Consider the following 71,073-nt stretch of genomic DNA (forward strand, 5'->3'; position numbering starts at 1 on the left):
CGCCCCGGCAGCCGGGCAGGGCGCGCGGTGCCTGCAGGCGAACGGCGCGGACACCTAAAGCTCCCGCCCCCGCCTCCGGGCCCAGCCGCGCGGGGGCCTCGGCGCTGAGCCAATGGGCTGGCGGCTGGGCCCGCCCCGCCCCGCGCGGCCGCTGGGGGGCGCAGGGGCGCGGCCGGGGCGAAGGGTGAGGGCGGGAAGCGGCGCGGCGGCCCCGGCCCGGGCCCTGCGCTCTGGGGAAGGGCCCGGGCCAGGCGCCGGTGTCCGCCTGGGGCCCCCCAGCCTCGGGCCGCCTCCCCTCCGCCCGCCCCTGCGGGGGAGCCGGGGTGCTGGCTCCGGAGAGCCAGAGGTGCGCGGGTTTTTGCAGCGGTGGAGCGGGTGGTGGAAGGGGCCCGCGGGCAAGGCGGGCTCTCCAAGGGCAGGTGTCTCCTCAGGGCTGAGGGCAGGTGTCTCCTCAGGGCAGGTGTCTCCTGAGGGCATCCAGGTTGCGAGGAGGGGTAACGCTCCTTGCGTTAGGGCCGGGAAATCACTCGGTTGGCCTTACCGGTCGCTGCACAGCCCTTGTGAAACCCAGCGGCGCAGCCACCTCAGAAACGTTTGACAGGCAGCCATTATAAAGCCATATAATATTAGTGCCACACCCAGAGAGGTGGTGGAGTCACCATCCCTGGAAGTGTTCAAAAAATGGGTAGATGTGGCACTTCGGGACACGGTTTAGTGGGCTTGGAGGGGTTGGGTTGATGGCTGGACTGAGGATCTTAGAGATCCTTTCCATCCTTAATGATTCCTAGTTTTTACTTTCATTAAAAAACAATCCAGCCATCAAGCCAGGAAACATGAAATTGCTGCTCTACCCTTAACTGGTTTAGTGGTGGACTTGGTAGTGTAGGTTAATGGTTGGACTGGATGATCTTAAAGGTCTTTTCCAACCTAAACAATTCTATGATTCTATGATAAACCACCAGCAGTGGATGGGAGTATGGCTGTAACTTGTCCACTCTGCTCTGACCCAGGGCCAGGCCGGCCTAGCCTTTTGCCTTTATTTGTCCTGGTGTGGCACTTTGTGTTTTTTTTCCTGCTAAGACCAAGGCCTACTATGCCATCCCAGCTGTTTTAAGCAGGTTTTGAGCTCCTGTTTTCTTATGTTTTGCAGAACCTGTTACCAAAAAGGAGTATAAGCAGCAGCTTTATGGCAAGTGAAGTTAGACAGAGTTGAATTACAGGAAAAGAACAGAAACAATGTATATTTTCTTGTAACACCCTGATCTTTCCATGCCTCTGAGGGACTCTTATTTCAGCTCGTATCACCATTGTAAAAAGGTAGGCTTTATTATCAATAAAAATGATGCTAGAGTTGAAAGATAGCTTATACCTCTTCAGACGATCTTGCCTCAACTCCTGTATTGATATAAGAAGCTTCTGTACGCTTGTCTTTTTTGGGATTTCTGAAGAGCTATTTATTTTCTTCACCTTGAACATAATACAGACATAATATGGTTTAGATGCAAAGCACATATGTGAATCCACAAGGCGAATTAATTTTTTTACTGTGTTCAAAATAAGACACAAAATAAGATGCAGCAGCTCAAAAGAGCTCTGACTGAAAGAAAAATGCCCAAGTAATATCTAAACTGTATAATTTTTATGGCGTATCTCTTTCTGACTGGATGTGAAAAGTCAGGATTTATACTATGGCGGTGCCAGCACAGTGCTTCCATGTAGGCACAGTTCTACAAGAAACGTGTCCCTGCACTAGTGAGGTGCTGCTGATGTAAGCCAGTATGTTATAAGAAACAGGCAAAGGATGCGAGCTCTTGAGCTTGTTTTCCGTTTCCAAGTATCTGCATCTATATCAGGAGCTCATTGCAAGTGAAACATGTCCTCATGGTGAGCAATTTTCTAGTGCCAGCAACAGCTTTGTATGGTGATACATAAAAATCAAGCATTTGGATGGTTCTGTTGTCAGAAAAAAAATAGGAAAAAAAGACTCCATAGTCGCATGATTTCATCATCTCTCAACCATTTTTAATGGTTGCTTTTGAATTGTTTCCACTGGATTTATGCACCATTGAAACACAGATAACAGCTCTGTGTCTGTTGGAGACTGTTTATAGAGAGAAGGGTTTGCAAGTGAGTGGTCGTTGCCTTTCTGTATTAAATTTTTAACAGGCAGAGATGAAAACAGTTTTAAGTATCAAGGTAGAGATACATCCAGGTCATAGACAGGGGAAAGGTCTAGTAGTAAGAGTCTTGAGCTGGATTTATCTCACCTTCAAAATCATCAGAAACGCATCCTAACTGGCCGAGATCATTGGGGTCTCTGATCTTAAAGTACATCAAGCAGCGATGGCAATGGTGCTAAATCCTGGACATTTAACACTAATGCAATGGTAAAGCTAGAGTCGGTAGACCCAAGTTTTTAAAAGAGCAATTGAGGCACATTTAGCTTGTTGTAGCTGGCCACATCCTTGTTGCCTCAGGTTAGGGATGATTTTGAGTTTGTTGTGGTATCACAGGAGGTTCCTGGTTTCTCCTGGATGTATATAATAAGTGGCATAGCTATATTTAAGGGTATTATGTAAATTTGGGCAGTGGCAGATGCTGCTTCTCTGGTGCTGAACTGGGCTTTGGGTTTGGTTGTGCCAGAGAGTGGCACAAAGGACCTGGTTTTCTGGCAGGAAAAGAGAGACCGTGTGCTATTACCATCGGGGAGCACGTGCTGCTCAGTGTTGCACTAGGGTTAGGAGCAAGGTTTTTTTCAGGATTTTGAAGGAAATGAAGGTTAAAACTGATGCTGTCACAGCCACCTTGTTACACGTAGCTCTGTGTTTGGCAAAAGCAGCCTCTCTGGCGTTAAGAATAATTTGGGGTTTGTTCCGTTGCTGGGTGGAGAGCCTGGATTTTTACTTGGTATGTAACAAGCTGCTGAGCTAAGTTTAGGGCCACTGCGGTTAGCGGCTACCTTCTTACTAATAATTTTGGTCTGGCAGGGTTGCTTCTCTGGAGCTGGGTTTCAGGGCAGAGTTAGGATTAAGGGTTTTGTAAGCGTTAGTCTGTGCGATCAGGTTTGCACTGGATGCAAAAGGAGTTGTCTGGCTAATTTAAAGGCTGTCATCCCGTGCCGCCTCGTTCTGTGTCGAATAGAAACTCCTTGGGTAGGGTTTGGTTTGCTCTTAGGTCATTGCAGGTTTTAAGGTGTCACTGGGTGGAGGCTGACCCAGACTGTGCATTGTGTTTTATTACTTGTTTTCTGTCTGCTGTCTGTAATTTAGATGAGCAGATACATAGGGCTATCAAGCTGTTGAGCTTTGTTTAGGGCTTTGGCTACTACTCAGTTTTTTGCTTCATTCTGTGTGAAATAGAGATTTTTCTTTTTCATTTTACTGCTGCGTCTTTAGGGGCAGCCTTACGGTTAGGCTTCCTCCTGCAATATCCCATTGACCTGCAAGTCGGCTGTTAATGTTGATGCAGGCAGAGGGCTGTGGAGAGGCTTTTCTTAGGTATTCATCATTTGGCGTTGCTTGTGGGAAGGTTATCTGAGATGGCTTAACATCAATCAGACTCGCTGTTGAAGTTCAACTTCGTGTCAGGGTGAAGGCTGAGGTTTCAGACAGCAGACCCAAAGGACCAAATTTGGGTTTAGGTCATGTTTAGAACCAGCACTCACAGAAGCCTTCCAGACTTGTTTTAGAGCTGAGTTTAGACTCGGAGTTGTCTGCACATTACATTGTTTTTCTTACCCTCTTATCATCATTTCTGGCTGTCCTGACCTTCTCCAGCATTTCCAAGGACCAGTGAGACGATAACAAATCATATAGAAAACACCCACACGTGATCCTGGGGTTGTAATAATTTTTTTTAAGCGTAGTTTCTTGAAAAAATGAGATTTATGTTCTTAGTACTCTGTCCTTCAAATAGGACTTGGACCTATACCCAATTTTGACTAAATGTGGTAGAAGCTCTGCATTTTCTGGCTTTGTGTAAACAGGCAGCTGCACAGAGAAGACAGAGATTTTTATTTACAGGCACACTGAGGTGTGCTGGTTTCAGCTGGGATAGAGTGCCAAAACCACCATCACATAGGAGAGAGCTCAGTCCTTCTGGGATGTTCATCGGTGGCACAACGTTTCTGTGGCTTTCAAAGTTTTATTTTACTCAGGCAGAGGCAATGAACCGCTATCAACACGAAACTTTTTTGATAGTCACTGTTGTATGAGGTGCTTGTGATTCTGGGCAGATCGTGTCACCCCTCTGTCTCTCAATTTTTCTCCCCCAACTATTTCTAGTCTGGTGCAGTTAGATGATGATAAACTTTTTTACTAGCTGTTTGTGCAGCATCTTGTCAAATGGAGTCCTAATATCAAGTGGACCTTGCTACTTCTACTGCAATATGAACAAGATGAACAACCTTTACAGCATAAATATCGTCAGTAGACACCTAATCCTGTGCTTAAGACAAAATGGGGCTTCTGGGAATATTTGCATCTCTGTCCTTTTTACAAGATGAAAAATGCCTGGGATGTGTATCTTTACTACCTACTGCACTTATGTCAGGTTGGATATGAATATTAGTCTCACATAGGGTCTTTTTTTCTTTTTTCCTGGAGGTAACTTGCCGAGTATTCTCAAGGCAGTAGCGATGACAGCATAACGAATGATTGCCAAAGACAGGGTGACATCATTTCACCTAATGGCCTTAGATAAGTTATTAAGTACCATTCCTTAATCTTGCTCTGATAAGAGCGAGTAGCTTCTAAACATTTAGTAAATGCAATACTCATGCCTTCCCAGCACAAAATATTTTCCACAGCAAGTAGACACTCATTTTGTCAAAGAAGAAATTCTCTACCTAGTGCTGAGTGTGTGATTTTTTTTTTTTTTTTTCTTTTTTCTCTTCTATCTGGAGTTTCATCCCAGAAGTTCTCGCTCTTGGCGTCTGAGCTCTGTGCCCTGGTTGGAGCCCTGCAGGAGCTGCCAGCCCTGTGCCCGCCTGCGTGGCAGGGATAGCTGCACCGCTGCTTCCACCTTCTGGAGGAGACCGTGAATGAGGGATCTGGATCCTGATTTTTATGGATTTTTCTTGGGATTCTTTTACTTGATTTCTTTTGATTTTCTTTGGTTCTCTCCTGCTCTGGGCATGTCCAATGGACTATGTGTTGTGAAGACTTTTTGTCCCTTTTCTCACACTCCCTCCATTTCTTGTCAGTACTTTCTGAGTTTTTTTCTCCCTTGTGTTCCTTTAAAAAAAAAAAAAATCTGAGAGTCATGGTAAGCAGTTGAAAACGCTGCTCACCCATTAAAGGAGGTTGCAAAAATGAGGATATATACTGTGGCAGGATGTTGGGAAATACACAAAGTGCCGTACAAGTATTATCTTCTTGCATATACTAGTAGGTAATGTCATCCAGCACTGAAGTGTGAGGATTAGGTAGCAGCACAAAATACAATGCTGCGCTGTGGTTTGGAAGAGAAGAAAAATACCCTATTTACGGTGATTTTGTTCTGCTAAGACAATAGGGTAAACATTGCTAATCCTGTGAAGAATTTGCTATAAGGGATTCCTACAGATTCAGACCTTTTTTGTGAAGACTACTTCAAAGGTAGCTACATTGTCAAAGTACTCTTAAAAACGTGTTGTGGCGCGGGGAATGTCAGCTTGAAGTTATGGGTTGGTCAACTCTAGCAGTGAAAATGGAGCCGATTTATTTCAAGGCAGCCCCTGACTCTTCAGAGGTGCGATAGCTGGGGCATGCGAAAACCTGCATTTTGCATACGGGCGGAGCAATTACATGTATCTGATCTGCTCGTGTGCCCAGTAACCAGATGCTGCAGAGACACTGTGTCTGGCTGGGCAGAGGTACCAAGGGATGGCTCTGTGCCTGGCCCGACCGTCTGCCCAGGGCTCTACAAGTTGCCACTGTGCCCTGGACCTACAAAATCCATAAGCATCGGTTGAGTCATCGGTGTCTTTTGAAGTAGATAAGAGTTGCTTGGAAGATCCCCATCCAGTTATTGTAATATTCCACAGTAATATTATATGCAAAATGAAATTCAAGATATCAGATTACATAAACATGCTTAACTGTTACTGATCTTTATCTGTGCAGAATCAAAAAAACAACCAATTCTTGCTTTTTTTTTTTCTGTAAGTGCAATGAATGTGATCTGATCTCTGTTTCCAAAATCTTCAATATTTAAAAAATCTCATTGCACTTGTAGGCTGATTTACCAGTTTTGGTTTTCTCAGACAGTAATCCCCTCCTTGCTCTGAAGAAAATGCCATTTTCATTTACATTTTTCCTTCCCAGTGTCAAGTTGGCAGAGAACTTCCTGGTCATAAGGCTACAAAAATTATCAGAGACAGGGACAGATAATGGGACTGGGACTGTTGCCACTGTTAATTCTTAGCACTTCTGCTTTCCCTCCCTTCAAATGTGACTAGGTAAGGATACACAGATGCACGCAGGCAGGCACGTGGGTAGTGTAAGTTAGTGAGCTTGGTCTGTAGGATGCAGGCTGAAGTTCTTTGGTGAAAGAATGTTTCTGTGTGGGTTCGTACCTGGGGAGATGATTCCACCCTCTCCCTCTAGGTGACAGCAGAACACCAGCCTTGCTGTAAGGGATTGCTTCCTGAATGTATTTCAAAAGAATATTGTTATTTGTTGTCCTCCTGGCGTGATAACTTTTTAAAGAGGTTGGAATTACTGTTTTAATATATTGCCTTGCTTCAGAACAAACTCTGCATACTTTGGACAGCTGATAAAAAGAAAAAAGCACCAGGAGTTTAAACATGTTCTTTTATGAATACCTGTTTCTGCAAACACGAAACATGTTTGCGCCTGTGATAAGTATCTCTGTATTTCACAGGTACAGTGCGAATCTGATGCTTCTTGACAAGCAAGATCCTGAACCCCCAGAGACATCCTCGTTTCTAACACCACATGAATGTGTTTTTCTGGAGACCGCTGCGGAGGAGTACGTCTGTGCCAGTGCACTGCTTGCTGAGTGAGCACGGTGGGTTGATTTTGCATCCTTCCACGAAGAGGCTGATAAAGCCAGTGGTATGATATGAGCTCCCCACCTTGGGCTGCATCGTCTCCCAGCTGGCCCATTAAATGCCTGTCACGCCACTGGGCAGGTACAACTCTCGAAAGCAGGTTCCCTCCTGTCACTGAGGCGGATCAGGCTGAAGCGCCTCGTCCTGCTGCTCTGGGCTTTCCCACCCACCCGCTTCTGCCGCCCAGGACATGGCTCTTGGTGCCTGCTTCTCTAAATGGCATTTGTTGCACTGAAGACAAGGTGGTCCCTCTCTGTTCCCTCACAGCCAGCAAGGCCTTTGCCCTTAGAGAGCTGCTTTTTTTCCGTCTGGAGGCCTTTTCAGGCATTGGCTCCTTTTCCCAGAGTGTTTCTGCTGGGAGACTCCATGAGACTCTGTGACTGATTTTCAAATGCTGGGGTAGAGACGGAGCAGCGTGCACTTCTGCTGTGACACCCAGGGGATGCGCCCGCGTGTACCGTTGGCTATTTTGGACTTCCTTTGCTTGAACTTGGTTCTGTAGAATGAAAAAAAACATTGACAGGTGAATGGAGAAGGTCCTTAGGAAAGCAGACACAATTTCTTCTTAGGCAGAAAAGCCAGGAAAAACATTACACAAGCTCTTCAAAAAACATATTTAAATGCTCCCTGTGCTTCCCCCGAGTGATCTTCCTCTCACCGAGAAACAGGACAAGTTGAACTGTGAAACAGTAAGTGGATTATTAATTGTTTGGTGATTGTTGGTTTTTTTTTTTTTTTTAATGGGTTGGCTTTTGTTAGCTTTTAAAATTGTTTCAGAGATATTTGGGTATCCCAGTCACGCTGCCAAAGGTTCATGTCTTTGGCTTGGAGGTACAAACAGGATTTGCTGTTGGGTGCAAACAGGAAGATGGGGAGGAACAACCAGGCAGAGCAGAGCTGGGCAACTTTTTAACATGGCTTTACATGTGGGTGGGCAAGTTTCTGTTTGGCTCCCTGGTTGCTCTGCTCACTGCCCCAGTCCCAGACAGCTCTGAGAGCGCCAGCTCTGCTGCTTCTGTCGATCCACAGTAAGGAAAATACAGGAAATGCCCAAACTGGTTATTAGTTGCGTTTACAAGAATGACAGCTCTGGGTTTTGAGGTTGGGGAATGGGGATGACATAAATTTTTTTTCTGCAGTTATACTTGGATTATGTAGGGGCCAGAAAATGGGCTTCAAGATAACTTTACCCTATTGATTAAAATATTGCTTGCTTTTTAGGGTTTACTTTCTAAATCTACAATAAAAAAAATCTAGAGTGGATAATGCAGTGATTCAGTTTTTCTAGAAGTACACATCGGTTTTAAGAACTAGCAATAGGCAGTGCTTTCAAAGAAAAGTTTTATCCGTGACTACTTACTTTGGAAATATTGTGACTTACTCAAATGAAAGTTGGCCTTTTGAATAATTGTCTTTTTACCTCTTCTTGGGCTGCAGCAGCTATTTACAAGACACATGCGTTCTGGGTGGGAATACAGGGGAGGACTTTTTTATCCAAGCTGGAATTTTTGAAGTACGGCAGAGTAAAGCCATTAACTTTCGTAACTTGAAAATTGTTTCAGAGTGTATATATATATATATAAAATATATCCAAGGAAGAATGGTTGTGGCTTAGCACAAATATCAGGAAAAAGTGATGTAAGAGAAGCACTGATTCAAATAGAGAAAAAAAGACAGCAGAGTAAAGTTGGTCATTACTAAAATACAGTCTGGTGAAACTATAAAGTCGTAGTGGGGGGAAAAAAAATGAACTTCTGCACCTGAAGCACTGATACTTACCGTAAGTGTTGATAAATAAAGATCCCATGTTTTGAATCCTGCTGCTAAATCTCTTCCATCCCACTTGTGAAAGGGTAGAGTGTGATGGGGCAAGAGAGAGGCACTACTGCTGTCTGGGGGATCTGTGCCTCGGGACGGTTCATCAGCCCAGATGAAACTGGGCTGTTGAGGGTTACTTTAAGTTGAAGCAAGTGGGGGACGTGGGAGTGGGACATATATTTGTCTGGCTCCCAGGAAGGGCACTGTTAAAGCATGGGAGGCTCTGACATGGTGCCTTGGCTTGAAGGCAGTGAAGGCCTGATAAAAGTCAGGAGAGGCTGGAGTGAGAACTGGTTGGAGAAATCAGTTGTGATAAACCTGCATCTCACAGTGGGGAAAGATTCAAGTGACTGAGGTCGATACGAGGGTGTGCTTCTGGGTAGTGTCAGGTTGGAGTGTCCCCTGGTCACTGACCCTCAGGGGAGCCAAATCCTGCTACTGGCAGGTCTTCTGCTGACCTTTGTGGCTTTCTAGTTAGGCATTGCAGTGATTATGAGTTGCAGTGTTGTAAAGGGTAGTTAGACGTATCCTCTCAAAATCTCATTTTAAACGACGTCCTGTTGCTTTGGACTAACTTGTAGTTAAGCTGGAACAATCTTTATTTTCAGCTGGAGTATCTTTTTCATCCTCCTCTAGAGCTAATCTTCAAGACTATATAAATTGCTATTCACAAATCTCTTATTTTGCTCCACTTTGTTTCTGTTTCTGGTAACACCAAAGACCCCAGTCAAGGTCTCTTAGAGCTATGTTGTACAAACACAAGGGAATATATGATCTCTGCTCCCGTTTGGAATAATGAATCAAAGACTGAAGGTTCCTGCTCACTTCAAATGAAGTTAAAGCATCATCTGCGCCTGTTCACTAGACCTGCCAGAAAATGCAGGAAAAACCAGGCTGGAAATACGTATGAAAAACTTAAGTCCAAGCAAAAAAAGGTCTGAACTACCAGAATGTGAAAATAAAAGAGATTTTCAAAGTGAAAGGTGATGCCAGCCTGGCTTCTCCCTTTGCATTTTACTTCTATTGTGAGTTTGAGTCCCGGGGCTCAGCCTAGCTCAGCAGCTCAGGACGGGCATGGCAGGAATTTCCCACGAGCACCTGTCCAGTGACAGTGTCATTCCCAGCACTGGTGTAGGGGAAAGGACAAACTTGCATGAAAGGGCCGCAAGCCCATAATGGTGAGGATGCCACAGGCCACCTTATGCATGTACAAAATGAAAGCTCTTATGACATCAGATAACACAAATTTACCATAATAAAAAGATTACTATATGCTGAAAGTTTGTTCCAAAACAACAAAACGTTTGAGTTGATTTCTCAGGCTAAACTTTGTAGGTGGTAAAGAAAACACAGAGATCTAGGTCTTTAACAAAGAACCAGAACTCAACTCTGTAGCTTTTATTTCCATTAATACTGGAAGCATTAAAAAAAAAAAAAAAAAGCACAGAACAGACTCTTTTACACTATATAGTACCTTTCACTCTCTGATACCTGGGGGGATTTTACATATTGTATCTATACAGCAGCAGAAGTGTGCAGTTACTGGAACATAAATCTATGGGTCTCTGAATAGGAAGTATTTGATCGGGACGAACACCTCCCCTTACACAAACATCTCTTTGAATTTTAATGGCAAGCTCAAAGCTGCCGAAGAACTGGGATTCTCAGCATCTCTTACTATTTTTGTAGCAGAATTTAGCACCCAAAAGTACCTTTGAAAAAAGTCTGCATAACTGTCTGCTGCTAGTGGATGGGATTTCAGTTTTTCAAGTCTCAGCAACATACGCATTAAATTGTTTCATTACTTGGCTCTTTGCCTCTGTATGAGGTAAATCATCAGCCTGCTAAATCTGTAGATGGGACTGAGCAATCATCTCTGCTTAAAATCAGTTGCGAAGCAAATGCGAACTGCTCCCTCCTTCTGTGGGTTACTGCTGTACTGCAAGCTCCTCGCTGCCTGTAAATTGGTATTGTGGTAGCACTCGGGAGCCTCAGTTGTGGAAAACATCGTACAAAAGTCAGAACAAAACAATTATCCCTGCCCTAAGGATCCTGCCTGTCCTTTTTTACCATTAATCTTCATGTTTCTTTTTCCTGAACTGAAGTTGTGCTGAGCAGTTGCAGTCGCCGGAGTGATTTACTGGAGTTAGATCTGCACGGCACCTTGCCACTGAGCCCAAGGAGACCTTTCTCTCACTCCTTCCAGTGATACTCTCTTTTTGGATAATACCTTTATATGGACATTAGAAGAAATTGAAAACCCAACTTTGCTTATGTGAATAAAAGCAGAGTCTGCCTTGCTTAGCTAGATGCATCTTGGATCGTGGCTGTTACCGGACTGTATCCATGAGAAATGCTGGCGGCAGACAGCTGGCAAGGCAGCCTCTCACTGTGTGAAAGGTATGCTAGTGTATTTGTAGGTGATTATAAAAACAACCTTTCAAGGTTGGCGTCCAGGTTTGCTGGTGCTTAGAACAGCAAACAAGAGTCCAAAGAGATTTTTTGTTTGACTACCTTCACTATTAGTTTTTCTTTTTCTGTGGTTTTCTCTCCCTTAGAAACATAAGGGCTGTGAAGTCTGATGTTTCATAGTTTTGCTGAAGGATGTTTTGAGAGTCTCACGAAAACATACCAATGTGATAGAGACGGTGAGCTTTGCTAGTGTAGAACAATCCCCTAGAGCTAATTAGTGGTTTGTAATTTTAACGGATAATCAAATGCTGGGTTCTTATAAGAGACTAAGTGCGTACCATATTGCTCACTCTGAGGCTTTTTACACGCCTTACACAGACATACAGACAAAATAATTGTGGAAATGAGGAAGAGTCCGCCTGCTGCAGACAGAGCAGCAAAGACAGCCTTGTAGCTGGGTTTTGTTTTAAATTTGGTGCACGAATCACCTGGAGTTCCCTGACTTGCTGCCTGGCTTGACCCGGCTTTGTTCAAAGCAGCCACACAGATGTTGTAAGTGGTGTATGGTAATAGATCATACAGGGTGTACTGCCTTGATGTGGAATAAATATTGTCCAGGACAAACTGTCTGTCCTCGTTGTCTTGGGCATGAAACATCAGCTTATAGGTGCGAACAACTGAATTTGGGGCGCACCAGCGTATCTGTGCAGAGCTGTCTGTAACTTCAGACACCTCTCTGAGCATCGGCGGATCTGGAACCTCATCTTCCCTCGACATGCCAGGACATAAACATCGGGATACGCTCTGAAGTTCACTGCACGGCTTCTGAAGGTGCCTGCATGGATTGTAGTCACAGGAGGTGTATGCCACTTGCACTGGGGTTTCTGTCGACTGTTCATCGTAATCGTAGTCGTCTACATAGTGTATCAGTGATCTGGTGGATGCGGGCTCTGACCGAGCGTTGGTCCTTGTGGAATTCAGCCGTGGTAGGCTCGTTTGTGGTGTACCTTCCGCAGCGTGAGTGGCAAGGGAATGGCTGTAATGGTCAGTGGCATCGGGGTTTTTTGTTGCTCTAGTAGAATAATCACTAGTGGGCTGGTTGAATGGACCTTCCTGGGGAAACGTCGCATCGGTCGTTGTGCGCTCTCTCTTTAGCTGATCTGTTTCAGTTTGACTTGTGGAGCCATAATCCGAGGAGTGACTATGGAGCTCTTTGAGAAAATCCTGGGAGGAGGTTATGGACATGAAGGAAGGGGGATGGCTCATGGATTCGGAAACTGGCGACTCCTCGTGGGAGGAACTGTTGGCCTTTGTGAGCATCGGCTCAGTTGGGTTGGCTGCCGTCATGCTCATTACACTCCTCTGAACTAGGGAGCTGGTATGAGTGTCTCTGGTTAGCGGAGCAGAGTCTGTTGCTGTTAGCACAGTAGTTGCATCGTAACTGGTAAGGCTGAAAGCATCATGTTCGGGAATGGGTGTGTTCGAATCGGGCAGTGTAACGTTTCTCTTGGGCTGGCATTTATCATAGAGCTCTAGCAGTGAAAACGATGTTGAAGGTCTGCCCCAATCTTCCTGAGTTGTGTTGCAGAAAGTCTCCCGAGCCCTGCAGAGGGGACAAATTAGAATAGATTAGAATTTCTATTCTATTAGAATAGAATATTATATCTATTAGATATAAAATATATATTAAAAAATATATTTTATATATATATATATATATATATATAAAATATCTATTAGAATAGAAATCCACCAGAACATTACAGGTGCCTGTAAGGCTGCTTGGATTGGAACTGGCAACCTGCTGTCCAAAACCAGTCTTTTTATTAAAGATGATGTGAAACCTAGGCCAAAGCTAGGTTGTCTTAACAACAGTCCTGTGCTTGGCAGATGGCTTTCCGCAGCACTGGGAACTTAGCTGACTGGCTTTTTGGTTTTGTAAGGTGCAGAAATATCTTTTGCCGGAGAGGAAGCATCCTTTGGTGCAAGGACTGTGAACCATAGCAAGAGTGTGGGGGTTCAAGGCAACTTGTCGTAAAGGGTCAGACTTTAATGCCACACTAGGAGGGGAACACAGGGACCCTTAAGCCAGCTGGTTTAGGCAGCTGGAGCTGTGCTGACACAGGATGTGCTTTCAAATGACTAAGCTTGAGTTCTTTCTTGACTCAGGCTTGCATGTTTTGGTAAACAATGCAACTGCTAAGCCCATCCTGATGGAAACAATCTAATCTTAACAATCTACTTCCCCGCTCTCTCCCCTACTGATGACGAATCTTCTTGGTGGCCTTTCAAAAAGAGAGATCATACATATGCAAAGTACTTCGTTTAACTACAGTTTATTGTAATTAGTCTGTAAAACTGTAGGAGAACATGAAAACAATAGGTGACAAATGGTGCTATTTGCAAGGGGCTTTGGGAATGCGAGGGCAAGGAGGAAATAATCTGCTAAAGTTCTTGCAAAGTCTTCCAGTTCCTGCTCCCAGTGCTGGCCCATCAAGGCCACCAAGCCAGCTCATTTTTTTATCTCCAGCTAACAGATAAAATGAAATAGTGAGAAAATAAACTATTGTCACCTTAAAGTGGAATCCACAGCTAATAACACTCTATACTGTTCTACATGTGCCCGCCGCGTTTGTCCACATTCAAGTATAATTCAGCCATGCTTTGTCCCTGAAAGGGACTTTATTTTGCATTTCTACCTCTTGTGGAAGGGAAGAACACACAAGGAATTTGAATAACTCGGATGGCAGTGAATGTTTGGTCCCCAAATAACTTACACATGCAAGTTGTGTCTGAAAAGCATTACTTTATCTCCTTGAACTCACTTACTTTTGCAGCACAACTTTCTTGGGCTCGGAGAGCAGCCAGGAGAGCTGGCAGTCGCATAACAGAGGATTTCCGTGCAAGTTGATGATGATGCTATCCGATGAATTGGTATTCCAAGGACTGAAGGAACTCAGGTTACAGCTACAAGATGACAAACGCAATAATTGGCAAACGCTGAGCTGCCTTCCAAGGACTGGACTGTGCTTAGTATCCCAGAGCATCTAAGACACAAAGCAATATTCCCAGTTCCCTTGGAAGCAGCCAGTTATCAACAGCACCATTCTGCACTTTAAAGTCCAGGCTAATACCTGCCCGTCTCTCTAATTTGCACAGTGTAGCTGCTGTGTGATAAAGCATAAAAGCATTGTAAGGGGATGGTAACTGGAAGGGAAAGGACCTAGCATTTGGCAAGACGATGATCTCCTCTCTGCCATCGTGCATTCAGCTACAATTTTCTTTACACTATGCCATTTCTCTGGTTTCTTTCTCCGTTTGCTTGTAGTGCCTTGACTTTCTCTATGCCAATCACCCTCTTCATGTTAATTGCCTCTCTCATAATATAGACTCTCACCTACTAAACTCAAATGACTAATACAGGAAGATCTTGCTTGCCTTTACTGTTAAGCTGTCCTAGCTGCAGAAAGAGTGTGATAATGTGCTCCCTGCAGTCTGAGCGCTCGGAAGATGCTCTCTTTTGTCTGTGACTTTAACTGCTACTCCTTTGTTTTTTAAGTTTGGGTCGTGATTTTTAGCGCTTTGAACTGGTATTCCTGACAGTATTGTGAAATGTGGTGTAAATTCAGTGTGGCAATCTAGTGGGGGATGGAATCTATTGGGATTTTTTTTGCTTAAATGGGTTTATTTTCCTGAAACTGGTTCCCAGAGCACAGCCAGTGCTCTAGTGTTTGTTTTCTGATATGCTTATAGTCCGGGCCTGTATTACAGAAATCTTTTAAGGTGCTCTCCAAATCTTTTCCTTTATGCTGACTGTTCTATATACAGTTTGCCTGCTCTTATTTTGATAAATCACTTTCAGACTTTTGTTTCCCTTAGTATTTCAACAGGTGTGTGACATACCAAGTAAATCACACTGAGGTGTTACCTCTAGATTAAGGCCTAAACCATTGCTTTTACTAATGCTGAACAAGGAATGATATTAATCTCTCACACTAAAAGTGGGAAGGACAGGATTTTTGACTGCTTCCAAGGTGCAGATTTTAGGAAACGGTCAGCATTCATCCTTTCTAGGGCAAGGAGGCCTCAGTGACCCGCTTCTCCTCTGGTGAGGCATTGCCATTGTAGATGTTGGAAACACGGTCTGTGTCTCAAGTGGGCTTCAGTGGGTCTGTGTTAATCTTAACAGTGCTAGAGGAATTCATCCATTGGACTGGGAGATAAGGCAGAAGTGTGGGAGCAGGTTGGATGCCATCTCAAGCAACCAGTAACTGTGCTATGAGTCTTATGCCACCTTTTTGGGCTGCATCAGCTCTTCTGCTCTATCAGGTCTACATCGCAGGCTTTACATGGCATATCTGAGTATAAGCGTTCCTCCATGGTACCCAAGCCCATCCCTCCTTCCCAAATATTTGATAACAAGCAAACTCTGCATAGAAATCAGCTCCCAGGCACCACGGTGCTGTGAGGCAAAGGCAATGTTGCGTGAGGGAGAACAAAAAAGAAAACAACTCACTTCTCAAACGAGAGACGGCTCAGATGAGGAGCACTGTCAAACATCTCTGTCCTCACGAAACCCAGTGAGCGGGAGTCTTGACAGTTCAGCTCTCGGAGACCAGGCATGGACTTGAAGAGGTCAGTATCGAGGCTTCTTAATCGTGACATCTTTGTCAGGTGAAGGGATCTGAGGTTGGGCAAGTCTCTGGTCCACTCTGGCTGAACTGAAGCGGAAAAAAAGATTTATACCCGTTGCCTAAATAGAGCATTCCTGTGGATTTCTGCCTAGAAAAAAGGTTTGGTTTCATAGAGATTTAAAATATCTCTGTGGTCTTCTGCCACTGTTCTCTTTGGGAAAGGAATAGAACAAAAATCAATACACCAGTGTATAAACACCCATGCACTCATGTTTTTGTAATATTGCCTGCAGGTCATGCTGTCGTAGGGCAGAGGGAGAGAAGGGAAGATAGAAGGGCAATAAAGCTGATAAGAGATACGGAATAGCTTTCCTATTAGGTGAGATTAAATGAACAAGGATTTCTCTGCTCAGAGAAGCGGTGGGTGGGGGGAGATTAGACAGGTCCACAAAGTCCTGACTGGTGTGAGAAAGGCAAATAACTTTGCATTTCACCTCACACAGGAAAAAGAGCTGAGGGGCGTGAAACTGGAAGAATAGGTCTTATGCAGAAGTGCCCTGCCATCCCACGACTGACTTGTGTAACTCACTAGCACAAGAGAGATTAGGCAAATGCGTGGAGGAAGCGTGGTGGTGTGTCTGTTAGATGTGCATTGAGGTGAAACCTCTACCTTGAGGAGTCCCTGAGGTCCCGGCTGAGAGCAGCTGGGCATGGCATCTGACATCTGCCCGCCTCAGCACCTCAGTTACAAACTGAGGCTGGCAGGGGAGGCAGACAAATGAAAAAAAAAAAAAATCATGCTGTAAATCGCTCAGGGCAGGGATTGTCTCCCTGTGCGGAAGTATTTGGCTGGTTGCGGTTGACACAAAAGGCCTCTCTCTGTGCTACTTCAATACAGTGGTATAAAGCAGAGTGTAACTGTGGCGATAGACAAAGAAAGATTTCAGCAGCGTGTCTGGAAAGGGATTTCCTCCTGTGTGTCCCAAAGCTAATCTCAGGGCTGACAGTGGAATTGGGATGGAGGTGGGGGACTGCAGTGGGACAAGCAGTCCCGTTCGGTGATGTCCGTTCCCTGCCCTTCCTTCGGCAGGCTGGTCTGCGTGAGGGTTTCCCCCCGCAGCTGCACCACAGCTGGCGAGTGCATTGCACGCTTGGACCAGCTGTTCGTGGCTTTCAGCGTGGGGTGTTCCCCCTCCACCCCAGGCTCAGCCAGGGTGGGAGCCATCGTCCCAGCAAGGCTTCTGCTCGCCCCAGCCTGACCAAGTCCCGTGTTTACAGTAGGAAATTCAGAAACTTACTTTTCTCAAGGAAGGTCCCGCTCAGATCAAGCACGTTGATGGTGTTTGCAGGCCTGTTCGTGGCCTCACTGGGAGATGGGCTGATGGCAAAAGCAGACTCCCTAATTCCTCTGCTGTCATCCTGCCCGAGCAGCGTTGCAGAGAGGTTCAGGAACTGTAGCTGAGGGTAACAGGAAAAAGCCAGTGGCTGGATTTCAATCAGTGGATTTCCAGCCAGGGACAACCACCTCAAATTAGGCAGGGCAGAGCTGTGGCATGATGGCACAGACGACAGCTTATTAAAGCTTAAGTCCAGGGAGAGGAGACTGCTGAGGACTGCAGATCCCCATCTAACTGCCTGGAGATGGTTCTGCCTCAGCGCGAGCTTGTGCAGCCGTGGGAGGTTCGCTATCTCCGTGCCGTTCACCTCCTCTAAGAGGTTGTTGCTGAGATCCAAGGTTTCCAGGGCCTCCGGAAGGCAGACGGGGAACGCTGTCAGGCTGCTGTTGGTCAGCTGCAGGGTGACCCAGGTCCTGTTCTTCCGATCCTCACAGGACATGCTGGTGAGATTAACGTTCTCCCAAGAGTCTTCCTGAGCCAGCTGGAAAAAGGTGGTGATGTCCCTGGATGCTGCAGGCTCTGCTCTGCTCACCGGGCCCGACGCTGTGTTCGCCACCAGCAGAGAGAGGATGAGCAAGCGTGAAAACATCCTTCTCCTAAGTGGCTTGCAATTAACTTGCAAAATCTGTTTTTTTGTTTTGGGGAGGGGAAAACAGAATGTCAGCATTAAGAACTAAATGAACTCCTTCCAGGCAGCTACAAGCTTTTGAAAAGTGAAACATTTGGCAGTCCTTTCCTATTGCATCCAGACAGCAGAAGTGAGGATTAATGTCTCTTCTGTAATTAAGCCTAAGTAAACATGAACCCTTGGGGACAGAAGTATCACACAATCTTAGTCTAAGCATACCTACAGTTTTTCATGCAGAAAGCAACCAAGTTGTATCGTGTGTCTGGTTCCCACGCCAGTTCCCTCAATACCAGTCCGGCACCCAGAGCAGCAGCAGCAGCGTAGGAGGTGGGCTCCCCAGTCTCCCTGCTCGGCTGCCTCTGTGCTGTACGGGGGTATGAGGGAGTGCCCGTGCTACTCCAGTACAAAAATACCAGTTGGTACTATGCTGGACGAGCTGCAGGAGAAGGATATTGCCATGTTATGGGACTTGAATTTATACCCGATTGTGTGTTGCTCTCCACAGGGCTGTCCTGCTGCACGGTGTCCAGTTTGGCCAGCCCGCTGGGAAGAGTTATCTAATGGGATGATACCCAAGCAACAGGGCTAGGGTCAGGTGTGAGCATGGCAAGGGTTTTTGTTTGTTTGTTTGTTTGTTTTTTCTGTGAGGTTGTCTGTCCAAAGCAAATGTATGGATCCGAAGGCAGGGGAGGGTTGTCAAACATTAAAAGGACGTAGGAGCCCAAACTGGGCTGAGCTGAGCTGCGATGGGGTGGGCAGGTAAAAGTGCCTTTCCTATGCTAGGAAGGGCTTTCCTTCCCTTAGCAGAAGTTGAAACAGCAAAAGCCCCGGGCTCGCGTGGGCTCTGCCAGGGCAGTTCTGCCCCGATCTGAGTGACAGCCACGGTGGGGACCCCAAAGGCACTTTGGGACTCGCCCTCCTCCTCTGCTCCTGACCCGCTGGCAGTGCCCCGGAGCCCGGCGGTGGCAGGGCTGGGGCCCTGCTGCAGGTGAGTGCCTGGGGCACGGGATGCACTCCAGCTGCTGGGGAAAGCAGATCCTGAACATGCAGCTCCTGAACCACATTTCCGTCAAAGTGGTCAGGAACGGAGAGCGTGCTCCTGTGTCAGGGCCCCAAAGGGCTGGGTACCAAGGAGCATGCTATTCAGTGTTACAGTTCCCTGTCTGCTCCCTCCTCATCCCGCCCCAGCTTTGTCTTTGTCATTTAAAAAAAAAAAAAAGAAAGGAAAAAAGTCCTAAATGACTTGTCCAAGGCTGTGCAGGTAATCTGTGTCAGAGGAGGGAATTAACTACAGCCCAGAACTAGTGCTTTTCTTACTGAGCCGTCTTTTGTGCTGCCAGGCATCGTAATGATCATTCCTCATCCAAAAATATATCACAGTGTAGGAGGGTGACTGAAGCCCCATGTGGTATGAAATTTCTCAGATTTATTCCAAACCTTTATAGCTACTTGCTGTTCCCCGAGTGGTGCCAGGTCTTGCCCAGACCGTCATCTGTTGCTGCCATCCCAGGTTTGAAGTAGGGACCGGCCAAATAGTATAATTTGGTTGCCTGTGTCCTTTTTGTCATCTGGAACCAGGCAAGAGCTGAGCAGCCTCGGCTTCCTGGTCACGGGAGCTGCTGGATTCCCAGCACACGGCAGGGAGAGGATGGGAGGAATGGGACTGCTGGATCCCGATTTTAGATTTAATCTTAGTCTCTGGCTCTAAACCGCATCCGCTCGCACGTACCTGTCCAGAAGTCCTGATGCCTTGTGCCTCCGCTCTGTGTGGTTCCAGTTGCCTGGCCTTGATTTTATACACTTGGTGACTCAGCCGAGAGCGTGAAATGCCTCCTTTCTGTTCCCAGCTTTCCCTGCTCACGGCTCTGCCCACAAGCACAGGCGAGGTTTGTTCCAGGCTCACTCCCCCGCATCCAGCTTTCTCCTGCCTGGAGAGGGGGTGGCTCCAGGCAGCTCTCCCGCTCCCTGGGCCCGAGCAGGAGGTGGGTGGGAGGGCTCTGATTTCCCAACACTCAGGCAGGACTGCTCCGTCTGTCTAAGCAGAGGGGGGTAAAGGGAAGAGATCAGTGCCTGTAGTCCCAACTCTCACGTCTTCCACTGGTGGGGGGAAGGGAGGGGAAATCATTGTGTTTCTTTGCTGACAGGTCATGATGATGTAAAGCTAGGGCTCTGTCTGCTGACATGGGCTTGGGTCGCTCTCTAGGTGCCAGTAAAAGGCTTCAAGTGTTTTTATTTCTCCCTAGGACTCCTGCACTTGGGAGTAAATCCTGGAAATGTTCACACAGGACAAATGACTTTGCTAAGGAGGCCCTTGGGAAATGTCAAAAGCAAAGCTCTCACCTGCTGTGCCTGCAGAGAGGAATTCTCTTGGCCGATGGAGAGGGCCTGCGGCATCTCGTGCTGCGCGACTGACTTGGGAGGCCTCTCCCGGTCCCGCTGTGTGTGGGTTGTGTTCTCTGTTCTGCGTCTGCCGTACCGCGTGGCTTGGGAGAATTCCCATTCAGCTCCTTCTCTCATCTTTTGCTGGATAAGTAAGACTGGCAGGGTAAAACATCTCCCACCAAGGGACCTGCCCTGAGCTGGGTTTCTCAGCATTCCCAGAATTCAAATAATGAGGCTGATCAAGGGCTGAGAATAAAGCCAGGAACTGGAAAGTGATGAATTGGTAGAGATTGTTCCAAAGTAAAAGCAAGAGGGTGGTTGTTCAGCTGCTACTATAAGACAATTAAGGATTAAAATTTCCAGGGAGAACAGTAGTCAATGCTTTTCATTTGTCAGGACACCAAAACAGATCCATGACACGAAGGCAACACAGACCTGTATGCTTTGGTGCTAAAGTGCAGATAAAGGTCTTGCTTTCCCAAAACCCTTGAGTCTGCATGTACGCAGACCTTATCTATTGACCGTGTCATTCATTATCTGTGTGGGGAGAGAGCCTTGAAAAACACCAGAACATCCACAGAACAAGATACCGTCTTTTAGTAGGACTCTCTGGAGCCATTGCGGTTCCCTTGGAGGCTGGGCGAGATGTACATGTTGTTCCTGTGTGGAATGGCTCTAAAGCAAGGCAAATAGTTTCCTAAATGAGGGGCTAATCCTACAGATTAACCCCGGTGGAGCAGCTCGCAGGCCTGCGCTTAGGGCAGCGTGCAGGCCGGGCACGTGTGCGCTAACAGGTACCATCAGAGATCTGCACTCTCCTAGGTTCAAAGGGCAAATTGGAGCAGGCTAAAAAAATCTGAAGAATTTGGTGTAATAGGAGGAAAGGCCAGGCCCTGCCAGGCCGGTGGAAACCCTGCCTTCCCTTTGGCTTTGCAGACCTGCGGGCTGCGAAGCTCCTCTTTGAGACAAGCTGGGGAGCGGGGATGTGGCATCGCTTTGCGGTGGGCTATGAAGTACCCGCGTTGTGTTTGCTGCCGTTAGCTCAGGATTTACAGAGGGTGAATTTTCATTGGTTATTGTATTGTTTTTAATCTCTTAAAAAGACTACTCCCTGAAACCTGGGGAGGCAAATGCTGCCTTACTTTTAATGTGTTCAACGTTTCTGACTTCGTTTCGGAGACTGAGACGAGCAGCCGCGTAGGACTGGCCAAGCAGCCCAACCGTTAAGTTTGGAAGTGGGCCGCTCATTTCAGTGAAGGTGGGAGGGAGGTGAGCCTTTGCCCAGAGGCCCTTGATTTCCGAGTGATACGGAGAACCTCTCGCAAGAAGCAGAACACCCTTGGAAAACGAGCTTTTGTTATTTTTATTTTCCGCCTTTGCTTCTGCTCTTCGGATGCCGGGTTTGTGAGGCAGGTGTTGTATTTTCCCAGCTCTTTGCCTAGCTGCAAACTCTAATCATCTGGAATATTACTGCTATTGTTATCCCAAACTGATGCTGCTATAGAATGTCCATTGTAAAGCCCTACCCTATCTATGCTTTTGTTTGCTTAATGGATTGTTAATGACAAATTGTCCAGGAATGGGACACAACGTGATGTATTATTGTCTTCACTAGTAAACTTTGAAGAGATACTAAGGATCTGCCAAGAAGGAAAGTAGGGGAAAGGTAATTTCAGCAGGAGGAGATTGCGGCCACCGACTCAACTAAAAAGTAGAAAGACTACCTCCCCACTCTCCTTGAGCATGCGTAGTAAGTTAAAATCATACTGTACTTTCAAGTGAAGAAGGTATGAACCAGTATGAGACAAGCATGCTTAGCTAATGTAATGATTATGTAGTAGGTAGGTGTGGTGTGTTAACTGTAATGTGTAAAAGTTAGAGAAAACTTTGGTAGGTGTGCTAGCTTTGTGGAATTACCACCTAGCACCCATCTCTGCACAGAAATGAAAAAAACCCCAATATCTCATCTCAGTGGGTGAAGATTGGCTTATTGCACAGCGGGTGAACGAGCCCTGTTTGGGACCCCACTATGGTACTCCATCTCATACAGCTGCCCAGGTATTGGTGAAGGTTCCCCAGAGCAGACAGCAGCCCTTGCTCACCAGTTTCTTTGAAATTGTGTGGTAGCAGCAGGCAGAGATTTCCTCTCTGTGAGTCACTTTGGCCTGTTCTCATGTTGCTGTGTTTCGTCACGGTCGTCGTCTTTTTTTCTACTTTTCCAAGAATTTCAGTGGCAACCTGGGGGACTGTTTAGTAAAGGCAGGCATTTTTGTCAGCCTTTTCACATGGATGATGCACAAAGAACTGAGCCAGACCAGACACGGCCCCCTCCCCGGACCTGATTCAGTGCTGCACAAAACCCCTCTGCCTGCAGGGTGCTAGGGGTGAGCCCTGCATTCCTTAGTGACACTGAGATAAGCAGGAGAAGGCGAGGATGGTACCAGGTTGCAAAGTTTAAGAGATGAATGTTTCTGACTGGCCGTCGTCCAAGTGATGGTTAAGAATGAAACTATGCTGAAAAAATCTGGAGAATGGCTTTTAAGGCCAACAAAAGAAGAATTTTGCAGGTCAGTTCATAGAGCAAGCACAAGCAAGACATTTTCCTGCAGAGAACAGGGAGAGAGCACAGGAACAGGATTATTTAGTCTGAGGTTTCAGAAAACTGCGGGGTGTGTATGTTGTCCGCTGCAATAATGCATGCTGAAGGCAGAGGTGAAATCCCCAACGGAATTTGCTGTGACTAAGAACAGATATCAGCCATCTGACACTGGTAATGTTTTACCCTGACCTGACTTTGGGTTAGTTAAGCATGATGTACAGAATAGGGTTGCAGCTGAGCTGAGGTATTAGTTTCCTAAAGGTTTTTGTTTTCATCTAAACAACGATCCTGTCCAGGATTTTGTCTCTGCATTGCGAAATTTCAGGGCAGACACCCTTGTCCTGCTTTCATTCTCTCTGTAAAACATTGAATCATAGAATCATAGAATCGTTTAGGTTGGAAAAGACCTTTAAGATCATCCAGTCCAACCATTTACAGTTCCAGTCCAACATCTTACACATCTGGCACCGTGCAATTAATAACCCCGTTACTATAGACCGCTGAGCCTGTGGTCTTTAACCCTATGTATAAATCAGGTGGTACGAACAAGCAAAAGCCAAATCTAATCAGGTTATTGCATGAGTAAGGGAGGGCGTGGTACCCCGTGCGCATTAAGAGGAACGTCGGGAGTCTGGCTGGGACACGCTCGGCGACATGGGGAGGGATGAAAGCTGACTCGATGCTGGGGCTGGCCCCGAGCTGGGCTGGTGCAGGCTCCTCTCAGGAGCTGCCGACCGTATCCAGCCTGGAATTACGGACTGCAGGAGTGCCCTGGCTCGAGCCTTCCCACTCCAACCTCTTCAGGGGCTGCTTGTAGGAAGCCGAGCTACAGTCACTGCCCCCATGCAGCACTGAAGGCAGCTGGATAACAAGAGATTCCTTTGCCTAAGTGTTCCTTAGCTGTCATGGAAAAGCCTTGCGAGGTGGGTGGAGCAAGCAGAAAGATAGCTGACGATCTAAATAAACGTGGAGACGGGGCAGCAGCAAGGCATCATTCCCTTGAAGCTAAAAAAGGGTGGGGCTTACAGCCAGCCTGGATGAGCTGGCAGAGCTCCCCCTTGCAGGAATTTTTCACTGGGAAGGCAGTGACACATGGAGTGGGATTGAGGGAAGGGCGGGAAAGAAAACGGAAATGTTTGATAGTTTCTCTGAAATCCCAGCACAGACAACTTGGACTGCAAGTAGGCATGTTTGCTTAGCTGCAAAATGAGTCGTAGAGTCTGCCAATGAGAACTACATCCAAAGTTCCTGTATCTCTGCGTTCACGTGGTGCTCAGATCATTTAGGCAGCAGGTGGCAGCCACAGGGCTTCCCTCCCACAGTCCCGTGACCAGCTCTACTCCGAGAGTGGCAAGCATGGGGCTGTGCTGCCCGATGAACAATTCAAGGGAGTCTGTCATTGCCAAATGAGGGGCTTCGATGCAGGCATGGTCACGATCCTGACTCCAACTCCGTAGCCAAAGCGGAGGCTGAGTCTGGAAGAGGACTGCCTGTGGAAGAAGTGCTGGCACTGAGATGTGCGTTCAGCTCTCCCACAGCACCCTTGGGCAGGTTTTAAATATTGCAAGTGTTTGGACTTGGGCTACCTGTTATAGGTGGTTCTCACACTCTGAGGAAAATACTTTGCCTGTGTCAAGCAAGGGAGAGGCGCGTCAGTCAGTCCTCTACAGGAGGAAAACTGGATGGTCCCTCAGCCCCTGTGTAGAAAGTGCTGAGAAGGGGGAAGTACAGAGGGCTGGGAAGCAGGCTCTATCAGCTCTTTCTTTTGAAAAATGTAAAGCTATAGTTTGTTTAAACTGGCACAAATTGGGCGTGATTCCACTGACAGGCACTGGAGAAGAGCAGAGGGCAGGACAGAAAAATCAGGGCTATCCGGTCCCAGGTAGGAGTTCTGCGGTGATTTCTGCAACATCTCTTGGTGATACGACAACACCTGGCCATTGTATTTAGATATGTGAAACCGGTTTTGGTTTGTCCAGCAGTTTCATGACTCCTCCTAGCCTCGTTCTCTCCTTGCTTTACTGATCACTATGGATCGCAGGGCAGAACCAAATTTTTTTCAAGTCGGTGGATGTGCGTGGCTCCCTCCAGCAGGCAGAGCTGGCTGCTACAGATCTGGTTCCTCAGGCACGGTGTCACCAAGTAATCTCTGTGAGTAAGATCATTTCTACAGGCATTTCAGCTCCTTACTCAATTTACGAACTGGTTTAGTTTACAGTTAGATGTCACAGTGAAACAGAGTAATAGGGACAGAAAATAGAAAGGCCGACACTCAGAGGCCTTTTTAGGAAGCAAGTAATTTAAAATAGTACCTAAAGCATTTTTTTCAACCTGGAAATTAACAAAGTTCCTCAAAAGATCGATGTTTTGAACCCAGTTTTGCCAAGATTAATGCTTTGGTTTAGGTGCCTGGTAGCTCCACAGGCTTTACGGGAACTACTTAAGTGGTGAATGTAAAGACACAGGTGCTACATTTTTGAACAATTGTGTAATCACTACTTGGGTTGTGATAGCTCAGTCTGCAGGACTTTGGAACACTGATGGAATGTTTTCTCTTCCCAGCGCAAGTGTTAGGCAAGTCATGTAGCTTTAAACTATGTATTTATTCAGCTTTAGTTCTGTTAAGTGCTGGCCTTTTTGACAATGGCCACTTCAACAGTGGGAGTTGCATGGCTGTAACAGAGAAGAAAATTTGCTATACAATATCCTCAAGTTACTTGTTCTGGATGCTTAAACAGATTGTTGCAATTAAAAATACTAGATTCAAAAATGCCCAGTGGCTAGACACTGTTTATTTAAAAACTTATAGCTGTACAAAAGGAAAATAAAGACGATTTAATTTTCCTAGTGTTGATGATGGAGTTGCCATACTGCATCCAGTGACCTTGGCTTCAATATTTAACAAAAACTGTAAATAATCCAGTCATATTACATGGATTGACATGTACAAGATTTATTAATCTGCAATTAACAGAGAGATTTTTGTTTAATCTCCAGTCGTCTTAGCTGAGGGGAGAAGCAGGCAGCGGGAAGAGAGTTTACTTCACCTCATTCCTGACCTCCCGTTAATTTATGGAACAGATCTTCATCCAGTGTTTCATTCTGGTCTTTGGAGCGGGTTGACAAGAAGATGTAGCCCCCAATATACTCATGGATGATTTTGCAGTCTGCGCTCAGACACGTGAAAGCGATAGACACATTCTGATCAAACTCGATCGCAACCTAAAGAAAATACATATGGCAAAATCAGGAGCAGATATAAACTGCATCTGGGAAAAAAAAAAAGTGTGAGAGCACAGCTGGACTGCAAATGCTGTGATAAAGCAGTACCTGTCTCTGCTAACCCAGAGCTGTAAAGATTTCTGGGTCTGCAGGGTGTCGAGGGTGTTAGGCTGCTTGTTTCCTAATTTTCTGCTACGGCAGGGCCCTCTTGTGGTCAAAATCTTGTTGCTTGTTCAGGCAGGCAACAAACCCATGCTTTTAACTAGCCTTTCTAATGGTGTACAAAGTGAACGCTGAGAAGAACAGGAATGGTACTCCTGACTCTCTATGCACTTAGCCAATAATGTTTAATACTGTCCATTGTTATGTGCTGACCTTAAAACTGCTCTTGGGGTCTAGGTTTTGACTCCCAACTACTCTCAGTTCTAAAATCCAGCAAACTGAGGTTAGTTGCTAACTGTGGATTCTGCCTTTTTTGAGAGAGATTTTAAAGCTAACCCAACAGTTTTAGCCAGCGTTACAGGCTCTGGCACAGGGAGCACTGCAGGAGAGCACTAGGGAACGTATCTGATCTCTTCGGGCTCCTACAGATAGATGTGGAAAACTGTATAAGCAGGAACAGTTTCCAGGCTGCTTGAATTTACATCAGGTCACACTAGTTCTACCCCAGAAATCTACAATTTACAAAGCTGGCTTCAAGCTTTCAAACCCAAACTCGCCAGAGGGCTGCTGGGCAACAGCCGGCCCCACTGAGCAGCCTTCACCAGGGTGAGGAGCACCGTGGTATAAATCACACAACGGAGCTTCTTTCTCAGGACTGCATGCTGACACAGAGGAGCTCGCACCCTGGCCTTGCAGTCGCAGTTTGGGATTTGAAAGGCAAACTGGGTTCCTGTATCCTTCAGCCTGTACTAGAGACTGAGTCAACCACAATTTAGAGGATGATGCATGAGCTAGACTATACAGAGAGTGAAAATGAGATTTTTACTGAGCAGTAAACATAATGGGTTGGAATTTACCTTTGAGTCTCTGTATTTCATCCCATCAAAATCAAGGGCAGCTTACAAAGAATAAGCTTGGTAGGAACCTTTTACACTGGAGATCTTTCACTTTCTGAATTTTGACTACAGACTTCATTGAGAAAAATTTTAGATTATCTAATAACATGTCACAACACATTCAAAATCTTTTCACTCTGAGGTTTAAAAAGATTTTCTGAAAGCATCCTTTAGCGTCTGAAATGCAATGACTGAATGTGGAGCGCTGTTCCAGTTTTACCTGGCGTATTTCCCAGTTCACATTCCACTGCTTCATGTTGGAGAACCTCCACGTTGTGATAGGATCTCCTGTGGCTATATCTATTCGTATCAGCCTGTTATAGGACACCCCAAGCACATCATCCTTTTTGCTTCCTCTAAACCTGAAAAAAAAAAAACCCAGCAAAGCCTTTGAGAAGATCTGGTTTGCAGTGATTTCTGTCTAGAGAAACATTTCACCTGCCCTCCTCTGAAAGTGAAAAAAATTTGCAAAAATTACAACAGCCTGGGATTGAGGAGAGCTTGGACCCTTCTTTAGAACGGTATTTGTTATCAAGCAAAAATGTAGACTGGTGAACCATGGTATGAGATGGAAAATAATCAGCCAGGTAGATCTAGCTGAAATTTTTCCAATTCATTGTTTTCTGCCAAAAAACACTGCTCTGCCAAAATGTGTGAATTTGGTTATACTATTACTGGAAAAGTGTCAATAATTTTCCTTGCTTCATTTCACTAATGTTCTTCTAGTTATATTCACCTAAACTATATAAGCATATAATAGGAACAGCTAGGAAAAGGTTACTCTGGTAAAGAAACTGCCTTCCTCTACCTTCGTGCTGAAAGCTGGAAGAAATCTCATCTGTCTGCTGTTAATATTTTCAATATTTTTGATCCTGTTTCTGAACCTTCTCTCCTTAGATGAAGCTGGCTCTAAGGGAAAGAATGTGACCTGGACCACAATTTGTGCCTTCCTTAATGCCCCCACCGAGATCCTGCCCATCAGTTTGTAGAAATTCATCACACGGTGTTTTGCTCATGCTACAAAATGCAGTTTCGGTGTTGGGTTGGTTTGTTTGTTTAACAGAATTAGTGCTGACAGATGGGGCAAAACATCTGTATCTATGTTAGTAAATTAAATAGCAACAGGGAACATTCCTGGGCACTGAACTCATGTCCTGTTCAATTGCTAGAAGAGTCCCAGGTAGAATTCTGGCTGCAACCAAGCAGCGCTCTCTCAAATGACTCCCAGGTACGGCTCAGGAGCTGGAATATCCAGGGACCAACATAATCTGGTAGTTCACATGTGGCTACTGGGTTTTGGAAAGTCAGAAAGTTTAATAGTACAGATGTGGGCCGTTCTGTGCCAGCTGGCCTCCGTGCCAGGGAGTGGTTCAATTTATACCGCAGATGATTCCTAAGTAGCCCTGGAAGAGGCATTAAGCACAAATTAAGGAAGGTGCCTCCAAGTACGGTTTTTGGTGGTCAAGAGAAAAGAATGCAGGTCAGAACCCCACCATATTCAAGGCAAGCGTCCAGGGAAACTGCTGTGAACACAACAGGACCTTCTTGTGCTGACTGCTCTAACCTAAAAAAGGGATCATTTGCCAATTTCTTAATGAAATGCCAAAGAAATTAGCATTTTATCATATTCCAATGAGCAAGAGTTGGAGCGAACAAATATATTGCAAACCCAAGAACACCAACAAGACATGCACTTTTTTTTACATTTTAGTGAGTTTATGTCAATAAGCGTTTAACCCTAGTGATATGTTACTTCAGGCAGAACGTGACAGGTCTGTATGAATGCAGACGTAACGGAGAGTCTCACTCCCGGAATGGAGCTACTGAGTGCTACTGCTGTAGAAAAACACCAGCAATGTGGAAGTTATTAGAATTAAAAAAGGTCTGGGGTGCTGGGGGTGGAAATAGAGACTGTCTCCAGAACAGGCAGTCAAAGAACTTCCTGCAAATCACTGACCGTGAACTGTTACGGCAGCTTGACATCACTGGAACGGTGTGATTACCTTACAATGTAGTAGGATAAGCCAAACTCGGGGAGGGACTGCCACGCTTGAATAAACCGCAGCTTGGCCTCCACTAGGGGCATCTGGGATACGTTTTGGTGGGCTTCCAGAATACGAGCAGCCAACTGGGAAACACAGGAAGAGAGAAAGGTTTCAGTTGACTGGAGAACAAAAATACCCTCGCTTTCACTAAATCAAACAGCATTAGCTTCGATGCCGTGGTCAGACACTTAGTCATCACCATCCATGCAGATGTAGTGCAGAGAGCACTTGGGGACAGGTCCTGAGCTACGAGGGCAGAACAGTGCGGGAAGGTCTCAGTGTCCGGCTTCGTGCTGCACTGGGTCTAGCTCCAGCATACTGCTCTGGAGACTGTGTCCCGGGGTTGGGTAGGCTGAACTCTTCCGCAGCAAAAGCAGTGGGTAAGGAATTAGGTGGAGTGGAAGGAGAGGCACCCAGGCGAGGACAGGAAGACACTGTTATTTAAGATGCAGACAGTAAGCTCCTGTCCTTAAAAACCTTCCTTTCTTACCCTGAAGAGACTTTCAGGGACAGCGTTATCAGGAGAACAAACATGATGAGTGACTTAGGAGGCTGTGTGGATGTAGGAGGAGTACTTGGAAGAACTGCTGAGGGACCTGTCTGTGTGTTCATTTTAAAGAAAAGGCCTCTTGCTAAATATCAAAGGGACAAATGAGTATTTCAAGATGATTCTACTGTATGGTTTCCAAATGCTGCTTCGATCCAGCCTCACCCCTAAGCAATCATTGGAACCACCCATCCCCAACCATCAAGCCATGCTCGGGGTACCTGCTTGGACTTGTGTTTTTTGGTATAACGTGGTGAGACAAAGCATTCTGGTTTCATATCTATGCTTTCTGGATCAGAGACAGCCTGGGGAGCCATGGTCCAGTTCTTCATCTTTAGAAATGAAAGGATCTTGTGGACCTCAGGATGGTAAGAGCTATCTGCCATGGTTTTGCCTTTTGAGGCTAAAACGCAAGCAGCCATCCACCGAGCATATTGATTCTCCTGCAACAAAGACAATTGTTTGATATTTGTGGACAAACGATTTATCAAGATGGCTACTGCTCATGCATCTTTCACTGCGCGATAAAACCACTCCGGAGTTATTCCACTTAATTTGCGTGGATGTGTAGTTACCATAATACTGCTGTTCTTCCCTGATGGGGCTAGTTCCACCTACAGGACTGCCTTTGCAGAATAGTTAGGTTTCAAATTTTCAAAGAAATCCAGTACTTTGGAATAGATTCTCTTGGAAATGTTATTACATTACTATTTTCCACCTAATGAACATTTTTACATTTGGATCAATACATTTCATTACAAATGAAATAAACTGAAATTGAAAACAAATGTAAGATCCTTATCACACTACCCTCGTCTGAATGGGGAGAGTTCTAATTAACAAAAAAGAAGAGAACAAAACCCAAACCCCGGTCCTCTGAAAACACTGAAGCAAAATATTGTAATTTCTTTTTATGCTTTTGATAGGATGTTCTTTTTTTCTTTCCAGCAGCTTTACTTGGAAACTGATGATAAACATAGAATTACTGTCTTTTTGTCCCCTCAACCATAAAGTATTTGTTAGACCACCACATCATTCTTAAATTTTACTAAACACGTAGATAATAAACTCTCTTCAGCATCCTTATTTTTCTATACAAATTCTAGAATGGGACAGTGGGTCTTCTAGACAATCTGCCAACAAATCCAGAATACAAAATTTCCCTTGTCTTATTACTCACGTTTTCGCATCTTAAATATACTTCATTCATGCCATCAGCAACAGGAATTAGTAATTTGATTCCAAACTTCTTCGCTGCAACATTTACGTCTGGTACAACTTCACATCCTAGATCACAGAGAATCAGAAAGAAACGAATTTATTTCATTACTACATCACTGACTTTAAGTACTGATTAATACTGAAGAACAACACTTAATGGTTGTTTTTCTTTGAGATCAAGGGCCAAGATGTTCAAAGATTAGGCCTGTTCTAGCTTTCTGTTCTAGTTCACTGCCTGGTCTGTCTTGCCAGGGTGATGAATGCTTGGAGCTCAGAGCATGTTAGTCAATGTGGAAGAGAAAAGATACAAGTGCTCTCAAAACCTCAGCCTGATCTTAGGAAATCTCAACACTTAAAAAAGAGAGGAGCTGATGAGATGGGCACTTTTGGAAATTTTAGCCTAATTGTCTTGAAAGCCTGGACTATATTTTCAGAAGCAGCTTAGTACTGACAGTGGGATCTAGGTGACATCTACAAGAGGGCTGGCCGGTTCAGGGATCCCAGAGAAGTTCTGGGGACCTGGTATTTCATGTTGATGGTGCTATTACAGGCCTTCTGGGTTCAGCTGGAGTCGAGGATGCCTACAGTTCCCCCTTGTGTCAAGGGACACCAAGGCTGTGGGCTCCTTGGTGAGGTTCCAGTCACCCTGGCAGGTTTTACCATGCATTTATCTGACCTACTGAGGATATGCAGATTGGTATGCGGAGCCATTTGTTCACAGGGGTCAATCTTCTTTCTATTTCAAAGGTTTCTTCTAGGATGAATCCTGGGCATCACTGGTTCCCTGACGCTGAACAAATGATGTCCCTGCAGGAGTAGATGTAGATGGAGGCTATATATGGTGCTGGTGTTTGCTGTGTGTACACCCGGGGTTTCTCCTCTTAAAGTTGGTTGTAGCTATGGAAATCCCCATGCGTGAAGCAAACAAGGCCCAGAGAAGGTCTTGGAGCTGTCCCTGCACAGCAGTCTATAGGTGCAACCTATGGCATTCTTGTCCACTGCATCATCCGTAATCCTCTACTACCAGTGTGCATTTGCCAAGGACAGAGGTGAGTACTACCATTTAACATGGCATAAAAACGTCTGGAAATAAAAGCGTCACGCAGATCACGTTCTCTATCTGTCTCATCTTTCAGGGAATTCAGCAGAACATGGCATTTGACAAGCCAGGTCCAAATAATCTTGGTTTGGGCTAAGCTACTGAATCCTTTTTGTTTAGGCCTCTTCTGCAGATGCGGTCTGCCTGCTTAGGAGTGTCAGTGACTAAAAAAATTCCAAGACTAAATGCTACTGTGCTTGCGTTCCTGAGTCTCGCAGGGATTCCTTGATTTATTCGCTTCACAAATGCAATAGAAAAAGGAAAGAAAGGAAAAGAAAATTCCTACCTTTTAGGTTTAGTTTCTCAATAGGTTCTCCCTGTGCGGATTCCTTGTTTTTAAAATAAGATACTGAAGTGTCTTTAAAGACAAACCAATATGGCTTGATAGCTTTGAGTGACAGCTTCCTGGGCCTACAAGAAAAAAAGAAATCACATTTGTTTATATCGAAATGTACAAATTGCTAAGTCACTCACAAATATTGCTGGGGATCTCAGATTGTTGGGTTACTCATACGTGTGTCAATGAGGGGGGCGGCAAATGCCTGGAACCAACACTGCGCCCAAGTTATCCTGGGTATGGATGTGTTTTTTACCCCAGATTCTAGCTGAATCCCATCTATGATTTCTCTTGTTGGTTTTTTTTTTTTTTTTTCCTCTTCTATGTGTTTTTTCTTACTTTTTTTCCCCTTTCATTCCTAATCAAAGCCACTCCCTTCTAACAAAGACTAATTCTGTTTTTTACAGGAACTCAGTGATGCTAATGTAATCCACTAGTTTGTTCACACGCACTAGAATTAGCTTCAGTTTTTCATAGCTCCTTATCTAGAAAATCTGCACCCATAAAACTAACTTGTATTCATTAAATTGTAAGGGAGTAGAGACCATCTTTTTGGCTTTATCTGAATAGTATCTAACACAGCAAAATTCTGTTCCTCCACTGAGTTTATAGAAGTTCTGTAGCACTCCAAGAAAAGGTAATAGTTTAAACCATCTTCTCCCACTAGGGCAGTGTTATTCCAGCTCTTCCACATGTATATAGATGGATATAATCCTAATTTTAATTATTTTACTTAATTTCAATACTTTGGTAATGCAAACTGATTTCTTTCATAGAGTAAATTTAAAAATACCTACTTTGGAATTGAGAATTAACTGATAGCTACTAATGGTCAAACATAATCATTGTGCCCACCCCACCTCTCTTCAGTAAGAGATAAAAATCATAATTAATTCTACTAAGAATACACTAACAAAGCCATGGTGGGGGGAGAGGGCGGGGAGGAGATAAAATCCCAGGTTCAATATATTTCAGGAGAGAAAACCAGAGGTATTAGCACTATTTTAGTAGAGAAATACTTCACAACTAGCAACAAAGGTCAACAATGAAGTTAAAAAGAAGAAAAAAGAAAAAAAATTTCACTGTCTGTTTAGTACTTCCCTTTAAATCTAAGATGATGGTACATAGAGTATACAGCTAGCTGGAAAACAGGGATTTATTATGCCCACTCCTGCCTTCTCCAGAGTCCTTCTAGAAATCCTAGTTTAGAATCCTTTCTAGAAAATGGCAATTTTTATGTTTTAATTAAAACAATAACTTGGATTTTCAAAACTGCCAAGTATTTTGGCTTTTAATTTTCCAATACAGGACGAGAGGAAATGGCCTCAAGCTGCGTCAGGGGAGGTTTAGGTTGGATATTAGGAAAAATTTCTTCATGGAAAGGGTAGTCAAACATTGGAACAGGCTGCCCAGAGAGGTGGTGGAGTCACCATCCCTGGAAGTGTTCAAAAAACGGGCAGACGTGGCACTTTGGGACATGGTTTAGTGGGCATGGTGGGGTTGGGTTGATGGTTGGACTGAGGATCTTAGAGGTCCTTTCCAACCTTAATGATTCCTAGTTTTTACTTTCATTAAAAAATAATCCAACCACCAAGCCAGGAAACATGAAATCATTACTCTACCCTTAGTTGGTTTAGTGGTGGACTTGGTAGTGTTAGGTTAATGGTTGGACTGGGTGATCTTAAAGGTCTTTTCCAACCTAAACGATTCTATGATTCTATGACATTCTTCAAAAATAAGGGACTATAATTTTTTTAGACGAACAAAATTATTTCTCTATCCAAAAAAGTTGCTTAAAACTTTTTTGAAAGCTTTTTTTTGGTGGTTTTTGAAAAAAAATATTGTAATTCTCTACCATATTGTCACCCACCTGAAAATAGTATTTACTAGTGTGCTAATGTGGTGCATACTGTGAAAAAATGTGAATAAAAGTTCACTATAGGAATAGACCCAGCAGTATGATATGCAGAGCTTTGCATTTACCTTTAAAATTAAGCAAATAATTATAGTAGCAAAACGCCGTTGTTCCTTTAAAGAAATGTTCTACATCTTACCTAGTTTCTACAATGTCTTAGGTTTAGTAAGCGATTTGTCATATATACAGGAAATTTTTCATGATGAAAGGTAACTGCTGAATGCTTTTAAAAGCAAGCTACTCTACTACTGGGGAAAAATAAATATTGCATTGTTAGAGGCGAGTAACTGACAGAACTTAAAAGGCTTAAATTCCCTTTCATCTTAAGCCACCTTAGTAATTTGAATGTCAAATAAAATCTCTTAATTGAGAATTAATAATTAACAATTCTTAACAGTTAACAGTTTTCAAGTGCAATTTTCAGTTCACTGATTACAAATATGATTTGTCAACAGAATGAATGATAAATATTTGTGCAACAGAAATCCTTATCTCACTAAAACATGAAGACTGTTTTGTGATAAAAGGCATTACAGGCTCGAGGTCACTGCAGTCATTTAAATAACCCATAAATCAAGATATTATAGTGGGATCACAGAATTGTACTTTCCTCAGTTTACTTAGTTAGGTGAGGTATTACTTATCTGGTCTACCATACTGCTATTCCAACTTGAAACTCATTTTGATATCAGAAACAGACTCCATGTTTGGTTAGAAAGGGGTAATGTGTTTGTTTCTTTTGTTTAAAAAAAAAAAATCCCCAGGGTTGCTTTCAGAAACCTTTCTCTGGGTGAGCTGAAAGTTTTTTCTAGTTTTTCATTGGCAAAAACCAGTAAAATGTCATTGAAGACAAAATTGTAGCCTCTCTAGAGAGAACAATTGATGAGCGCTAGGAAATACAGAGCGCCTCGTCTTTTAATAAGCGTAAGTATAGCTACTCCCGCACCCCAAGAGCTAGAAAGATTTGCTGAGAATCTTGTTCAGAAGCAGTAAGAGAAAGATTTGAAGAGGAGGATATTAGGCTAGTTAGACCTATCTGGTGTATTTGTTGACTTATAACCTTAGGATCTGCTGTTAGATTAGAATGAAAAAATCAAGAGATCTCTTGTATGGTTAAGCTTTTTGTTTTGTACGTTTTATTATTAGTTTCAGTAACTCACCTAACTAGCCTGAGATTATCAGCAAGTTTCGGGATGTCTGTGATGTCCTCCTATCAGGAATAATTAGGAATAATTTTAGTACAATGCACTTTGTAATCGTCTGTTAACTCTCTTAAAAAAATCAGGAACCAGGTGGGCTCAACAGAGTCAATGCATTTGACACAGTGAAAGCAATTCTGGGATCCAGAAGGACATACCAAAATGTTACTTGTGTTTCCACCTTCCAGTGTCACTTCCAGATTAGAAAGTGCAGCTTCTACTTCATCTACTTCTGATTCACAGGTGAAATCTTGTGCCTCTGATGATAATGATAACTTGCTTACATGATACTAAAATAAAACATCGAATATCGAATAGTCAATATATCAATTAGCAACACACAAACACAGCATATGATAATAGACCATTTGGTCTTCTGGGTCTTGGACGACTGCGTAAAGTTCTGCAGCACGGAACTGTGGGGCGTTTCACAAGGAAACAGGTATGTCCACTATGATCTCCCGTGCAATTCCTGATAGCAGTTTCCTATTTTAATTGCCAGTGTTTGTATTCCTGCACCATATAATCATCCTGTTCTGTGAGGCTGACTCAATGCTCACTTTCCCATCCCTAGTAGTGTCAGCTGTAAGTGCCATCCATACCAGGTGGACACTTAGCAGCAAGGTTCTGTGGTGTTCCACAGCCATTAATTTTTTGGCAGCTCCATTTGCATTTAAAAGGAAGGAATTTATCAGTAATAAACATTTGTGCTTTATTACCTACAGCCAGGGACCAAGACACGCTAAGTCATGTTAAATTTCTATGTACTCCATAGTGTTCCTACCTTCACATTGTGCTATAGCTTTTTTTCGGTCTGTTGTGAACGTACGTATTGATGTATTAGAGAAATTTTCAGGAATAGTATGTGAAAGGGTGGTAGCTGATATGGGAAGTAACACTTCATAGTAATCCCCTGCAGAATAGCCTGGTATCAAAGTTACATCCTGGGTACCGTTTGCTTTAGATAACTTTCGTAAATGGTTCCATAATTGTATGTATCAGTTTGAATAATGGTGTGCTGCTACCGAATGGTTGGTTTAGCTGGTGGATGCTGCTTGTTGTTTCTCACTCAAATAGCAGCCCCCCAATCCAAACAGAGCTATTGGCCTGGGCTCTACCCTAGTCTTGTCCTAGCTTGTGCCTGCCTCTTGAGGAAACAGGTTTTGCAACTTGGATCAAGTACGTGCCTGTAGTGCAGCGAAGATCAGCATTTCTTCCTCTGTGCAGTCGATTTCTTCTAACAGGATGGCCCAACGGGCTTGTTCGTATATTTGGTTTATTCGCACTGCATCATACTGTAGCGAAAAAGAACAACATAGGTCATTAATGACCATGCAGATGCAGATTCACGATCAGCTGCAGCTGATGTAACATCAGGCTGAAGCCATAAAGGTTGCTTCCTTCCTCCCCCCACCTCCGCCCTGCTGTATGTTGCCATCCTTCTCTTGTACTAGCTCGTGTGATTCTAGGGTCACGGTGGCTTGCTGATCCAACAGAAAATTAATCTGATCCAACAGAAAATTAATCAGGAGTCCTTGGCTGCAGCAGAAGGGGAGATTAAGACATCCCCTTTTGCGGTCGTAGGCCTTGGGCTGGCTTAACCAAAATGTGAAACCACACTATGAGAGTGCAAATAATGTGACATGGCTGATATGAACGTGGCATTCAACAGCTTGCTACTGCCAAAAGACACAAACTCATTCCTCACTTCCCCTCTTCTGCTCTTGGCTTTTTCGGTTCTGGTTCTATCTTTGCACTGGCTTGACATTCGTCAGATCCTGCTGTGAACTGCTTTAATTCACTCCCCGTTTTTTGGATAGCGATTGCTTCTTATTATCTACTTGGTTAATAAACTGAAGTGACTCACAGAAATATTCAAGCCCCAGAGCTGGTGAAAGGGAGGTGATGGGAGGAGCATCTTGGAGCATGACCTCTCCCAGCAGTGGTGAGCTATTAAGTTGCCTGAAGCTGTTTTGGATTATTTCATCCTATGGCTCCATGGCTGGCTGGGGCAAAGAAGGGAAATGTTTGGGCTACTGACATTGAGACATGTACTTGAATTTTAGTGGGAATGGCATTTCACCCCAAAACATGCCACTTGAACTAGAAAGTGCCCTTCAGTTTATCTGAGATGCCTGAAATGAGAGAGTTTTATAGAATTTACAGAAAATAATAACATGAAGGCCAAATTCTCTAAAATTCACATTTGAACTCTTGTTGATTTACACTGGTCAATGATCATGCTTTAATTTCACTGAATGTATCACCCAAGCCTTAAAAACACTGGCTGAACACAACTACCGTGACTGACTTTTAGTGGAAATAAAGGCAAACAAGAGGCAACTTGAGAAAAACATTTAAGTGATTTTTGAAGACTAAGTCTTGTTTTCAAATGGGACCTAAACACTTTTGCTGAACTTTCCAAAGGTGTTTAATCACTCAGTTACATTGAAACAAATTTGATTTAAGTGCCTGAGTGCTTCTGAGCGCTTCAGCCCAGAAAAGCTGAATATTCAGTGAGGGGCAGTGGAACATAAATGTCATTTTTAAGGCCATTTTCAAAAATAGGGCTTATACCTTTACATCATTTAGGATACTGTTGGTTTAGTTTTCCCCTTAATTTTTCTTGTTAAAAGAGAGGCAGAAAGTCAACTAGCCCCTCTGGAAATCTGGATACTGTTTCTGGTGCTCTTCAGATCTCATCTTTATACTTAGGATCTTATTTCAGGTGAGGAACGGTGAGTCAGTGTCCAGAGGGGAAAAGCACAGCCTTAGCTGAGGGGAAGAAGTAGAATTTGATCTCTGAAGGGCCTGTAACAAATCCTAGCTAAAATTCGGTAGCCTTGTGCTATAGCTCCTTGACATGAAAGCAGGCAAACAATGAATAGCAATAAAAACAAAGCTCTTACTTTTGGATTCAAATCAAAGAAAGTGTAATATTTAAAGCGTAAAAGAAGTTGATCGTCCTCCAGAATGCCTTGTTCCATAAGTGATCGAGATGAATCTAGCCAGCTGTGGAAGAAAACAACCCACAGATTCATCTGTACAGGAAAAACTATCACACCTGCAGAGCTCCAATGTACTTGTGAAACCAAAGTGGGAACAAACAGCTCTAAGTCCTGCAAGTCTGGGGAAAACTCACATAACTCGAGAAGGTGGAACATTCATATGGCTTTCCAACTTTCATTGTATAAACACAATACCTACACTCTTCCTATTTCTTTTCTCCAGCACTATTCAAAACATCGGGAGTAGATGCCAGAAACTGCGCAGTAACTAGTTGTGGGGTGACCTGTGCCAATAAGATTCTTTCTTCTTGATCTCCAGAAATGCGAAGTTCATTTAAGCCAGGGCAAAAGTGTACCTGTATATTTAGAACTCCTGCTTTTCATTTCAGTATTTGCTGGATTATAATTCTAGCTACTTCTATTGTCCAGTGAAATCCAATGAAAATATCGAAGTCACTGTTAAATGCTCCACAGATCTAAAAATGACAATCCATATTTTAACGCTAGAGAGACAATCCTCTCAAACGCTTCACCACTAAACCCCCTAGTGCTCTGTATTCTTCTGTGGGGTACAATAAGCAATGTTTGCTTGTGCATAATTCAGTAAGTCACCTATTTGTAATGCGTTAGAGCTTTACTGAATTTATCCACGTGTATTTCCGCTGTCCATTTAAAGCCTTTAGAGTTTGCTATCCAAACCGTCCATTAGCTGTGCCCACAGTGCTAAACTGGATTTGCCTTCATCTAACAACAGGATTTAGTCCAGAGCCTGCACCATTACATCATTCATCACTTTAAAACAAAATTGTGCCTAACCAAGAATGTTGAAAAAGGAAAAAATATTAAAGAGTATTTCTGAAACAAAACCTAGATCAAAGGATGTTTCTAAGTATCAATATAGCCATATATAAGGGGTTTGTTTTCAAATTGTGCTTTACACTTAAAAAGCTGGATTAATGCTACCCTTGTTAAGCCAGCTAACAAAGATGTCAAAGAGAGGTATCTTACCCTGCGTTGAGTTTGGCTTTGTCAGCTAAGGTCCGAGGCTGGTACATCTCTGCTAGTGTTTCTGGAGAACAGTTGGGATGACTGAAGGCGAGGATGTTGCAGTTCTGCTCAGTCAAGGGACTGTCGCTGAACCAAGTAATTGTAGAAGAAGCTGGTGACCCACTGATGGGATCATAAATGGGTGTCATGGTTTTACTGTATAAACCTGAACCTCCTGCAAGTTAAGAGAGTAATGTATTATTCCAGGGAAAACTGCCTTCAGACTTAGGTAGTCTACCGCTTGCCATCACAAAAGACTAACCCTTTTCTTTCAAGACAGTCTCCTATCTCTGCTGCTTACAGCAGGCCTTGTCCTTTCACAGGTGAAGTGACCTCAGGGACAGACGTGCTCTTCCTTGTTCTGTGAGATCTCTCAGTTGTGTGGGAGATAGGAAACACATACTTTCAAGCCTTTATTTCTCCTTTTCCTTGGAGGTTGCCAAAATCGTTGAATATTTTGAGAGTGGTCTCACATTTTCAAAAAGCAGCAGCACATCCTGTGTGCAGGGCCACAGCTGATCACCTGTTCTCTGATATAGTCTTTCTCATATCAATGGAAAGGAAAACATTTAAAAAACAACAGAAAAATATTGATATACCGGAGATTTCAGTAACTTCTTGAAGCCACTAATTTCAGGCCAACTGTATCTCTCTGCCAACCATCCTACATTAAACTGGTCTCCCTGGTTTTAATTGTCTAGCAAAGGATTTCTTCCTTTTTTTGACTTTTAGTCAGAAGAACAAAATCATATTGGTTTTTCATTACCTGATAATCCAGAACTCGCTGGAGAGTTGCACAGGTTTAAAATGTCTTCTGTAACTGGCTCTTTGCTGTTCTTGTCTTTTTTCTTTTTCTTTTTGAGTGCATCTTCTGATTGCTTCAACAAAGAAAGTTCTTCTGACCGTCTAATATCTACAATGGCAATTTGGGAAGTGAAGCAAAATGAAACATTTGAAACTTAGCAGCTTACATCCAAAAAGAGCCCATGGTTGGTAATAGCATTTGAGGAAGCACCATGTTGCAATCTGAATTTTATTTTTAGCAGGTTGAAAGCAGTAGCCATGGAAAATCCAGTAATTCAATAACAAGGCCAAAGACTTTGGGCTATGAGAGTGAGTTTTGACAGGATTTAAGCCTGCTTTTGCAGCAAGCATAACTGCATTTTAGAACACCAGGGAAAAACTCTTTGTCCCTAATGGCTCTGCAATCACCTTTGAGCATTATGAACCTCAACGAAACATCTGACTTACGAATAAGCAAGAACAGAAAAGGAACCACTGTATTTGAAGTTCATGCCTTCTGTTATTCACTTAAGAATTGTGTATTTCATATACAAGATTCTGTCTTGGCTATACACTATTCCCTAACGCACTACTGTTTCAGACATGTATTGTCAGCTGCAAACCTGACACTTTGTTTCTGAAAAACACTTTTATGCTGGGGTAAGCAAAGACATTTTTGACAGTATTCACTCATGAGAAAAGTTACAGGGTTCCTGTACTGACTTGGTCTGGAAGAAAAACATGGGTAGAAATATTTAATTCGGCCAAATGTCAGTTGAACAGTTATGGCATCAGTTAATCAGAGCTGTTAACTGTAATAAGGACACACTATCCCTTTCACAATCCAGTGCTAGAAGATGAAATTGAAAGCTACATTGTGATCAATATGAGGTGGTAAATTCCTTCTGAGGAGGAATGTGTTATTGGCCTAAGCTTTGAAGATCTAAATTAAAGAATCCATAACTATGGGATTCTAAAGATTGTTTGCAGACTCAACTTGTTCCTGTGGATCAGAGGCACACAGGTCTGGCATGCCCCAAAACCTCATCTCTGCTTGGAGGTGCTCCATTACTGGAAAGAGCAGAGACACAGGGACTCGGTGCTGCAACATATTCAGGGGCTTGTGTGGGGTAGTTGGGTATGCCCTGACCTGAAGAGGTTTGGGCATGTAAAAATTTTGGATGTTTAAAACAAGCTCCTTCTGAAGTAAGTACATATAACCAATAGGCCAAGTTGAATATCATTACTGCTGGTGAAAGTAGGTGATAAATCAGCTGACACCAGTAAAATTGCCTATGGTGAAAGCTGGTGTAGGCGACTGATAAGCCCAAGCTCTTAGTCAATGGCACAGAAAAAGCGGGACTGAGTCCCGCTCAAGGAGGACAAGGATCCCTACAAAACTGTCAACAGGACTTCGACTATCCAGTACTCCTGCAGCTCATGGGACACATTTCTGACACTGTTTGCGTCAGTTATCACAAAGACTGAGAACCATTGACATGCACTGGATACTAAAAACCAAAAAATCTGTCTTTTGATCTTGGGTCAACTCAATCAAATCTCTCCTTGAGCTAAACAGTTTTGTGAGTAAGGACTTCACATTCAAACAAAGTCACCTAATAAAATGCTCCAACTTAGTTGCCAGAGGGGATTTAGCTTTACTTACTGAGAATTTTGCAGATGTCACTGACAGCTTTGAATACCACAGAAGAGAAGCTGACTTTCAGTCTCACAGTCTTCATGTTTGGCAAGCGAAGCCGCAGTATTTTGTGCTGAGTGGTAAAGAACAGCTTAGCATCTGCCTGCACCCCGCATTTATCAAGTGTCCAGTGGGTTTTCAGAAGCCAACATTTTTTTTGCTCCCACCAAAAAGCATAGTCTGACCAATCTTGTGGTGTTTCTAGGAAAATACAGAGTGGTTATTAATAAACTATGGAGCAAATATACTAAAAAACTTGGTTTGGAAACAGAGCTCTGCAAACTGGAGAATTTTATTTATGTTAAAGTAGCAACTACAGTTCCTGAGACCTAGACCCCATTTGCTGAATGTTTGTGGCAGTCACTGGGAACTCCCTTTGTTTTCCCTGAAGAGTTAACCTAGGTGCTGACTGTGGCACCGCCTTAATTTTGCAGATAGCCCCAGGGAAAGCGCATCTCCTGAATCTGATGCCATACATGGTCCAGTGCTGCTTGGATTCTGCTGGGATATGGACTAATAATCATCGCAACTTGACAGTGCAAGCTGAAAATCCTCCCACAAAACCTTGTGTGCACCCAGACGGGCACAAGTTCTTCCACAGTCTCCCGGGAAGCAGCACGGAACAGCTCATCCCTATAGCGTTAAGAACCAGCCATGAGTCCCTTGAAGTCTTGGTGACACACAGCTAAGGGCTGTTCTCAGCTCTTCTCTGTGGCTGCACAGCTGGAGTCACAAGGATGCTCACCTGAGTGCAACCCACTTACAACAACTTTACAGTGGCAACATTCTTTAAATAATCAAGGAAAAGAATTATTATTTTGGGAGGAAGCCCTGTGACAATCATGAAAGAGTTAACAAGCTCTCTAACAAATAAGATGACCTTCTCTACCACCCAGGCTGCAGGAACTCGTAAGAGAGGTAGAAACTTGTAAGGGGGGTAGAATGGGCATGATGCGATACGGTACAGTTAAATCTTTTATTAGGCTGTGCAGGAGGGTGGGCTGCTGTGACTGACTGAGGACTGACAGGGGTTGCCTACAAAAACTTCTCAAAGACAGGCCTGCCAAGAGATGACTGTCTTGTTTCTCTAATATGGACTTGCCTCTGTTTTGCTTAAGTAAAAGATGTTTGTGTATTTTGTACTTTGAAAACATACAGATAAAGTAGGGCTTGCTGAATCAAGAACAGATGAAAGACTTTGTTCATGACTTATCTTAAGAGTTTTGGAGGGGGAGAACAGTGGCTTTTGTCTGATTACTCTTGAGCAGTAAACTGTCCTGACCTGAAAGGTGTCAAAACCTTGACTAGATCAGTGTGAGAAGCACATGCCTAAGGAAACAGATAAAGCATTGCTGCTGCCAGTTCCATGGGGAATTGCAAAATGAGATGATTTCCCAGATGCCAATGATGTGTAGTAGCAGGTAAAGTTTCTGTGTGATCTTGGTCAAGTTGTGTCAGTCTCCTGTGCCATTTCTGGTTCCTCCTCACCAGCTCTGCCAGGTAGAGGCTATTCCTCAGCATGTCTGTAGCACAGTACAGCCCTGTCCTGTTTTGGAGTTTCTTGGTAAAAAATTGTGTCTCAAGAGAGCTGCTGACACAAATCACTTAGTTACAGATTTGCTTTAAATATTATTTAATACAGAAAGCTGTTTGCACTAGTTGAGTACTAGTTATAAAAATACTGTGAAAAATTAGTCTTCTGAGCCAGGAAGAACTCCAGCTACAGTTGGTTTGCTGGCTGAATTGCGTGTGTAAGTAAGCACAGAAGTTGGTAGAAATGTATCACAGATACGCTACCTGCTTTAATGCTGGAAAAGGGATTCCCTGATAGAATCATTGTCTCCAAGGAGAGCTTTTCCATCACAAAGGGGTTTTGTGTAAAAATGTCCTTCCACTGAATGGGAGACTTTCGGAAAGGATATCTTGTGCATCTCCCCTTTGTTTCCTTCAAAACCCGTGTTTGAAAACAAAACCATTCGTTTGGCAGTAAGAACTCTGAAATTAAGTGGCCAATTTTAAATTTCTTGACACTATTTTGCTGAAGGTTTTGTTATAGTTCGGTTTTTCTCATCTTGTTTGTCTGAAGCCAAGCTATGTAAAAAAGACTAAAGTTTCACTGAGGTTTTTTGACTTTTTTTTTTTGGTTGTTGCCACAGATCTTGTATTTCTAGAGCAATGCATAGAAATGCAAAGCTCACGGTGTTCCCACTTGGCGAGTCTAATCTGGCAGACAGGTTCCTTTCTGTGTGAAGTTGGTGACTGAAGACTTCTAGATTTAAGAATTCCAGGAAAAAGAACAATACTTGAAGAATGAGTTGCATATGAGAGCCCTGTGGCATTGATATAATAATCAAATACCATACTACCTGGTCTGTATCTATCATTCTGCAGCCTCAGAGTGCAGATGATTATTTTGGGGGGCAGCTCCGTTTGGTGACTTTGGGTTAAAGAAACCTAAATTGTGTTACTGCCTGTAGCGCTGACTTGCTGTGACTGTAAACAGAGTATTTTACCTTTCATCTCCTAACTTTGACTCGGCCAGTCTCTGCTCTTGACAGCTGCTCCCTATGGGATAGATGCAATGGATAACGTGGCTCAGATTTTGGCTAGAATGCTACTGAAACGCCTTTGTAACAACTAATCCTGTCTCTCTGACTGCTAGATGGATAAATAGGCTATCAGCTACCTTCATTGCCCCTCGAACTAGCCACCCATGAAGTCTATCTGGAAAGGGAGTTGAATAGTTAGTCTGGTCCAACTATATTTGTCTAACTGGGAGACAAAAATAAAGTTTTGTTTGCACTGTGATAGTATAGGGGCTTTAGTCACAGACAGGGGTTCTGGCCACATAAAAACCCTGAATCTGCTGCACCTACATGCTCGGTGCACTGCTACAAAGAAGTAAGTGAGGCAGTGCCGTTTCAAAATGTGCAGGAGCCTCTTTTTGTAGAAGGAAAGCTTCATGTATTATTTTAATAACACTGTAAATTAAACAGGTCTTTACTCACTGATTTGTTCTACTAATTTCAGCATCAGTCCTCCAATATGAAGGTCCCCTGTGACCCGTAGTAAAAATTCCTTTTGTACCTCTTCATGCTGATGATCAACTGTCACCAAGAGCTCCCAGGAATGAGACCCATATTCACTTGAGGAAATCATTTTGGAAAGGTCTATGTAAGTTCTGCAAAAACAAAAGAAACAAGCAAAAAGGATATTTTTCCTCCACTCTCTGAAACACATGCATCTCTCCACAGTCTCAAAATACCTCCATGCTGCCAAGACTTCGCAGTGGCCTTGGCTGGAACTTCAGATGTGTTATCTTGTTACCTCTGAACTAGACTCTGCTCTCGTGATTACTCTTGCAAGATAGGCATGCGGGATTTTTTGTTTTTATTCAGATCCCCCGCCCCGCAACTCAGGCATCTCCAGTTGGGTAGGGATAGCCCAGTTTTACCTGGGTTTCCCCCCTCTACAATGCTAATCTGCCAGTCTGGACACCGTAAAGCCTGCAGTTGTGGGTGGGATCTGTTTTGGCAATCTGTCCAGTGAACAAAGGAATTTTGTTGACTTGCACACTTACAGTTGTAATTTTCACTGCAAATGAAAGCTTACACTTGCAGTTCTGCCAGCCTGGTCCCACGGGACCAAAACCAAAGAGTAGTTTTACCTATTTGGGTAGATGCGAGGGGAGACAAATAACTTTAATGGCTCTCTGCCAGCAATATCCAGGCACATAACTACAGTTTCTGCCGATTGTCTGCTAGCACAGAGATGTAGGCAGGTATCCTGTCTTAGCAGGGTGAATTGTCTGAGATCCCACCAGGCTCCTGCCAGGACAGGTAAACAGTAATCATGCCAAGCCAAACTAGAGAAGATGCTCAAAGTAGAAGCTGTGGTTTATCATCAGTAGAGTTCTGCTAATTACCGAAGAAAGAGCTTGTAGGTACGAGGTGATGCTGCAGGAAGGATTTGGGATATTTAACCAGTGAGAGAAGATACCAGATTAGCACTCAGTGTCCTGTTAAACTGAACCCCAAGAAACAAGCCTTTGCAGTTGACGGTTAGGCAGTAAAGTGGATGACTTCCATTTATTGCAGACTTTCAGCAATACCCGAGAACCTGAGTCACAGACTGTTAAAGGTGCCATACACAGACTGCTTCTAACATAAAAACTAACTAGGATTTGTTTATGAAGAAGTCTAGAGGGTATGTAACAATAGTAACAGATTTTTGTAGATATTTTTAAAAAAAAGGATTTAGTAAGTTAAAACCTTTAGCCTAAAAGTTAGGTCAAAAGCCAGAAAAATCAAGAACCGTTGTCACAGGTGAGGAGTGAGAGAAGAAATGACCTTTTCTAGGACTGACTGCAGGACAAGACCAGACTAGCTTAGGCTACACGAACATGAAATTAAGCTAAAGGTTAAATAAAACGTGCCTAGAAACAGGGTGAAAATTTAAGTACACCTATTTGCCGAATTTATAGTAACGAAGCTTTATGTTACCGATTAGATAATAAAAGAGGTTTTTAGTGCCAAAAGATACTACTTCAGGGCAGAGCCCAGTTCAATGTTCATTCTGAGGTTCCCTCAGAGATGCGAGGAGGCTCAGCTTAACCTTCCCCAGACTTTCAGGTGTTATTCATGTTTCTTAACGTCTTCTGGTTTAAGAATTTCAACAGGAAGACTTTTGCTATTTTGTTAAGTTACGTATCATGCAGTATTTGTATGATGGAGTACAACGTAAATCCAAGTCATCTAACTGTTTCAGTGAAGTTCTTTTAAAATCTGTTCTCAGAATACTAATGTAGACTTGGTTCCTTGAACTCCTGTGGGCCTAGGCCAGGCCTGGTATCAACCTACTGATAGAAAATTCAGTATCAAAGGGATAAGAGAAATGTGGTGCTAATGACAAATTCTACTAATAAGGAAAAGTGATTCCAAAGGTAAAGGCAATGAAAGTGTTATCTGTTAAAGATTAGATCGATCCCCCCCTAAATGAATGACAATATAAACAAAACAATCTGTGCAGCTCAAAACCATCCTTTTAAGGGAAAATCACCTTACCAAGGAGTTTCACTAGAACAGTGCTGGGAGTCTGCCCTGAAATTCTAAAATCAGGATGACTTATAGACAGCCCTAACTCAGAAAACGGCGACTTCATAATCATATGACTCCAAGAGGCTAGCGTACACTGAGGAACAAACGCTATTGTTCATTATGATCTTGGATGTGCCAGCCTACACCTTTTCACCACACAGTTATTAAACCAACAAAGGTTGATACTTATCCAAGAAGTTGGTTTGTTTTGCCTTGGTAAATAAAGACATTGTGTTGGACACTGGAAAACACTACAGCTCTCCCGCCTCAGGGATAGAGCTGGGATTTTGAATTTGGGCGGCTGGGAGCCCCATGGATGTACTAGCTTAGGTGTGCACTACACCAGGGGGTACCTGTAGAGGGAAGGGCTGTGCCTCTCCCGAAGGCACAGTGGCCAAGAGACAGCTCCTGAGATGGTCTCCCAGGCAGATGAGGCTTTCGGCACGAGGGCAGTACAAGGTGTAGAGAACAGTTATCGTTGCACCGTGTTCACAGCAAACCAAAAATCCTGGCTTTAGAGAAGTCAGAATGCTGCTGGTCACTCTCCTAGGCATCAATAACAGCATTAAAAATAAAGAAATCTACAACTGGCCTAAGCATGAGAACGACGTGCTTTCGTTTCAGCAGCGTATGAAATCTGGCCGGGGAACTCTACTTTTGCCCACACTACAGCCCGCTGTACGCCAGTATTGTTACTGAAAAGAAGCTGTCTCATCTGCCCTCTTGTGCCAGTGAAAACATTTGGGAGCCGATCTGGATTTTTTTTTTTTTTCCCCTTTTTAAATTTGGTTCAGCTTCCCAGTCTAATTCTGCATACAAATGCTTGTGCTGACATGGGTGAAAATGAGCAGCCCAAGGGGTGGGTGAAACTCTTTCTTTCATGCACGCTGGCTTGGAAAACCATGGCCTCAGCGCAGCTAATCCTGGCACTCCGTCGTTCCCTAAAGCTGTTCTCTTCCCCGCTTCCTCTTCAAACCAGGAGGTTTTAGTTTGATAAGAAAACACAACCACTAGTAAATCTATCACAGAACGCAGCACAAAGCCTAGTCTCAAAAAAAAAAAAAAAAAAGAGCAGCAAGCTAAGCAACAAGGACAACTAGCTATTGTGTATTAAAACCCAAAGAAAGCCAAACTGCCAGGGCAGGCTGTGCACGCTCCAGGTCTTAAAACCTTCAGGTCAAGACTGGATATGCTCCGGGAACGCGCCCCAATTCCTGGGCTCCACGTGGGTTGCAGCTGTACGGCCTGGCACAGGGAGATCAAAAAGGCCAGAAACATGTCTTCGGGCTCCTGCTGACTCTAGTCCGTATTTCTACAGAGCACTTCAGCCAACACAGCTCTACAAAAGCAGCGATTGCTCTACAGACCGAGCTCTCCGCAAATTTCAGCCCTTGCAGCCCCGAACGTCAAGCTTCGTGTGGAAATAGAGGATGTTAGTCGTAGTAAGGCGGGAAAAGATCCACTTTAAGGTAAAAGGAGGGGGGAAAAAACCCCAGAGTGTGATGTTTCCGCGAGTATTTGCGAGAGAGGCAGTGCCCCGGCAGCTCTGGGAGTGCCCGCTGAGGGCAGGGGTGGCTCCGGCCCCGCCTGCGCTCCCCCGGCAGAGCCCTGCGCAGGAAGCGCGGCGGGCGGGAAGCTTCCCCGCGGGGGATCAAACCGCGGCGCTCGCAAAGAAAGAAACCCATACAATAATGCGGGAAATAGGCCGCCGCGGGGCGGGGAGCGGAGCAGGGCCGCGGGTGTGCCGGCGCCGCGCCGGGGGCCCGCAGGCTCCCGCACCGCCCCGGGGGCCCGCAGGCTCCCGCCCCGCACCGCCCCGGGGGCCCGCAGGCTCCCGCCCCGGGGGCCCCGGCGCGGCGAGCGGCCCTGAGCCGCCCTCGCTCCTCCACTCACTCGCGGTCTCCGGTGCCAGCGCCGTCCCTCGCCTGCCCGCCCGGCTCCCGCTGCCTCCACCTGGCGTCTGAGGGACGGGGAGGGGAGGAGCGGGGCCCTGCCCGGCCCCACCGCCGGCACCCCGGGGTAGGCGGCCCTTCCCTTCCCTCCGCCCCGCTCTGCTCGGCGGGCACAGCCGTGCCGGCAGGTAGGGCCGCCGGCGGCCCTGAGGGGCGGCCCTGAGGGCCCGCGGCGGCGGGGTGCCAGGCCCCGGCCGCCCGCCCGCCTCCTGGCCCGTGGCTTCTCTGCAGCGGCTCTGGCAAAGCTTGCTAGCTCGCCAGAAGCTTCTGCTCATCGCAGTGGCCATCGCAGGCCCGGGGCTGCTCGTCTGGTGGGGAGCAGCGGCGTGAAAAAGCTCTTTCTGGTGGAGGCGGCAGGGCCGCCGGTGAAGGCTGCCCCGGGAAAGGTGATAGCCGCCCTCAAGAACACAGAGCGGCAAAGCCACACCTGAGACACGATCGTATCTCCCTTTCAGGAAGCGAGAACCGGTGCAAAGATACCAGAAATACCTTTTAAAAGTTAAATATTAACTTTAGGCTGAGTTTGAACCATCTGTGAGTCTACTTTATGACCCCTTAGTGTTTGAAAATGTAGCCGGGTAGACGTAAGTCACTCTGTAGTGACCATGGCTAAAAACTTTCCTCCTTCCATCCTGAAAGCTCTCCTGTCTGACACTGGATGTTGAGTGTGAAACCGATAGAAGCGACAGTGAAACAGCCGCTGGAGCCTGGCTGAGGCATGCTGCAGCAAAGAGGGCTTCTTGGGGGGCTCCACCTCATTTATGTTTAACTGCTACACCATAACTCCCGAGTCCATCGAGCCACGCTGGGTGTACAGGGGGTTGTTACTTTTACGTTGCAGTTGTTGAGAGATTTGAGACTAGTCGGAGAAAGTAAGTTCAGTTCCGAGGGTGCAATGCCAAAAAATAGAAAGGCGTATTTGTGATGTAGAGTTGTGTTATGATGCGCAGAATAAAAGTGGGTTGAATTGACTGGAACTGGGCAAGTGCTGCCCCAAGAGGCGGATTCCCACAGAAAGCCTTTCTTGTCTTAAACTTTTAGAACCATAGAATCAAGGTTGGAAAAGACCTTTAAGATTATCCAGTCCAACCATTAACCTAGCACTGCCAAGTCCACCACTAAACCATGTCCCTAAGCACTACACCTACATGTCTTTTAAATACCTCCAGGCATGGGGACTCAACCACTTCCCTGGGCAGCCTGTTCCAGTGCTTGACAACCCTTTTGGTGAAGAAATTTTTCCTAGTATCCAATCTAAACCTCCCCTGGTGCAACTTGAGCCCATTTCCTCTTGTCCTATCGCTTGTCACTTGGGAGAAGAGACCAACACCCACCTCGTTGCAACCTCCTTTCAGGTAGCTGTAGAGAGCCATAAGGTCTCCCCTCAGCCTCCTCTTCTCCAGGTTAAACAAGCCTAGTTCCCTCAGCCGCTCCTCGTAGGACTTGTGCTCCAGACCCTTCACCAGCTTCATTGCCCTTCTCTGGACATGCTCGAGCACCTCAATGTCCTTCTTGTACTGAGGGGCCCAAAACTGAATGCAGTATTCGAGGTGTGGCCTCACCAGTGCCGAATACAGGGGGACGATCACTTCCCTAGTCCTGTTGGCCACGCTATTTCTCATACAAGCCAGGATGCTGTTGGCCTTCTGGGCCACCTGGGCACACTGCTGGCTCATGTTCAGCCAGCTGTTGACCAACATCCCCAGGACCTTTTCCACCGGGCAGCTTTAGTGACTATAAAAAATACAGTGGGGGAAAAAAAAACCAACCCCAAACCCCAACAACAACAGGAAAGAGCAATAGAGAAAATAAAGGAAAAAGTTATTTCAGATTAAGCTCATATCCTGGAAGAAGAGCCCACAGAGGCTGTAGAGGTATAAAAGATGCATCTTTGACGCTCCATGGGCAACAAAGAGTTACTTTCATTAGAACAAAGCAGATGTGAAGTTGCCAAATCACAGATAAAATCACAGGATATTTGCTCCCCTTATCCCTGTCCTAGACTCAGTCACTGAGCTGCTCTGGCCACACTCATCTCTTCAGATTGTCTGTGCTTGCACCGAGGTTGTGTAAGTACCAGGCATCCTTTGAGGCAGGAATTTGAGAGCTCATGCCTTTCAGGGCTCTCAGGCACCTGAGGGCACAGATGGGCCTTTAATTGCCCCAACCAGCCTCACCTGGGGCCAATTCCAGCAGCTTTAGTTAAGCTCAGGTCTTCAGTCCTAGCTTGAGTGATGTTGTGGGTGCCCTGGTTGGTGAGAGTACTGAAGGAGTCACCCTCCAGTCCTGGCTCATCCCTCCATATGGAGCAGCTCTGTGTTTGCTGCTCCTTGGCAGTTCCTTAATTCAATGGCTGTTAGATCTTCATAGGACAGTTTGGTGAGCCACCTATTTGTTTTTGGTTTGGGTTTTGGTTTTTTTTTTTTTTTTTAAATACAGGTATGTATGCAGATGAGCAAATAACTTTTCATGGAAAAGGCCATGGTATGATATGAAATTCAGGTCTGAGTTACCTTCAATAGTTGGAAAAGCAATTAGAAAAACTTAAAAGGTTGCTCTTGGGCCAGAATATTCTGGTGTGTGCTCTTCCTGGCTGCGTGAGCTTGTTTTGCCTTACCTACGTGGCTAGGACACAAAACTAAGAAGCTTTTCCTGGTGGTCCATTCAGCCTAAGCAGAGACATGATGCAGAGGTCTAGGGAAGCCTGTAAACAGCTGAGTCTGCTGCTCAGCTCAGAAACAAATCCTTGTGTTTTGCTGTTTAAACAAATAAAGCATCCCTCCTGTTGGCAAAACTGCAGGCCCTTGATTAAATCTGGCAAAAAAAGATGCTCAGGAGATAATAGGTATAAGCAATGGTGGTTGTCAGGCCAGAAGTATTAATAAACACTGACTTGCATCTCCAGGTTGGTCCAAGTGTTGAGCTCTTCTGAGTGCAAGCACTATTTTTTTTTTTTTTTCTCCCCCCCAGTTGCCTGTGAATAACTACCTTGAGAGAAGACTGCGGAGTTTGATGTCAGCCTTGTTCTGCTGTGCCGGGAGGGCTATGACGCATGTTCCTTCTGAGCTGCTCTGGGACTGCTGGAGAAAACCCTCTGCCACCCATCCACCAGATCCCTTTCAGAGGAAAATGCACTCAGTTATGCCGGAGGAGCTGGATGAAGGGGAAAAGATCTGGAAAAAAGCCAGAAAACAAAGAAGTTTGGGTAAGTTCTCTTTGAATCTAGCATGAACAGTTACAAGGTGTAGGTGTCAGGAAATGGGTGGATTTTCAGCCAGCATTGACCATACCAGCCAGCATTAAAGGCAGTAATGGTTTACTTCTGAAGAGTTGCAAAGTTAAGGTATGCTTTGGAGGCAGCATGCTCATTTTCAGCCATCTCATGGGAGGCTGAGGAAATCAGATTCGGAGACCTGTAATTCTCTCATTCTTTGAGATGGTGAGTGGGCAAAACTGTCATTGAGCAACAACTTTTCTCTGCCAGAGTTCCCGTGGAAAAGGACAGGAAACCTCCATTTGCACCTTCTTAATCGTTTCATATGCTAAAACCCTCCTCTAGCCAAGAATGAGGCTTATTGGATGTGGGTTATGTGACTTCGTTCTTGGAGTTAGTTAGCTAAGGCTCAATGTGATCCATTTAGAGTTTGATTTCTTTTCCTATAGGGTCTGCTAAATGCCTATAGGTAAAAGTCTCTTAGACAAATATATATTTTGAGAACATGGGAATGTAACAAGACAAGGGCAAAATAATAAATACTCAATTTTTTTGTAAAAGATGTATTTCTTCTTCCAGTACACTTTTTATAGCTCCTCTGTACTTTTACTAGGCCAGTGTTTTAAATTATCACCAAGTGGGCATGTAAGACTGGCTCTATTGTTTCTTGTGTTGTAAACATGATGTGTAGAGAGAGTGTCTTCTCTTTTCTTGTTAGGCCTCTGTGTATCTGTTAATGATCTTGCCTAACTATGGGGAAGAAAATTTGCTCAATATTAAACTTCAAGTACTGTTGGGGTCACTTCAGTTCACGGATAAATCTGTTTTCCAAATTCCCATTCCTATGCAACCTGCCTTACATGGAGGATGTAAAGAGAATCTAAGTAATAGACGTAATACTTCCTCCTTCTCCAAAAGCAGACTTTCCCACTTGGGGTGTGTCAGGCTGTGTCAAAAGCGGATCCAGAACAGAACCGCAGGAGGGGTGGGGGACAGTGTCAACTTACTGCAAGGGCTGTATTTTCCCCAAGTCTCTTTAGACGCTTACTCACTTCAGCTTTTCTAAGTAACTACTCATGAGAGTGCCCTGGGTTTGGAGGGCAGTAGGTGAGCTCTGAGTGCAGCCTTGGAGGCAAAAATTACATAAAGACATTTGTAAAATACTTGCAGGGGTATCTGTAAGTATCTGGCACCTTTGAATTTACTAAAGCCTTGAAGGTAAGAAGCTATTGTCGCTGTGTTGAGTATCTTGGCTTAGATTTCAGGTGAAGACTCGGATAAAGCTGAGAAGAGAATGCCAGTGTCATGTCCCCGTGTCCTATAGCTGGTCGTTGGAGACCCGTTCTTCATGTAACAGACTCAAAACCAAAGAGTGGAGATGTAAAAGAGTGGTGCCCTCTCTCCCTATGGAGAATTTGTGTTATTTTGTAATGTGATTTCTGAAGTCTGCCTTTGAGAACACACTAGGCAGGCAGATGATTTTTGTTGTGCTAAATACAAATATTCTTTCACTTGCTCTAGGCAAAGAAGTAATGCATGTATCCCTTGTGTCCCCACATTACTGACAAAAAAGAAAAATAATCAATGCAAACCCTGGAATTGAGTACAGGCAATACTGACAAAGGTGTTGAGAAAAAGCTGATCTTTAGCACAGGGGATCTGTAGGCCTCCATGTTTAAAATCGACTCTGTAACAAATGGCCAAGATGAGAGGTGGTAATACTTTATCTTTTGGTGTCCCTTGGCTATTCTGCCAGTTGATGAAGCCACGGTCTAAGTATCTGAAACTTTGGAAAAATTCAGCTCTGAATCTAAGTTGTGTAAGTGGTACTTGGATTAAGAGGATCAATAAATAAATCCCCCGATCTTACTCTTGGTTTAGGAGTTCAAGCTTCTATTGCAGGTCTGAACTGGGGTCTGAGGTTGATGTGACTGGGTTTCCCTCGGTGCAGAGCAGACAGCAATGATCTGTAATGAGTCAAGCTTACAAAGAGTGTGTCTACCCTCTGGGCGCAGGTGCTTCTGAGGGATTTTGAAAGTTGACCCTCTGTCTCTGGGTGTCTCATGTTTGAAAAGCAACTCATGATGAAACACTGACGTGTCTAGCGCGAAGTCTGAGTCATCTAACAGCGTTACCAGAAACCCCTTCACTATGAGGAATACAGAAAGGTGAGTGGGAGGGGTCTTGCCACACAGAACAGACCAAGGACGATGATGCCTGAAAGGGACCATAACAATGCGTATGTTCCCCAGACAGCTGATTTAATGACTCGGACCTCTGTCACACTGTTTTCGGCTGAAGCAATGAAGCTCCGCAAAGCTTTAGCTGCAAGTGGAACTGCTTTTTCATGACCAAGGATGAACTCATCCTACTGTTCGGCCTTTTGCCTTCCTTCAGTCGAGTGATTGCAACACAGAGCAAAAAAAAATGGTGGTTTGGACTGTCTTTCAGGCTTTTTTAAAAAAGATAATTAGTGGCTTGGTTGTCAAATGTGCTGGATGGTGTAAGACTTTTAGAAATTCTTGGTGTTACCTTTTCTGTGCTCTCAGGGCTACAAGGAGGTGGTACCAAGTGAATGTTGGCCAATTTTGAAAATTCTGCCCTTAAATATGTATCTGCATGGTTAATTAAAATAAATACCTTTTCCTTCTCCACCCTTAGAGTGCAAACACCTGCTGTGGAGTCATAAAAGTTAACGAGGTAAAAGTTATTATGCCTGACTGTGTACATAAAAGTTACAGGCTACAAGATACAGCATTATATAAAATGTTGCCCAGTGGATTTAGTCTGCACTCGTGTTGTGTTTCTTGTAGATCCCAAGTCAAATTTTAACATGTTTATGCCAGCTTTGTTGCAGATGTGAGAAAAGAAGTAGCAGTTCTCATTCTGTAAGTAGGAAATACAAGGACTGGAGTAGCTACAGGTCTGTGCAATGTTACATGCCTTTCAGAGGAACTAAGGCTAAAATCCTCAGGTTAAGTCTGGAGCTTTAGCTGGAAGGCCATGCACACCATACTTCTTGTACGTAAAACTAATACTTGAACATCTTTTGTTTTTAACAGCCGCTTGGTAATAGGACAAGTTATTCACAATAAAAAGTGGCTCTATCCTACAGAACTATGTGCGGGTTTGATTTACGCATGCTGATCTGGAGTCTGCTGCTTGCCAAATAACTAAGCCTCTGTTTTCCATCCTGCAAATTTTGATAATAGTGTTCCTCTACGTTTAAAAACTTATTCTGAGATCTCAGGGTGAGCGAAAACTATACAGTATTATCCTGTGGTGTGCTGGACTGTGTCTATTATTAAGGTGCAGGATCATGTCTGAAGGGGGTGGCTTGCAGTTGTACTCTTAGCTGTAGGAACAGGTGAAAAAAAGTCCCAAAGGCAAATGTCGGATTTGGTACTATTCCTTCCAAAAATGGAATGCGAAAGACTGGGTTCAAAATAATTGTTTGATAACATGCTCTTATTATAACTGTTTTCCTTAGGATACTATTTCTCGGTTGGAGTGACATTTTGAGATACTATCTGAAGCTGGACTGGGGCTATTTGGATGGAAGCTTTTAAGATAAATAGACTCACCTTTGTTTGACTTTTTCAGTTTAAAATTGTTCATATTAATACTACCCTAAGTCATTCTTCATCCTTTTTAGACACTTTAAATATTACAGCTGTACTTACAAGATCTAAATGAAACTGAGTGTTTTATGTCTGTGCAGATTGACTAAAGACAGTCTTTTGCCCCAGGGAGACTGGAGCTGCAATAGGGGGACCTTTCAGTGTAAAAGTGTCCTTATTCCCGTTCGCACAAAAAGAATGACTGGAGGTTGCAAAGTGGTTCAGTTGTAAATCGGGTCTTTCTGAGCCATGGGTGGTAGAGGCAGAGTCCTATTGGTGTTCCCCTGCTCCACTCTGGGAGGTCTTGCAGAGCCCCCAGCTCTGGGTCAGGCTGGTAGGAGCCAAGTGCTGCTGCTTCAGGGTTTGGGCATGCAGCCCTGAAGCTCACCAAGGACTTGTGGTGGTGAGATCCAAGATGCTCCTGCTCCGTGAGCTGCTTCTGCCCGCTTCGGGGCCTTTGGGCCACAGCCCTGGCGAGAGCAGAGCTGCAACAACTCTGCCTCTGGGGGAGCTGCATAAGTGTGCTCCGTTGGCTGGACTAGGCTCGTGGGCCTACATCAGAAGATCCTGAGTGAAGAGATCTTCCCTGGTCCATCCAACTTGGTGTCTGTGAAGCAATGCATACTACTTCTGCAAAGCTGGGTTGTGCAACTCTCCTGAACAAATGATTTCTGATAAAAGCAATGCGAATGCTGTGTTGCTAAACTTGTTTCTCCCATCCAAACGTGCAACTCTTTTTTTTTCTTTTTTTTAAATTTAAATTAGTTTTTCTAATGCTAGACCCAGACTTTTAAAAATAGAAGCTTTAAATAAGACTTTCCTGTCTCTATTCCGGCACCTAGATGAGTGTCAGCATTTTTCAAAGGGCTGAGCAGCACTTGGAGTTCCCCACAAGGGTTCTGACTGACCAGTGAAACCTGTAGCATAGATAACACTCTGAAAAATCATGTTGCAGATTCATATGCCTAAGGGTAGGTTTTTTCTATTCCCTGCCCACCCCACCCCCATCGCCCAGTTGCTGGCTGGATTACCAACTCTTATGCTTTTATTGTTACCCTCATGCTAATTCATGTTTCTCAGAGCTTCACCTCTGAGAGCAAGGCTAGACTTTGAGAACAGTGAAGAAAATTTGAAAATATGATTCACGTGTGTTCTAAACTGAATAGCAAATATTGTATTGCTTATTTAAAAAGTAATTTAAGGGGAGGAAAAAAAATCTCATCAGGGCATGGCTCTTTAAAAACTGGCAAAGTTTTCAAGCCTTGAAGTACTACTTTAAATATTTCTTTAAAAAGGAGTCATCTTTGAAGATGACTAAAACAGCAGTTGTGATAATAGTGGCGTTACTTGCATCTCTCTTGTTTTCTGGCCCTGACCCAATGTTGCGTTTCTTGTCTGTGCTTGCACTTGTGGTTGGACCAGTTGTTATTTTATTCCCCATGACAGAAGAAAACTCTGATTCCTTTCTAAGATCAAGCGAGTGTTGGGTACTTGAATACCCACAAACTGAGAGCTATAATACGATGCTTAACTGCGTTCTTCAAACTTGGCCCTCATTTAGTTTTGCTTTGCAGTTAAAGCTGAGCACTGATAAAAGAGAAACTCCCTAATGGCAAACTACCCTCTTGCACTGACACACATGTACACAAGTCTCATTTAATCATTCATGCCAGCCTGAGTTCAGCTTTTTTTATCTCTACCTGTAACTGAATCGCATCCTGCCCCTCACTCATGCAGACCCTTCCGAGTACCTGAAGAAATATAAATATTACGTGATGTGGTAAACCGAAATACTAAGGGAGGTCCAAATGTCCCAGCTCAGTGGCTGGAAATAATTGGCCTTGTAGGCCTTCTCAGAAGCCCGGCTAACCCAGGCATAAAATGGCACTGACTTTTGTTGTACGACTGGTAGGATACAGACTAACTGTGGGTTGGTTGGAGCAATACGTTCATGTCCTGAGGTTTTTACTTGTCTCTTCATTGATGACAGGCAGCTGTAATATCCATTGCTGTAACATCTCCAAAGCAACAACAATAACTAACAACAATAAGGAATAGCAGTGGTGAAAAACATTGTGAAAGAAGCCTGAAAAGCTCTTCTGTCACATGAGAAACTTTTGAAGCTGACAAAAATACTGCCTGCCTTGCTGGGCTGTGACCAGTAGATGCCACTGCAGCCTTATTAATAGGGGCCACTGCAACATGGATGTAACTGAGTATCAGGTTCAGGATTTAATAAACACTGACTATTGCATGCTCATGAAATAGTATGAGCCACCTGTATTTGGGTTTTTTTTTAAGTCTAAAGATGATATTTGGGAGAAAAGATCTTCCCTTGAAATGTTATTTAATTAAAAATAGGTTAGGAAAATAGTTTTATATACAAATATATATATTTTAAAGAAAAGCAAATAGTGGAAGCCGCATAGCTTCTACTGTAGTTCTAGTTTTTATGTGTCTATAAACATGTATTTTTCATTCACCTGACTATAAATTCTGTCTGGAGCATCATCTATTTAAAAAGTACCTCTTAAGCCAAAGTGTAGAACTTGCTACTCATATAAAACATACCCCATAAGAGGCCTTAAATTGCTAGGAGAAGACTCTGTGGTGAGGCTACTGGGATTAGAACTGGTGCAGCTGTACTGTGCAGATGGCAGGAGAACTTGAAGACGTGGTGGTGTCGGGTCTACATCATTCATGCTTTCGTGTGGAATTTATTAAGGGCAAAAGGAGTTGGCTGTTGTACCGATCTCCATTGGGGGATTACAAGCTTGCAGATGCTGTTCCAGCCAACTTGCTTCAGATGGAAAATGCCTCCTTCCTGTTGCATCTTATCTCTAGCAGGCAGGTGTGGGCAGGGTTTTTTTGGCTGCTCTTGGAGGAGCTCTGCTCTGAGCACCTGTAATGTGTTTGGGTAGACCTCAAGGTGCACACCATCAGCGGATTCTCTCTTCCTAGCCTGAGTTCCTCTTAATGTGAGCTCTTTTCCCTGAGGGTAAGATTACATATTCTGGATCGGTTCTGCAAAGCACTTCAACAGATGCTTAACTTAAGGATATGAATAGTCCTGTTGAAGGTGTTCCTTTGTGCTTTGGCCTGGTGCGAACTCTTTGCTGGACCTTTGTGGGTCAAACCATGAGTGACGCTTACTGTGGCTGACACTGGGAAAGTGGGTGATTGTTTTGGCTAACGAACACTGCAGTTCAAGCAGTGCAGATCCCTTGTGATTTGATACAGGTGCACTCATCCTAACAAATATACTCCCTCTTGAAGCAATTAAGCAAGCCCCCATTATCAAGCCTTGAAGGTCTCAAGTTGTGAGCTGCATCTTCCCGAAAATTAAATCTCACCCCAATATTTTGCCTTTATCAAACTAGCTCTGCCCAGTTTCATTATTTTATTTGTCACTTGTTATTTGTCATTTTGAGCTCTTGTGATATATGCAAGTCGTATTATCAGTCTTTACTGTGCAGATGAAAGGGAGGGAGATATACCTTTATGAAGTGAAAGGTGAGATTCCTGAGTAATTGCATGAGCAGAAGAAAGAAATCATCTTAAAAATACAAAATATCTGAAGAATTGGATCAGAAGTTGTGGTAGTCTTTCAAGGATTTGATTAAACTGAATAGGAGTTAGGATCTTTCTTCCTCTAAAAGAAAGCACATGAATACATTTAACAAAGGAAGAGTGAAAGCAGTTTACATGCAGCTTTTTTTGTTTTATAGATGGATCTTGAAAAATCCTTTGTCTCTGTATGTGAGCTCTTCTAAACTGATTACGCTAATGTGGTTGTTTCTGTAATTTAATTATCTCTGCACTCAATGAGAACAAGTTAATTAAAAGTCTTTTCTTTTGTTAGCTGAAATGTATTAGTTTTTCCTATGTGGAACTTCATGGCTTTTGTTTGCTCCTCGTGTCGTAGGCTGTTTTTGTTCAGCGCAGCTGTGCTTTCTATTGCATAACAGCTTAATATAGCTGGCTTTATAGCTCTTCCTTTTTATAGGCTGGACAAAATTACCTCCAGAGATTTGCAAATGTAGGTCAGTAGTGTAAAAACACAAGTCCCGCTCCTATATTAAAGTTTGCTCCTAAGTGGCCAATCAGTTTTGCTTCCAGTCCCTTCGGCAGGTTGTATTGCAGGCGCTTTGATGTTAGAAGGCTAAAGGTGCGTGCAGGGAAATCGCTGGGCTTTCAAGCATGGTCCCGGTAGCCTGTGTTTGGAAATCGTATTTTGTTTCTAACCAGAAAGGTTTTTATTTTTGAAAGCTCTTGGGAGATGAGCTTAACCTTGGGCTACGGTAATGTCAGGACTGAACAGGGCTGGGCATGGCTTGTATTTAGATTGGCGACAGCCAATCCTTCGGAGCTGCATGACTCAGTAGCTGACACACTTCCTTCTGGGTATGAATGCCACAGCACGTTGGTAGGAGGTACTGCACTGCTCTGTGAGTCATTAAATCCAAAGCACTGAATTTTTCCTGGTCATTAAGGATCACTTGGCTCCCTTAGTAAGAGCGTGGCTTTGCCTGGCTATTCTGACTAACCCCTGACTCTAGTAAGCTCCCTTCCCTTGCACTCCCCTCCCTGGCAGTCCGGTTTCATCATTTGCTCTTTACGTTCCTGCTAAAGCGCTGCAGATTTGTGATGTTGGTATAGAACGGCTCGTCCTTTTTAGTACTGGGGAGATCCATGGTTTTTTACAGCTCTGAAACTAGAAGGCTAAGTAATCAGATAATGTAAACTGGATCATTTCTTTTGATCGTCAGCGTACACAGGCCAGGGATCTTGTGCCTTCTGTGAGTTTCTTTTCCCTTCCTAAGAAAAGTCCTTGGAGTTGAAATCCACCGACCTGAAACTCGAGCATTTCTTGTCCATTTCAGGAGCAAGGAGGAGTTTCCCTTTCCGCACAGCAGGGCATGGAGGGACTTTGCAGATTCCCAAGGACCTGCTCAGTCTTGTGATAGTAGTAGATATGTTTATAGAATCACAGAATTGTTTAGGTTGGAAAAGCCCTTTAAGATCATCGAGTCCAACCATTAGCCTAACACTACCAAGTCTACCACTAAACCAATTAAGGGTAGAGTAAGAATTAATTTCATGTTTCCTGGCTTGGTAGCTGGATTATTTTTTAATGAAAGTAAAACTAGAATAGCATCGTTAAGGTTGGAAAGGACCTCTAAGATCGTCAGTCCAACCATCCACCCAACACCACCATGCCCACTAAACCATGTCCCAAAGTGCCACGTCTGTCTGTTTTTTTGAACACAAAAAATGTCTCCTTGTGTATCATCTGTTCCACAGAGTGACCTCCTCTTCGTGTTCCAGTGGACTGCAGGTGGTATCCTGCTGTGAGAAGGGTGAAACATTTGCATTACAGCTGGCAGGCTAGCCAGGTGCCAAGGTTGCTGTGACTTGAAGGATGTTTTAGCACCTTTGTGGTAGAATGCTATTGTGGTTTAGCCCCAGCCAGCAACTCAGCACCACGCAGCCGCTCGCTCACTCCACTGACCCCGATGGGATGGGGGAGAGAATCGGAGGAGTACGAGTGAGAAACACTCCTGGGCTGAGATAAGAACAGTTTAATAATTGAAATAAAGTAAAATAGTAATGATAATAATAACAATATAATAATGGTAATAATAATAGTACACAAAGCAGGTGATGCACAATGCAATTGCTCACCACCCACCGACCGATACCCAGACAGTTCCCGAGCAGCGATCACTGCTCCCCAGCCAACACCCCCCCCCAGTTTCTATACTGCCCATGACGCCATATGGTATGGAATAGCCCTTGGGGCAGTTTGGATCAACTATTTTGGCTGTGCCCCCTCCCAGTTTCTTGTGCACCTGGCAGAGCCTGGGAAGCTGAAAAGTCCTTGACTGGCATAAGCAGTACTTAGCAACAACTAAAACATCAGTGTGTTATCAACATTCTTCTCCTACTAAATCCAAAACACAGCACTATGCCTGCTACTAGGAAGAAAATTAACTCTATCCCAGCTGAAACCAGGACAGCTATTTATGCACAACTGCTTTAAGCTTGATTAGAGATGTTGGCAGTTGGTTTATGCTGTGGAGCCGCTAGCTCTCCTTTCTGACTGATACAGACCAATAGGACTTTCCTAGTTTTAGAAACTGCAGGTTCTGAACTGATGAGGATGGAAGAAGGAACCACAGAAATGAAAAATGGGCGGTCATGCTCCCAGGACTCTGGACAGCTTTCTAGATCTATGTCTGCTATAATTTACCATCTGGGAGGATTCATGGTGGCTTTTGGAGATGTCCTTTCCAGCAAGATTCCTGTATTAATCATGAAACTTTTCACCAGAATTTCTTACTCATTGCATATTATAACCTGCCAGCTCTGACCCGTGTTTGATCTGGAATTATTTTAGGAATATCCAAGTATGAAGGAAATGTCTGTCCTTTAGGCAGAAGTAGAGCCTCTATTTGTAGATAAATATTCTATGGTCGTTACAAGCATCTTATTTTGATAATGTTTTCTAAGTTAATTTTTCAAGAGCCCTGGTTCTGTGCTTATTGACATCTTAGCTTATTGAGTTGATAGCCCGTTTTGTCTGGTGTATCAGGTAGGGTTCTTGGTCAAGTTTCCAGCCCAGACATAAATGGGAACTTTTATTTTAAATCTACTTTTCCAACTTTAGTTTCAACCCCAAAAACTTATGCAAAGGAAGTGCCTACATGGAAAAAGTAAACCATAGAGCTTTAGCTATCTTAATCCTTCCCTAGAATTTGTCTGGAAATTAAGGTGACTGTCATTCCAGTGTTTGAAGTCTTCTAGCATATTGTAATCATTCTTAACATGTTTTGAGATGTTATTTGGTAGCCATCCAGTATATACATGTTTAATCACAGTTTTTAAAGGCTCAGTTACATTTCTAGGATGAGAGGTTAGACATTAATAGGTCTTGAACAGAACAGGAGTCTTGTCTTGACCCACTTACTAACTCAATACCTGGAAAACTCCTCAAAGGTCTCAGATTCAGTATTGCCTTTAAGTGGATACTTGCAATAATATTTGTAGCTGACACGCTGATACCATGCTGTGCTTGTTCTGACCTCCCTTTAAGGACCTGATCCAAAACCAATTTTGAAATAAGCAGAAAGTCTTCCATTGATGTTGTGCTTTAGAACAGATCCTAGAAGAAACTGCAGAGGAAGCGATAACATAGTGGTGGGTCATGTGTCTTGTGTCTGCAGTGCTGGGGAGCTGATGTCATGTTTATTAGAAGCCAAGATCAGAGTTCACAGGCTCAGGAAATGTCTGCAGAGTTTAGGAATGGTTTGTAACTTCTATCCCAATGACAGGTTTATTTGGCACTTTTTGATAAGTGGCCTGTTTGAAATTTCCTCTCCAAGTAAGCAATTTGTAATTCCCACTTGAAAGGGCTACTGTGGGGGATGGTGATGGGGCCATATTTGAAAACCATTTATGGTTACTAACATCCTGGCATCTGTCATCCAGGAGTCCTGTGCCTTTATTGTTTTGATCTGTCCAAAATGACTTCTTTATATAGAAACTGGGAAACTCTTTGTGTCCTGAGTGCAGATAAAAATATTTATGGTCCCTTAAAACATATAAATAGAATTGGTGACTAAGCTAAAGGAACACTAGAAATAGTTCCGCTTTTTTTTTTTCTGCGATTAAATTTGCCAAGTTAATTGTGATCACCTTTGTGTCATACAGCCTTACAGTGCGGTTTTCACTGTTCATTGCCAAAATATCGTCATTTTGATGCTTAGAATCTGCCAATTCTGAGCTGTTGCACTGATTCACAATCCTCTTATCCTAAGCCCGGCTTCTGCTTTCTAAGCAGCAATGTAGTCATTTTGCAGGTGTTGGAGGTTTCTTCCACTGATGACTTCTATTGGATGCTGAAGAAAGTTAGAAAAACTCTTGTTGTGGTGGTGTAGCTGCAGTACTAAGGATATCTTAGTACTTGATATCTAAGGATATCAAGGCAACAAAGTTTATTGGGAGAGGTAATGGCTTTTCTTAGACCAGCTTGTGTGGCTGGAATGAGCAAACAGAACCGCAAGGCATCTAACAAAGTGAATCTGAGCTGAAAAGTTTGTTCGGTCTTTTTAAATATGTTGGATAATTCTTGTTTACCTCCCGGAATTTCAACAGAATTGTCAAGCTCTCTGGATGGGAAAAGCGTGTCATTATGTGCTTTTAGGATTATGGTTAGCACTTAGAACTAACTAGAACTATAACAATGCTTGGTTTTGATGATAATTGGGATTCATGAGCTTTTTTTCATGTATGATTGTGTGACTGCCCCTTTGAGGAATGGAAGGAGTGTGAGGAACATGAAAATGGAGAATTTCCCTTCGGCTGCTTTTTTTCTCTGTTTCCAGAAGCAATCTGGTGTGGTAGACCTAAACTCAGGTTTCAGCTACACTAGTTTTTATTTCGAGAATTGGAGCAGGTATTTAGGGAAGTGTTACCAAAACATAGGCTCTTCAGAATCAGCACTTAGGGACATGGAGGAACCCAGCAAAGCAGTTGTCAGCACCACTGTGTTTAAAGAGGATTAACAGGAGTTAGGTTGTTACCAGAGTTCCTGGGAGCACCCAGGTCGGGTAAGGGCCTGTATGCCTCTTTCGGAACCTGACTACTCTGAAAATCTAGTCTTTAGTATGTGTGTAACACTTGTAAATAAATCCCAGACTGCCATGTCATTTGTGTGCACTTGAAAGTACTTCAGCTCCTTTTTGTGGTAAGGTCTAGTTGGACAAATAATGTCTTCACTCTTCTCATGCTTTCAAAATCTAAATAGATGGAAAAGACCTGATTTGCCTGAGGAGAAGCGGTAAGGTTGAGAGGAGAATCTGGATTCCGTTTCCATGTTGCTGCCCTGTTCACTGGGGCATGAGGTCACATAGGCTAATCTTGAATCATATTCAAATTTATTTCCTGTCATCAGAGGGTTATGTGTCAAATATACCCTGACTTCTGACTTGATCTGAGGTAAACCAGACAAGACTATCCAAACAGCACTTTATCGTACTGTTGATTTTGTTCTGTTCTTGGCTTCCTGTTCAGGCCGTTTAATGACACATTCATGATGATGTCTCCAGAATCACTGGGAAGGTACCGCAGTTCTGTGTTGCAAGTTGAGTCTAGTTCCTGCCAGCAGAGGACATTGTTGCTCAATAAATTTCTCCAAGAGGCTGTCTTGGCATTTGCTGTGGATCTTTAGCCTGATGGTTTAGAGTTTTGGACAATTTGTTACACTTGCAAAAGAGCATATTTTTGTGGGAGAGTGAAAACTTCTGAGAGTTTAGAAAACAAATTGCAACTGAACTATCTCGCAGGTCCTGGAAACAGAGTGCAATTTTTGTCATGCCAATTTTCAGCCAGTAAAGCTCTGCATATAGAAGTGCTGTTGTTTGGCACCAATACTGCAAAGACTGTATGTTGGATAAGCAGTCAGCAGGAGGAATTGAAATCTAGGGGAACATTATGCATCTATTATTAGCGTAACTTTCACCTGCACATGGGGGATAACCAGGCATCACAGCAGAAGTTGAAATTGAGGAGGGATTTAAAACTGATGGCTTTGAGAAAAGTGAACTTGTATGTGCCTTGTGTTGAGGGTACCTCTCGATGGCAGCAGTGGGCTAATGCTGCCACAGAAAGTTCAGGGGGGAAAAATTGTGTTTGTTCAGTCATTCCCTGATACTGGGTGTGAAGATGGGAGCTGAGGAACAATTAAAAAAAAAATCAGCCTATTTATATAAAGGAATCTTTATTGGGCCAACAAGAGAAATGGGAGTCCCTGCAGACACAGAGCAGCCTTGAGTCATGTACACAGCAGGGTGGGTGCTCTGAGGTGTCGATGAACATGGAAAGCAGTCCTTGTTTATGTGTAATTAGCTGGACCCTGAACTGAGAGCATACGTCCAGTCAAGTATCTTCTGTAGAAGGTGGGCCCCATAATTTAGAGGACTCTTGAAGGGCATAAATATCTTGTTTGCCAAAACCAAACAAGCCAACCCAAAAAATCCCACCCACCTCTGAGGGTAAAAATAGAGATTTAGAAATTTTTCTTTGAGAATTCACCTCAATTTTGTTAAATTATTTGCTCAATAAAAGTAATGTGAAAGCTAAATACTTGATGCTTTAAAAATATTTCTATTGTTCACTACAGTAGAACAATCCTTTAATTAACTATTAAGTTTTGAAGTTAAAATGGGAGGGAAGGTTTTAAGCTGACTTCAGTTGAAATGTTTTTTGACTTCTGAGACTGTTAGGCCAGCAGGGAGGATTCAACTCTTTGATAGTGAGCCAGCGAACATATTCTCTGTCCTGCTTCTCCTTCAGCACTTCTGATGCCCACTTCTAATGTCCATTATTTTATTTCTAATGAGTACTTGAATGAAAACGCCACTGCAAACCCCAAAGTGTGGCCTTCTATCCCAAGCATGCAAACAGAACAATACAGTTCCCTTCTCTTGTGTGTTAGGAAAGTTATTCTGCCTTGACACTGTTAAAAAGGATTACAGTGGGACTGGGATGTGTTTGACAGGCCTTACTCTATCAGCTTCAGTTGCACCATATTTATATTAGCTGAGGATGTGGCTTTGGGTTTTGATTTTAGTTCTTGGTTAAGTCAGGAAACCTAAGTTTGTCAGCTGTGATGCCCTTTTTTTTTATTATTTGCATGGAATCTGCTTTTAAATAAGGAGTATAACTGACTGAAAGTTGCTTTCCTGATGGATTAGTTCTCTTCAGGGATTTCATGGCCAGATGCCTCCTGAATGCTGCCAAAGCCAATTGTTTACTTTTTTTTTTGCAGAAATAGTAGTTGATCTCTGCAGAATGATGGGCGAGTTCCTCAGTGCAGACTGATCTTCCCCTTCCCCTGCCAAGCACGGAGGCAGGCACACTGGGGCTGGTTGTCGGTATAGGCTGGTAGCACTGATATCAGGGGCACTGTCAGTTTGCAGCAATTTAGGGCTTGGCCTCAAAAATGTATCTAGACCAAGTGTTGGAGATGTGTCTTTCAGCAGAAAAATATGATGGCTAAAAAGAAAAAAAACCTGAATCGCCTTTCACAGGGGAAAAGAAAATCACAGGCTTATAAGGAAAGATGTGGTGAGCTTCATTCTTTGTAGCTTCCCTTTCCTATTCCCTCCCACCCCAGAAGTTCAAGAAGTCTCAAAACCTCAGGTTCCACAAAATATGACCATCCCTAATTATAAGGTTAAAGTATTAATATTGCATATAGCAATGGGAAGTGTGAGGAGGAAGCACTACCCCTTTTGCTCAACACCCCCTTTTTCAATAAAAATAGCAAAATCAGAGTTCATATTAGGAAATGTGAAAGTCCCATGAGTCTCAGCGTCCTCTGAAGTAATTTCTTCCACTGCGAGGTAGAGTGAGCTTCCTATTTATTCAGAAACACTGTAATATCTGTGGGGGAAGGAAAGACATGCTATTATGTGTGGCCTCCTCAGCTGAACCTCAGGGCCTGGCCGGCGGGGGAAAAGAGCGACGTGTTCCCTAGCACTGTTTTTTTAGGTTTGCTTTTAACACTTGCACAAACCTGGCGATGCCCAAGGAAGAGAGAGGGCAGTCGAGACTTTGTAAAGCGAAGAGCTGGCAGCTGTTGTGCTGGTTTTAGGGTGGGAGCCACTGGCTTCGGGACCTCTTTTGTTGTACGGGTGGCAGGGCTGATTGGGCACCTCTCTTTTGGGCAGAGCCCCAGTTAAAGTCAGTAGGTCTCAGCTGATTAGTGACGAGTTTTGAGAGGTTGAAATGGATGTTATAGTTCAGTGATGGAGAAGAATTAAAACTCCTAAGACTGATTTACTTAATGAACTTTATTATGTCACAGAGACTGGGTTGTGTCCCTGTGTGCATGGTTAAGAAGGGAGAATGCCAGAAGTTTTTGAAATCCCAGTGTCACTGAGCTTTCCTGGCCAAGTGGTTTAATGAATGGCCAAAGGCACAGGCTGGGTCTTGCTTCCAGCGCCGGTTGGAAGTGGCAAGTTACAGATGAGACATTTCTTTTTTTTATAGTATTGGTGTGTTCTATCCCTTTCCAGTGAACAGGGAGGAGGCATGTTGGTACCTGTTTGAGCTTAAGAGACCTGCTTATATAGGACCAATAGGTACTTATGCCCTTGACTAAGCAAATATCAACTACATTACATTTTGGACTTATAAAAACAGCTGGGGTGGGTATGTCAGAAGAGGCAGGAAAAGTATTTGTCTTTTCCATGTTCCTAAAGCTGAGTCGTTACCCTGGTAATGGCCCATAATTGAAACGTTCATTTGCTTAATAATTTTATTTAGTTTTGTCTTGCAGGTCTGTCTAGTCTCTTTCTGTGTGAGACTCGCACATCTGGCCCCGCTGTCCTGCTCTCCCATCGTACTACTGACAGCACGTATGTTTTAAGCATCTCGGCTTTCCTCTGAATTCCCCAGCTGCCTCTGCTTCCAGCCATCCACATCTGGCATTTGTTAGTGACAATCTATGGCATCACAGATCTCTGGCTCTCCACAAATGCAGTCCTGTGCTGTGGCTGTGACCTGTTGTGTGACTTGGCTTGCAGGACACATCCCTCTCATGATCTGAGGTGGTGGGTCCTGATGCAAAAAGCACAAAGTCCCCTTCTTGTGCCTTAAACTGATTTTTATTTGAGGTATGAGACACACCAGCCAAATGGAAGCTTAAAAATAACATTCTCAGTGTTTTTTAATTCTGTCTCATAAATTAGTTTTAGTAAGTTAGAGTTTTTGAAGCTGGGTCCTTAAAATGGCAGATGGAAAAATTTTAGGTGGGGCCTAACCTGAGTGACTTGTTTTCAGAAGTGAAGGACGATTAGTAGCTCCCATCAGCTCGGTGAAGGTTATGGAGGGCCCAGCACTGTCAAGAATTGGGCTGGGTTTTGTCTCCAGTTCATCAAAGTCTTATCTTTAATCCTGTGAGCAATGCTATGTGATGGTCAAATACAAGTTAAGAAGGTGTTGCATTTTAATATTAAGCTTTGTTTTTTCAAGTGACGGTCTATCTCTGCATTATGTACAGGTGACTTCATCCACTTGCGTGACCATTGTGCATCAGAGGATTCAGTTTTGGAGTTACTTAATTGCTCATGCAGCCAAGTAACTCTCCTGCGTGTTCATGTACCTGTGCTGTCAGTGTGCAAGACAGGCAAAGATGACTTTGTGCAAATTTGGGGGTCTTCAGCTGAAAATCAGCCCCTTCGTGTGAACTGCTTGGGCATTCGCTTTGGGAAGTGACTTGAAGTAGCTTCATCTCTAGTATTGCTAAATTTCAGTCTTCTGCGAACAGCCTCTTCTGAGGTGATTGTCTTTTCCTTTTATTTATACATATTCGCTCTTGTTCTTTAATATGGAACAACAGGATTATTTTGGTATTAGTGCATATGTGTAGTTAAAAATGGATGTCTACATAGAACGTGGATGTGTGTGTATGTATGTGTCAGGTTTTAGAAGATTATTGGAAGCAGCTGTGGGTGGAAGAGAAACAAAGCCATGGGTTTGCAAGCCAAACAATTAACATAGGAGTGGAATACTGTAGTTACATCAGCCTTTCTTTAAAAAGCCAGAATTTCTCCCTTATTCCCAAACGTACATTATTAATTCTCTTGGCATGTAACATAGCAAAATGACTGCGTTTATGAACTTGACTACTTCTTTTAACAAGTTCCAATAACTGCTTCCTAAACCTTGTGTTTTTATATCAATTACATACAGTAAGCATTGAAATCAACCAAAGAGAACTGCTGAGGCCAAGAAGGGTTATTTATGTTAAATGAGGATTGCCAACTGCCAAAAGTAAAATGTGGATATAATTTTATAACACCATTTCATAATTAAAGTCATAAGTGAGGTTTCCTGCTATTGTTTAAAAATGTGTCACGATAAATTTAAATCAAGGATGAAGGCACAGAATGGGCTACTAAAGAACATATCAATACAACAAAGATGGTACGGCGAACATGTCTGTTGCAAAAGAAAAACATGTGCTAACAATTTCGGTGAAATAATTATATTTATTGCATATAGATTCTGTTTTAGGAACTATAACCACTTAGAAACTGTTTTCATTCATGTCAGATTGAGGTTAATTTGTTGTTACTGTATGTCTATAGATAGATTTTACTGTCAGAGAAATTTAATAGGTTGGTTTAATGATAAGGCAGTCTTCTAGCCAGACCAGATTTTTTTTAAAAGGCCAAGAAATCCAGAAAAAGTTAATAATTTTGGCTAATATTTATGTATCCACAACATTTTGGAGTTAATATTGTATCAATAAAGAAAATAAAACTTTGGCAAGCAAATACCCACTGGCCAGGTTCAGGAAAATATTTAAGCACATGCTTAACTTTAACAATTTCAGTGGGATGTTGATTTTAATAGGAGTTAAGCATATGCCTAAGGACTTCTATAGGGATTCTTTTTTCAGTCGTGGCCTAAACTTGAAGAAGAAATAACTTTGAATTGTCAAAGTGAACAGGAATAATAATAGCCCTTTGTTTTAATTTACTCATTGACAGTACAGTAGCAAAATTATGTATTCAGATAAAGCCATTTACTTCGGGAGACTTTAGGGTTGACCCTTTGCAGCCTATTGGTAGCTGATAATGCTACCCTTTTCTACCCTTTTCCCAGAAAGTGGTAGTTTAATTCACATGCATTCGTAAGAGTTAATCGCTAGAACATTCCTGACTTTGGTAAGTCATGTTCATGGAATAGGTCAGTAATTTCCAATGTATCATTTCATACATCGCTTTGCTAATATAACCCATGTGTTTCATATCAGCACCGAAAGGACATTAATCAGTACACACCGCTTCTGACAGACATATTCTGTGCAAAGTCCCTGGTTACATCTCAAATGTCAATATGTGGAAAAAGATGAATAATAAAATGCAATAGATATCATTTGTTACACATGCCATTTGTAAGTTCAGTGTAAAATAGATCCCACAGAAAGAGCTGATGGTAATACAACATTAAAGTTATGCAGTTAAGCTCTCAGAGGTACGAAATGCCGCAGTCAGGCGTATAGTCGGAATT

The 71,073-nt window shown here is 43.7% G+C and overlaps 2 protein-coding genes across 2 annotated transcripts; both read right to left on the reverse strand.

Moving 5' to 3' along the window:
* Positions 1-11,554: 11,554 nt before the first annotated feature.
* LRRN4 (leucine rich repeat neuronal 4) lies at positions 11,555-17,904 on the reverse strand. Its single transcript, XM_075708304.1, has 4 exons — positions 17,217-17,904; positions 15,801-16,005; positions 14,114-14,251; positions 11,555-12,887 (listed from the first exon to the last, which is right to left on the reverse strand). The coding sequence occupies exons 1-4, from the start codon at positions 17,902-17,904 to the stop codon at positions 11,555-11,557; spliced, it is 2,364 nt and encodes a 787-aa protein (XP_075564419.1).
* An 8,068-nt stretch (positions 17,905-25,972) lies between these two features.
* On the reverse strand, positions 25,973-45,278 carry FERMT1 (FERM domain containing kindlin 1). Its single transcript, XM_009487281.2, has 14 exons — positions 45,113-45,278; positions 42,072-42,305; positions 40,389-40,535; positions 39,584-39,797; positions 38,477-38,579; positions 36,755-36,862; positions 35,726-35,857; positions 35,529-35,578; positions 32,403-32,527; positions 30,977-31,083; positions 30,018-30,239; positions 29,208-29,332; positions 27,425-27,566; positions 25,973-26,146 (listed from the first exon to the last, which is right to left on the reverse strand). The coding sequence occupies exons 1-14, from the start codon at positions 45,261-45,263 to the stop codon at positions 25,973-25,975; spliced, it is 2,034 nt and encodes a 677-aa protein (XP_009485556.2). The 5' UTR covers positions 45,264-45,278.
* Positions 45,279-71,073: the final 25,795 nt, after the last annotated feature.

The sequence above is a fragment of the Pelecanus crispus genome, chromosome 3, assembly GCF_030463565.1.
Source record: "Pelecanus crispus isolate bPelCri1 chromosome 3, bPelCri1.pri, whole genome shotgun sequence".
NCBI lineage: Eukaryota > Metazoa > Chordata > Aves > Pelecaniformes > Pelecanidae > Pelecanus > Pelecanus crispus.

Bases quoted from the DNA above. Each gene is read 5' to 3' on its own strand.
- LRRN4 (XM_075708304.1), bottom strand. From the start codon at position 17,904: ATGTTTTCACGCTTGCTCATCCTCTCTCTGCTGGTGGCGAACACAGCG. The intron at 16,006-17,216 runs GTAAGTTTCTGA...TTTCCGCTTCAG, and splicing joins CGGGACCTTCCTTGAGAAAA to TTCAGCCAGAGTGGACCAGA. The intron at 14,252-15,800 runs GTGAGTTGTTTT...GTCATCTTGTAG, and splicing joins AGCCGTCTCTCGTTTGAGAA to CTGTAACCTGAGTTCCTTCA.
- FERMT1 (XM_009487281.2), bottom strand. From the start codon at position 45,263: ATGATTTCCTCAAGTGAATATGGGTCTCATTCCTGGGAGCTCTTGGTG. The intron at 32,528-35,528 runs GTGAGTTACTGA...TTTTTCTTGTAG, and splicing joins GATAATCTCAGGCTAGTTAG to GCCCAGGAAGCTGTCACTCA. The intron at 27,567-29,207 runs GTAATCACACCG...TTTTTTTTTCAG, and splicing joins TTATCCTACTACATTGTAAG to GTTTAGAGGAAGCAAAAAGG.